Raw genomic sequence first — 68635 nt, forward strand, 5'->3', positions numbered from 1 at the left:
CAGTAGGCGCGAACACTGGCGCCTGCGCTGAACTGTCACTTTTCAACGGTAGTTTTGGCCCTAGAGTTAAGATTCTTTTGACAAAAGCATAATAAACAAACAATACAGATCAACACCATCAATCCATTCAGAACAGATATGTGAATAATAAAAGAACAGATTAAATTACAACAGTTGATTCATTTAAATTTAAATTAAATTCTGTGTCTTTAATTATGGCAGGTTTAAAAAAATATATAGAGGCGAATTTCAAGCTGTCCCCCACTCTAGCTGTGACATCACGCACTCTAAGCCTTAATGAGCTGCGCAATACACACTAATGTTAAAATCTGAAGAAGGCCTCTTTACCAAGGTCTGAACAATGTTTAATATCTCTAAAAGTATGAATCTGATTTAAAAGTTGTGTAATATGAATAATGAATAATAACCCTAACCATAACATTAAAGGTCCCATGCAGTGCTTGAATTGGAATGAAAAAGGTGCCAGTACTCTAAAATCAGCAACTTTTTCAAGTCAATTTTATATATACAGCCCACAAACAAGAATTTGGCTACTATAATGCTGGCGGGTTTGTCTCTTTACTACTGTATATTTTAGAAAGGTTCACTGTACTTAACATTTTTTATGATAGGCAGCGGATATGGCTAAAGCTCAGTAAGGTCAATATTAACTGAAAATATAGCAATCAAAGTCTAGATCTTCTGCTGAAGACACATGAAGCAGAGACCTTTCAGGTGAGAGCCCCTCTGGTGGTGTTCAACATTAATGACAAGGAAACAAAGCTCTGGTCAGAAGCATTTTTTATAAAAAGCTTTAACAAAATTAAGTATTTCTGTACATTTTGAATGCAATCTAACTTTCCAACTCAGAAAACGAAAAAGTGCCAAAAGTCTTCTCACATGGCTGAGCTGCTTTGCAATATACTTCACCACTGAAGAATACACATATGTATAAAGTAAACTATGATGCAATCTAACTTTCCAACTCAGAAAAATGATAAGAGCATGAACAAAGAACATGTAAAAACAAATGCAACATTTGCACAATCTAAAATGAGAAACTGTAACTGCAAGTAACAAAGTCTGAGCCATGGTAAAGAGTTACATTGAACACCAAGCTGATCAGATAACTCCCTGGTTGGTCTGAAGTCCTTCTATCTCCAGGATCTGTACAAATCGGCACATTATGCCAAAAGTCTTCTCACTGGGTGAGCTGCTTTGCAATATACTTCACATTGTTAGAAAAGGCTCCAGAAGGCCTTGGGGACATCAGTATCAGGGGCTGGAGCTGGACAGGCTCTTTCATCAGCACTTCTCCTTCCCTTTGCCAGCCAGGACCTCACATACTGTTCCGGATTGAACTGTCCTAGTGATGGTCCATTACATTTAATGAAAACCAGGCTGGACAGTCGGCTGACAGAGAGAGCATTCCTTTTTGCAGTAAGGATATCGTTCATGCAGCTGAATGCCCGCTCACACTCACTAGTGGAGACAGCGATGGTTCGGACTGCTTTCAGTAGAGGCTCCATGGCAGCAGGTGTACGGGATGCCCTGGTTCCTTGTATTCGCCAAAGCCCTGAACAGTCTCTCTTCTGTCCACTTTCAGCACTTCGCACAAACGTAGCACCTCTACGTCCCCATACTGTACGTCTAACTCCTCTTCAGGCCAACTGCCAGGATGGATAACTTTCATGTCCTGGATTAGCTGATTGTCCCGGGCCTCCCGGCCATGTAATGGGATTTCTCTTGTGCTGACATGAGAGGAGGTTGTGGAAGTCATTCTGTGTCTCAGATTCTCTACCATACTGCGGAAAAACTGACCTGCATGAATCTGTACAAGCCTGCCATTCTCACGCAGGGCAACACCCTTGAAGGACTTCTCAGCTAGAGCTGTATGAACTGTAGTCATGTGTGGGCCAGGCATGGTGACCATGGATTCAAAAACTCGTATTTCTCGAGTTAAGAGCCTATCTGCTGTAGGCAGTGTCATCTCTCTTTTTTGGAGTTGCCGAGAGAGGTCGCTGAGCTCTGTGAGCGCATCGTACATCAGTCCCAGATTGCTGACAAACGTTGCAGATGTGAGCACATCATCCAGGCCCTTGTACCTTGCTCTGTCTCTGGAATCCCTGCTCGTGTCGTTTGCAGCATTTGTGAAGTGATCATGAAGCACTCGGTAGTTTTCCCAGACTGCTCTGACGCTCCTTTCACTTGAAGCCACCCAGCGGATGGACAAAACACGCCCTATCACCAGGAGACGCTGTCCGACTGCTTGCGCACACTGCGCTAACTGCCTCTGATTTTTGGGGGAGGCCTGGAACAAGGAATAGAGTTTGTCAAAAAAGATCTGGTAATGATTGAGCCCTGAGACCTCCTTGACCACATCCCCAACTGCCAGCTCTAGACGATGATTGGAGCAGTGCCACACAAACAGGCTTGAGAATGTACTACACAACTGGGTCGCAACGCCTGTTCTCTTCCCTAGCATGACTGAAGCCCCATCACATGCAAAAGAAACGAAACACTGACCTAAAAAGTCCTCGTTAAAATCTCTTCCAAGACACTCCATTAACGCCTTTGTGATGTCATCAGCCGTTGTTCCATCCAACTCGATCAGCTCCCAAAAAAACGTTTCGGGCTCAGCATCAGCTAATGCTGAGCGTAGACACACAACAAGCACCGTTTTACCACTAATAGTGGTAGATTCATCGACCAAAACACAGAGTTTTCTTTGGTTTTCTGTAATGTCTTTTGCCATTTTTTTCTTCAGCTCATGAGCTATGTGGTCGATGATTTCGCCACAGGTTTTATTGGAGTGCAAAACCCTGCCCACGTTCAGCCCATTCAGTTTCTGTACATTCAAATCAATTGGCATGTCTGTGAATGGCCGGCTATGTTTGCCAATTTTATATGCCGTTCGAAAAACTCTGATAGTGGTGTCTAATTCAGATGTATGCATAGACTGCACTTGATGTTGAATAGTTTCACGTGAAGCAGATGTAAGGATGTCAGCAGCTTTTACATGGGCTTGTGATTCTTTATGTTCTTTGATTTTTTTTTCTCAGGCTAGCTTGTTGTTTGCCCTTGTCAACACCGAAATGAGACACTGCACACTCACCCCATTCAGTTGACAGTTTCAGTCCTTGTCCAGTGTGTATTCCCAAAGATTTGACATCTCTGCATATCCGACATCCTAGCTTCTTATCTTTAAGAAGGAGCCATGCATTGGTCTTGCAAAAATATTGCACCTGGTCCGTTGTACAGCAGTCAGGTGCATCGCTTTGCCCGGTGTTGGTGGTGGCAGTTGCGCCAGCAGCAGCTAACATTAGAGGCTCTGGAGGAGGCGGCGGAGCTAGTGCTAATGCTAATGCACTAGAACTTGGAGCAGGAGGATCAACCAAAGAAAGCTCCCCATCAGACACAATTTCCAACACAGGCACAGCATTCTCTGTATTTGAAGTTTCTTCCGACGACAACCGCTGTCTTTTTGCACTTTTATTAATCCACGCTAACATTTTAGAAATGCTAATTTGTGAGGTGACTTGCTTTCCTTCTCTCGGGGGCGTGCCTGCTCTGTTCTATCACTCTACATAGCCACCCACTGGGTGGGAGTTGCACTGCATAAACACAACACACGTGCATCTAGGTATGTCAATTGTAAAGCATTAAAACATGGTTTTACTAACAGTTTTCAGTATGTTGTTACTTCGGCATTATTATTATTATTATTTTAAAACGTGTATTACTATTAAATCACGGTCAAATGGGTTAATTTTGACATAGTCGTTTCCACCACAGTATTTACATGGAGAAGATAAGCCCCGCCCCCTCTCCAGCACGTTCTGTTTGAATGACAGGAGTAAACAGCTGACAGCCGCTGTGAAACTCAAGCGGTTCGGCACCTCATGACGCATCTACTGAGTACCGGGCGGCTGTGTATATATATATATGGATGTATAATAAGAACGGCGGGAGAGTGTTGAGTACTGGCACGGTGCATGAGTACCGGAGTACCGCCAGCATGCCGGTACTGAGCAAGAAGTGCCGGTACTCCATGGGTCAGAACCAGAAGTGCCGGTACTGCGTACCGGTGAGTACCGGCCCAATTCCAGCACTGGTCCCATGTCATGCTTTTCCGGTTATTACCCGTCCCCTGCCTTGTGTGTTATGAAAGTTTTTATGCATGTAAACGGTGTGCAGAGTCAAAACCCTCAAAGTACACCCTGTAGCGAGTAAAACTCTAAAACAGAAAATACCTCCCCAAAACGCCTCGTTGGAAATACGTCATTGTCCATCTGATTCTTCCAGGTACGCATGATGTCATCCGTACCCGGAACGAAATGGACCAATCCGTGGAGCCGTTACGAACGTCCGCGGAGCCGTTACGTTAAGCCCCCGCTGATTGGTCCAAATTGACCAATCCACGGACTTCCTCACACACTCAGTGCATGCAGCTCTGCTGATGTCTCCTCCCTGGCTGCAGGCTGATAACAGACAGTTGGGATCGCGGCGAAATTCTCTCTGCAGACCCGTTCTCTCTGCAGACCCATTCTCACAGCGTTTATCAACCTTTTTCTTACTCAATATCAAGCCACACTTATTGTTTTTACTTCGGCTGTGACTTTGTGTGTGCTCAGGGTGAGTTTGGCTGTGTTTCGCTGTGTATCGCTAAACAAGGAAATCACACCTCCACGGAGCTTCAGCGCGATTCACAACGTCCCGACTGGTCCCGACCATAGACTGTATATATAAGGTCCCGACCAATCGGAGCACACTGGGAGGAGGGGGGCAAGAGCTGCAGCGAGCCGTTTAGTGGAGAGTGAATACCAAGCGGCAAACTGTGGGGTAGAGCCGGGAAGCCAATACGGAAGTGCAACACACTGCAGTTCATATATTGGCCGATAGGCGATGGCTGCAGAAAGGATCAATTTCCATAGACACCCATGTTAAAATGCACAACTTTACAGCAGAAAAAAACATGTTTCTACCCCTGGCTCCATACATTTTATTAGCGATATAGTTAGATTCCACCTTCATGATTATGGATCTGTGAGTGAATTGTTTTCTAACGCGACCCTTTTATTTATATTAGGTCTTAAAGTTTGTGCATAGATTAGGGCGTGGTCACATTGAGTGACGGCTCTGTCAAGTGCCTGCCGCTGTTAGCTTCTTGTCTCTCTGCTAGCTGCTCCGTGAAGCTAGCTACAGGGACTCTGCCTGCTCAGCTCATCCAGGAAACACAACTTGTAGCCGGCCGTGGTTGTTTGTTCTTCATGCTTATATATCGGACTATTGTGACTCGCTCTGCGGTTGAAACAGACGGTGCATGAATGCGGTAAGTGAAATTCGAGTGCTTTATTTATGTGTTAATGATTTTAATTAGCTACGTAATGAATGGTAAGGCTTGGGTTAGCATGTAAGCTAGTGGTAGCTACATCGGTGCTAACGATTGTAATCGTAGCCTCCAAGTTAAAATCATAGACTGTATATATAAAGGTTACAACTAAATAGACAAGTGTTAAGTGGGATAGTACTGTTGAACAAACGGCTTCTGTTTGAGGTTGATAAAATAAGGTTACATCCTTGTAACTTAGAGATATTTTATTATGTAGGTAGAACTGTATGCATCTAAGGTTAATTTAAATTGGCTATGCTCAAGTATGTAGACAAGCTAATGTCGAAGTAGTGTATGTGAAATCAACCTCACAATAAGATGTGTGTATATTACAATTATTAATGTCATATTTCAAGATGATTACTTAGATATTACAATATGGTTGGTTGAGCTGGAGTTCATTATTGAGCTTACACGTTAACGTCACAGTCATCTGAAGAACGAACCCAAACCTTGTTGTTTTTATTAATTGCATTACCAAATGGGTATCAAATAAACAGTAAGCATTGGTAACACAACTTCCAAAGTTACAGTAAAATAAAAAGGACCCTGACTCGGACAATACACAATCCAACATGTTCAACAGAAGAGAATCAGTTATATTGTTTGTACACATGGTACTTTACATATATATCTGTTTGTTTAAAGTGTCCAGGTGATGCAGACAGGCTGGACCAGAGAGTGAGAGACAGAACTGGACTCCTCACAGCAGTGAACTTCAGCACAGGTACAAAGACTCTTTTTTCATACTGTACAAAGAATCAAGAAAGATATTGGTTTAAATAAAAGAAGTATTGACTTTAATACACTGATATACGTTCCATTAAACAATACTAAATACTAGATCACCTACACATCAGTGAAGTTGAGGGTTTTTTCCATGCAAAAAGTTACATTTAGATGATAACAAGCAATATGACTTTGTCAGCTTTCTAATTTAATGTATTGAAGGCAAATATATTTAACACATAGTGAGAACTGCTACTATTTATCTCTCAATATTGTCTGTAAAAAACGTGGTAAAAGTTATTCTTTCAGTGAGACAACAGAGCAAGCTTCTACAGTTGCACTACGTTTTGATAACAGTTCAATATTATTTTGATAATAACATATATTTCAATGTTGATGAACTTCATACTGTTCATTCATAATCTGATTGTCTTTGTAGCTCACTGTTGAAATAAAAAAAAAACATTACAATTACAAAATAATTATATCTACAGCCCCTAAACACACAAACACACAGCTTTCATAAATAACACACTTGTTCTGCAATAATATGTTTTATGTTTCCTGTCATTTTTGTTAGGAAAGGACATGCCTGAAAGACACAACATTTTCTCCTTCTCTGAGGGTCAAGAAGAACATCCAAGAGGAACATTAAAAGCTGATGTTATGAGATTTTAAGACCAGTACAGGACATTCACTAAGAAACTACTTTTATTGTAAAAACAGTCAGCTGATCGAATGCAGCTATTTCCACATCTACACTCCATCAGCTGATTATTTCTATTTGCCTCACTTAATGAGCTTCACAACATGTACCTTGTGTTGCAACGTCACAAATAAATGGGGCCAATCTTCAGTCTGATGTGAATGTGTAATCTAACATTTTCAGTAAGAATAATGGACAAAAGGAGTGCAAATACAAATACAATTTATTGAAATGTGAACAAAAAGCACATATGGACAGAAGGTGTAAACCTATTAAATGTATTAAACACATTTAGTCAAATAAAGTGACCGACTAGGCCTGTGCAGTTGGTATCAGCTTTGCCCAGCATGGGCTCCTAAATCAGCCCTGGTCCTCCTCGCTGAGGAAAGACCCTCAGTCCTCTCCACACCAACAGACAGGACGTCCATCACACGGAGGTTTCTCCCTGAAGTCTCTGCAGCTCTCTGGACACCAGACTGTCTCAATCCGTCCACACTGAATATGAGAGGGGGAAAATGAAAATAATAAATGCTTTAGACAATAAGAAACATAAAGTTGACTGTTGAGTTGCTCAGTTTTTTTAGATTGTCAATACTATTACTGTATAACTAATATCTCAGGTTAAGAGGCACATTCAAATAAAGATTGGTCTTTAAATACATTTTATCTTTTGAATTGTTTGTCTAAAGTCAGGGATCTAGAACTGGTACTTAGTTTTAATGATAGTCTGGTTATTATGCTGTTTGGAGGAGGCCTCACAGGTAAGAGCACTAACTAGCTACCATCACATGTACCTTAGCTTGACTTAAATGTATTCAACGTATAGTTAAGTGATATCAAAATATAAATAACTAATGTCATGCAAACGTATTAATATTTGCTTGATTCCAGTGTTGAATTTAGCACAATTGCATACAAACGTTAAGGGGTTTTAAGATTCTGAAGTATTATGCTAAAAGCTCAATAACTTAGATTATTATTTATAGTTTTGCTGAATAGTTTCATGTCCGCTTACCTTAGAAACGTAAAATGCGACGGCAGCGTGCAGATGGGGAGCATGTTAGCTTAGCTTGGTAGCTTCAGCTAGCTCTGGAACTTTCAGCTCGGTGGCAGCAGGTCCCGCCTCGGCTCCGCCTCTTTGCCCTTATTTGGAGAAGGCGGGAGTTGAACTCTGACGTCACTGTCGAGCCGTTAGTGGCCGACTCCGCCTACTAAGGGCTTCACGGCAACTCTGCAGAATCCTATGGGTGACGTCACGGACCCTACGTCCATTTATATATACAGTCTATGGTGAATATACATACTTTACAGAGATGCTGTATGCGAAACCAATGTGAGTTTGGAACATCGAACAATGTAAATCTATTCTAGTAAACCTCAACAATGGAATTATGATCAGTGGAAATGGCCATGACATGGGACCTTTAACCTTTCTGTTGGTCGCTTGTTAGCAGACCCTTCACGCGATGGCAGAGCGAACAGGTACATGCAGGGCCCATAGTGTATGCCCTATAGTTTAAATCTACTACCCACAAATACATATATGGACATGGGTTACTATTTTAAAAAAATGGTAAATGTATTTAGGAACCTATCCATGTGACTTTAAGTGGGGGTGGACCTCAAATCCTAGGGGGTTCCGGGGGCATGCTCACCCGGTAAGATTTTTTTTTTTTAATGTTGGAGTGAAATGCATCAATCTGGTGCATTTTGAGGGGAAAATAAAGAGACTAGATCTATGGAAACACCTATATGAAACAGAACTGTATACATTTTAATAATCATAAAATCATGGCCAATATGAAAAAAACACTGAAACTTGTTTATTTATTTTTGGTTCATTTATAGTTGTGAGTGTCTGTGCTCCTGAAGCAGCCTCTCCTGTCTCCCTCCTGTCCCCCCTGCTTCTCTTTGAGGCAGCAGCAAAGACTAGTTTTAGCTCTCAACAAGTTTTAAAAGTTGATCTTACCTTTTTTCACCTAGTTAACTTTTTTATTTTTTATTCATGCATATTTTACTAATCACTCCCTCCTCAAATGGAAGTGTGTGTTTACATAAATGGTGACCAAACCGTGAGACCCACTTAGACTAAGTTAGCTTGAGTGACACACAGAGACCAATCAAGGGCTTTGATTTATGATCTGTATGACAGTGGCCATGTAGACAGCCATCACCCTGTGTGAGGCAGGCCACTTAACAGGCCAGGCCATTCAAATTAACATCAATGTGTTCATGTTAAATTGTTTCTTCTTTGGTAAAAGTGTTTTGCTAATGTAATTTTGTTTTATAAAATGTAAATGTGTCTCAAGCTATGTTAGTGTTTCACACTTTGTAATTATCATTTGCACTTCTCAGCCACCGTAATATTCAATAGAATAATGATATTAAACAGATGATGGTATCATCTGGATGAACACACAACTTTAAGGTTGAAAGAGAAGACTGAATTTGTAATGTGAAACAAGTGAAAGAAATGCAATTACTCTAATTTCCCTTTTGAAATGTCTTTCTTTCATGCGTGTTTGAAATATAGTACTTGCATAACGGTATTAACAAATCCCTTATCCAGTTTAAATTCCACATTCTCTAGTTTCTTCAGCATACATTAAAAAGCTTTGACACATCAACTACAGTTCGTAAATAAACATCTTGTACGCAACACAGTAGTTCAAAATATGGGCTTTTATTCAACCTTTAACTAAACAGGTTCAGAAGTAACATGTCAACCTATATAATCATGTATAAAAATGTAATAAGAAGAATCTCAAGAGACAAAGCCGACGTAACATGAATGTTCTTTGGCTAAAGAAGCCTGCTGGAAGCCAGTGGTAGCAACATGAGAGCAGAGACTGTTTCTTTAAACAGTCTGTGGCTGAGACACTGGCTGAACAGAGGAGAAGCTCCACATGCACCGACTACATCCGTACAAAGAAGAGGTATAAATGTCAAAAAGCTCTGTCCATGTTAACAACAAATATCTCAAAATAGAGACAGCTTAACTGAATATGAACTTCATGAAATGACATAGTTTTCCAGTGATTGTTTTGCGACTGATTAAACAAGCAGAAACAAGCAGAAACAAGCTAAGAAAGAAAAAGATTACATACATACGGTCCAACGTATCGTTACAAATGGAGGCGCTGATGTAAAAACACTGATCAACAATACCGAGTGAATATTTCCCCATTGCGCTGCAAATGCAGGCTTTTGCAATACAGTATAGCTTTTGGGCACATCCTGAGTGTATAAATTAGTGAGTAATCGGAACAATAATGCACCTCTTTGTATGGTTCTATGTTTATCCAGGACTAAGTTGCATAGGCAGCACAAAACAAACCACTTCTGAACTCTAGGTTTTGGAGCTGGGGGAACATTCTTGATATGCAGCCATTTATTAAAAAGGAGGAGAAAAACTAAATAGGTCCTTAAATATTTCAGTCAACATTCATTTGAATCAATATCAAAATGTTTTAAGGTTACGCAGTTAAACTAAGGCAGTGGAGCTTCTCAAAAAAATAAATCTTATAACAAAGTATTTACTCAAAGCCCTCTGGGTTTTGGCCACCATTTATGCACAGAATCTTATATTTAAAATTTTAACTGGGAGATTCAACCAACATCAAAAATGGATTTCAAGAGCTTTACCGTGGATGAAATGATGAGGCATTGCAGCTCAAAATAACCGACTATAATTCTATATGCAATCTGTACTTTGAAATGAGGAAAATGCTGAATGGAAATAAAAGCATATGCGAAAACACAAGAGGAAAAAGGTAATACAAAATGTAGTATAATTCTATATAAAATAAAACGTTTGCAGCAGCACATGTCTTGTGTATTGAGCTCCTCCAGAACACTTTCCAAAACACAACTGAAGGCCCAAAGAAACAAGTCGCTACTCGTAGCCGCGACCACAGGAGGGGATGCTGTTGTAAGGGAACACGTTTACTTTTTATTTACCCAAATGGTAAAAAAAAAAATGTTAACCATCAAATATAATTATTCATTTCTTGTTTGCAGTAGTAAAATGTGTGAAAAGTGCCCCCTCTTCCTCCAAGATTAAAAAAACATAGTTGATACTGAACTGGTATGGAAATGGAGAGCATATAACTGGATTTGAAATTAAGTACAATAACGATTCACTGAAAGCCTGCAAGGTGCACTGATCTATTATTTTTGGACTGAATAAATGGGGGACGCTGTAAACTTTCAAATGTGATGTAATGACAGTACCCTGACTCGATCCTAGAATTGTAACCTTTAAACACATGTTGAAATGTGCACTGAACCAGTAGGCAGTTAGCTCAACTTGCTCCCGTCTAAACTAAACAAAGGCATTGATCAGTTAATGCTCTGAATACAGGCTGTGTGCACATGTCCTTAGCACAGCTGACCCCTCCTGCAGGCACTGGTCAGAGGAGAGATGCTGAAGTCTAGGAGGCGGTGACTCCTTCCCACTCCACCAGGTACTGCACCTTTCCATCCAGGGTGACCCGGCGTGCCAGGACTTTGTATTTCTCCCCAACAGCCAGCCGCCCCGCGGCTCCGAAGTAGCTGCTGATGGAGCTCTTCAGGTGGGTCAGCTGGTCCATGCCGTGCACTATGTCAGTGGAGTGAAGCCCCGGCAGCGGGCTCGGCATCTCCGTGGCTGCAGGGTCTAGCTCTGCGTGGCTAGGAGGGGGGGTCTCTGGGTTGGGGGGCTGCAGGGCCCGTCGGGGCCGCCCGCGTTTCCTCTTTAAGGGTGGAGCAGAAACGGGCATAGCACAGGCTGTGGGCCGCGGCTTGCTGGAGCTACAGAGGCTGAAAAGTTGAAGTAACATTTTTAATCTGAGTGTAACTACAAAAACAAAGTATACAGAGGGGCATTACAGAAAAACAAGAATAGATGGAGAGATAAAGGCTAACCTGCTGATGTTGAGCAAGTAATGTTAAGCATATTCTAAATCAGTGGTTCTCAACTGGTCAGGCCTCGGGACCCACTTTTTCCTTAGTCAATACATCGCGAGCCGAAATGTTGAACCACTCAAATCTATTCAACAAAAAATCGTGCAGTAATATATACGCTTTTCAGCAGTGCATATATCCCTTATATCCCTTCACAGAACAAAATAATGCTTTTAAATAAGGTTTCATGAAATGATGGAATCAAAGCTGAACTGTGTAACATAAAAAGGCACACATGCTGAAAACCCAACCCCAGAAAGGGGTCTGGGGGGATTTTCCCCCAGGAGATTTTTTGAAATACTAACAAACTATGCATTCTGGTACACTCTGAGAAGAAAATAAATAAATGTATTACTACCCGACATATTAATAATATTTTATGCTATTGTTTGTTTTTCATTTTATTCTGACAGCTGAACTTGATGCTCCACACAGAGAGAAAAGTAAAGAGGAGATGTCTGTGTGAATTACTTTAAATTGTGGGTAAGGGTAGATAGCCCCCATTGTTCTGTGACCTGTCAATCATCAAACCGGGGGTCATATTTCATTATGTGTTCGTTTCTATCTGAAGTTGTACCCATGGATGTATAAAGAATAGTTCTACCACAAAGTTATTCTCCGTGGGGACTTCCGGCTACATGTTGATTCTGATTGGCCAGAAGACTCGAAAAAACATCAGCAAAGATGTTTTATTGAGAAGATGATCACTACGTGACAGAAGTTTTCAAAACCGTTTATGGTCTCCGGTACTTCCAGTCCAACTGCATGCTAGGGCAGCACGATTTGGGGAAATAATCTAATTGCGATTAGGTCGTATCAACGTGCTCCCGTCTCTAGCACCCCCGCAGCCCGAGCTACGAGTGAAAGAACTAAACTTACATGAAACTTCCGTTGGGTTGCTTTAAAGTCAAGCTTCAGTTTAAGATTCACCCTGTAATAGATGTCAAACATGTGATGGAGCATTACTAACCTGACTCAGATGGTTTGTTTCACCAAACCATCTAGGAAAGCTCCATTGGAAGCCATTTGGAAAGGGCAGGCACTTTCAAAAATACTTGGCAGGTGATTGGATCAATCTGTCTATCACCTTCTATCATGGGCCACTTCTGATTGGTTAACAATGGCTGGTACATGTGGAGCACAGCACTTCTGATTTTTTTTAAATCGCATCATTTTGATTTAAAATCGGTTAATCGTTCAGCCCTACTACATGCACAGCATTAGAAAATCGGGCCTTCAAAAATAAAAGTTTGACTTTTTCCTCCCCCCCAAAAAAAGGATTTTTTTTTCTCCACTCGAAACGGGTCCGCGACACACTTTTGGGTCGCGACCCACCAGTTGAGAACCACTGTTCTAAATCTTACTTAAAAAGGGGCCTATTATGCTCATTTTCAGGATCATATTCGTAGTTTGTGCCTCTTCTGTGACATATTTGCATGCTTTAATGTCAAAAAGCTCTTTATTTTTCACGTACTGCCTACGTTCAGCACCTCTGAGGGATGGGGGATGAAAAATGTTTGGGGATTTTAGCCTAGCAGACCATTTACATGCACAAAAACCTTTGCAACACACTACAGGTAAGGGAAAACCCCAAAAGGATAATAGGGCCTCTTCAAGCATTTGAGTGTGAAGCATGCTTGCGTACATAAACACAAAGAACAGCTTATCATAAATGTCTGTACCAAATCTTATGTAAATCCATAAAATAGTTTTACGCATTTTATTCAAAACACAATGTAAACCTCATGGTTGCTAGACGGATAGTCAGGAGATCCTTAAAGTCATTGGGATTCCTCTTCTGGGAAATAAAATTGTTTATACAAAATCCTGGCAACCAATCCAATAGTTCTTGAGATTTTTCTGTCAGTTGATCAACGACTTTGGTTCAAAGGCGTACCAAATCTCCCCTTCCACAGGCCAATAGAGTGAGGAACGGTTAAATGTAGCAAATGCATAGTAGACGTACCTGGACTGTCTTGAAATGCTAGTTGAGGTAGTTTCTGTGGTGCTCAGGGCTTCTATGGACTCCATATCTGAGGTACTTGAAGACAGCAGAGACCTCTCACTCCTGGTGTTTTGGGGACGGTGAAATGAGAACAGACATGGATAAAAAAGATTTAGACAGAAAAGAAAAATGCTGCTTAATGACACTTTTGATTAATAGGGCTTAATAGTCTGTTAACCAGTCTAAGGAGAGATAATGAATGGACAAAAAATGTGATGAGATTATTTAAAGAAAAAAATCGTTGAGTTTTAGTACAAAACGGGCACCTTTAAGAGGGTACATTAGCTTCACAACTACACAGTGAAGCTGGATGTTTAGGAACAGCACTTCTGCAACATGATTGCTCACTTACTTGATAGAGGTCAAGTGACCCATTGGGTGGGGTTCTAGTGGGAGAGGCTTTCTCACTTCCTGTTTAAGAAAAGAAAAATATATTGTAATTGTGTTTTCTTATATTTAAGTGGTTTCACAACAACTATGTACGCATCATGCTATCACCCACTAATGTAACAAATATATGCGTGCACTCACTTGGGAGAAGAGCTCACTGCGTTGTGGTCCTTGCTTTCTCTTCCTCTTTTTCTTCTTCTCTGTCCCATTGGTAAAACTAGCGCAAGGTCTAGAGCAACACCAACAGTTTCACAAATATTATAAATTACACTAAATATTTGTTTCATGCATTATGAAACAAATTACAAGGTGCATCAAAATGCTGCTTTTTAGAATGTTGCATCTCTTTCTCACTTCATCACATCAGTCAAATTAAAGAGCTTGACTGTTACAACATTTAATGTGAAATGTAGGTTTCCCATTATACCTCATGCCAGGTAGGGCCTTTGTGGAGCTCTCGTGTGAAGCCCTCTCCATCCCTCTGCTGGTTGGCTCATCAGAGTTGGGGGGAGCGGGAGGGAAACGGATCCTCAGCCCGAACAAGTGCTTCTTTTTCTTTACCTCCTTCCCCGACATGAACCTAGAAGAGAGTCAGGGAGAGGGTGATGAAAGGTAGATACCAAAATGTATAGAAGACAAAAAAAGGGTACAAAAATGGTAGTTAAGGAAAAGATAGAGTTGTGCACTTTATGTACAAACTTACAGGCTGTTGTTGTTGTTTAGCGCCTCCAGAACCCTTTCATAACGCGCCGACCTGGGAGTGTTGGCGAGCTGCAGACACGGGGAGGGGAGGTCGCCAAACAGGAAAGGCAGGGTTAAAAAAGAAAAAAAGGTCAATATTTCAGAAAATCAACACCATATGGTTTCAAAAGCTAATTGGCAGCCAGGGATAATAAACAATAATTAACCCTGGTGTCTAGGACAAGCTGAGGCCTGTACAACGAAGCAGGATGTGCAGTTAGCGAGGTAACTTCAGGGTTTACTCTGGGTTTCGGTACTACGACGCTGGATCACTTCTAACCTGGGTAACTGCTCCGGAGCAGGTTATGTGTTCCAGATAAGTATGGTCTCTTATCTGGATAGGTATGTTCCAGATAAGAGATCAACCCTGTGAAAGCACCGCCTGCTGGCCAATCAGAGCCAGAGTTAAAAGCTATCAAGTCATATTACAGGCTCAAGAAAACAGTTCAAAACGGTCAAATGTAGGAAATAAGTCTGGCAAAAATATAATTAAAAAATCATGTCAATTAAAAGAATCATTGCCTATCATCTAGACATAAAAATGCTCACTGCCTTTGCGGTAAGCAAGCTTACTTGAATACCTTGACCATAGACCATATGTCATGTATTATTGCTACTCAAACATTATATTGCAGTTTTAGTGTCGCCAACTCCGTTTCTAATACGCAAAAAGACTGCAAAATGCATCTATGATTATTTTTAGTATTTCCGATCTTTCCAATCCAGTCGAGAGATCTCTCTCTCTCCCCCGCCTGCTTCGGAGGGGGCGGGGCAGTTGACACACACGCAGCAACACACACACACGGAGGAGATGGCGGAGAGCATGCGCTCCGAGGTGTGTTTAAACTTTACCCGTCTCCATGTGGAGAATGCTCATTACCAAAAGTGCAATAAGAGTTTAGCGTGTCAGGGCGGTAACACGAGCAATTTGTCTAAACATTTATCAAAAGTGCACCGCATCCAGACGGAGGAATGCACCGGGTTCGACCGTCTTTCTAGCAGCTCTGTAGCCCCATCCACGTCAGGTGTTATGTATGCTAGCAGCAACACACGGAGTTAACTACATTATACAAACATGGGTTAATGATTAGAGGTAACTGAGTTACTCTTTACTTTGTTAAAGTTTCAGCTATTCTGTTTACAGTTCTGTCATCAGATTATTTAATACGATTTGTTAAAACATTGTTGTTTCTTTTGATGTGAAATATTATGTGTTGGGGAAATATTTTCCAAGGCCCATAACTTTGACCCAGTGTATCAGTTTAAACTGTCCTGACTGAGCACAGGCACCTGTAACCTTGGCTGCTGTGCTCTCAGTGTTTTGTCTCCCTGTTCCTGCCTGTTGGCGTCAGCTGATAGAGGTGTTATCATTCTATCTTGTTATGCAGCATGTTGATGATGCTCTCTGAACTAGCTAAATACATGGGTCTGGGGTAGAGTTCTTCAGAATTGACGTGGCAACTCTACCGTGCAGTCAGATCGTGGCTGCTGTGACTTGTGATGTGAATCCTCCGGCCGAAGCTCCAAATAAACCATCAGTGTTTGACATCAAAGCTCCTGCTCTTCCCGTGTCTCTTTCCTGAGTCGGTGACTCCCACTGCATAGCTGCTACACAGAAGTTTCCCTTACATTATGTATTTAATTTAAAGTGGACATATCATGCTATATTTGAACAATATATTGTAGGGCCATACCTATAGAAATATAGTTTTTTTTTCAAAATACCAAACATCCTGCATTTTAGCCATGCCTCATTTCACTCCATTTGCTCTTTCCTGCCCTGTTTCTGCAGGGGGCTGATTCTGTGAGCTGCAACTGACCACGCCCCCCTGCAGGAGAGGGGAGCCTGAGATCAGCTGCTGGGCGGTCAGAAGAGATCTCCGTCCTCCGTGTTTTATTCTTATAGAAGTAAGAAGAGAAGTAATGGGGCAGAAACCCTCCTTTTTACGCAGCGGCCCAGACATAGACATCAAACGGCGACACATATTCAGTGTGCAGTTACTTTGGCATTAGGGCAGGGATATCTAGATACTTCCCAGGGTCTGACATCATGAATTGTGCTATTTTTAAAGCAAGCAACGATGTTTTCAAATCTGTAATCAAAAAGCTCCTCAAAAACACTATCGAAGCAGTTCCTCCGTTGCTACGTTAGTTCAAACAGTAACAACGGACTATTTTTCTTAGCGGATGCATGTCAATTTAAATCAATACAACTATTTTTTTAAATCAATAAAATCCTTTTCTAAATCCATAAAAGCATTTCAATTAATATTGGGATTCATGTTTGTTGAGAATGTGGCCATGTAATAAGCAGGATAATGTGCAGCGACGCGGTCATTGTGGGGAAAGGAACACCGACAGGCTGATCAGGAGCCCGACGCGAAGCGGAGGGATCTAGATCGGCATGAAGGTGTTATTATCCATACATTATCCCTTACATATGATTATATAGTCATTATTCATTTGTTTTAAAGCAGGAGGCGCAAACGCTTGCCTCGGGGAGGGAGAAAAAGAGCCAGAGCGGAGAATAAACAGAAGGGCATCAAAGCACAGACCAGCCGATTGGTAGGTGCCCATTTACCCCTGAGCTACAGCTCTCCAAAATGGTTACAGTTAATCTTTGGATTTGAGCTTCAAGTGGAGTGATTGTCTACCATTTGTTCTTTAATGTTTGTTTAATACCATACTCACAAAAGAACCTGCAATTTCATCTGTCTTGGCATCATTTATATAGAAATATTTGTCAAGGCACATCCGGGAATTGAACCAATTATCTCTTTTTAGATATACCTCTTAGTCTAAGCTATACAAATACATGATGTCTTTGTGTGTGTTTGTTTGTGTCCAGAGTTGGCTAAAAGTACCTCCCCCAGCTGCAGCAGCTCCCAGTTTTCATTGATGTAACTCATCAGGTGCATCTCAGAGTCAAAGTACTTCTTCTTGTGGATCACGCTCAGGTTGTACAGGCTCAGGTGTGTCACATCCTCCCTGAAACATTTCAGTAAAAGCTGTGTTTTCTTTACTACTTTTAGTTTGGCTACAAAATAATAGTATACAAAGAAAAAGGCAATGTGTCTAGGAAAAGAAAGGTCATTATGAAGGCACAGTGGAAAGGTTAAAGCGTAAAGGAAAACAAGCAAGAGACAATAGCCTAGAACTTAATGATAGAATAAATAAAGGAGCATTTAAAGAAAAAGAGAAGACAGGCCATCACATCCTTGTTTATCTTTGTACCTGTGTCAAAGCTGAACGAACATCTTGAGGTTCACTTACCATCCGAGCGGCAGTCGGCTGATGTACTCTGGGCCACCGTTGCAAACGGAACAAATTAACAGATAAAACCTAAAGTTATACAAACAGAAAAACATGTCAGATTATTATGCTACAGAAATAGTTGGAATGTAATAATTCAAAGGCCTGGGGTTTATGGTTTCCTGTGTTATACAAGCAAAAACACAAGGTAAGCTAGTGTAAACAGAAAAAACATCTCGAAACTAAAAATGGTTGTTTCTTACATATAACTTTAATATTGTTTCATTCTGCAGTAATGCATTATATTGTAGCATGAATTGGAACCTGCCATACAGTGGTGGGGCTCAAGTCAGTATTTGCAATGTAATTACATACACGCTCCCCTTGACAGTGAAACGCCACGCGTGAGGTTTAGATTATTTCCCCGTCTCAATCCAAATTGAGCTGTATGAAATAAAAAGGCACATCTGTCTTGTAGTAAATAAAAAGGGTGACCTGGAGCCAATCCTGCAACTTCCCCACAGGTGAAAGAGTTGACATGCTGAAAACCCAACCCCTGCAGGGGGGTCTGGGGGGATTCTCCCCCAGGAGATTTTTTATACTAACATAAAATACACATTCTGGTACTCTCTGGAGAAGAAAAATAAATACATCTATTACTACACGGCATATTTAAAAAAATGAATGCCATTTTTAGTTTTGTGTTACTTTGTTCTGAAAGCTGAACCTGCTGCTCCTCACAGAGGGAAGAGGGAAGAGGCTGTGAATTACTTTACATTGTGGATAAGGGTGGATAGCCCCCATTGTTCTGTGTGTCAACATGAAAGACAGCCCACACACCTATCAATCATCAAACCGTGGGGTCTTATTTCATTACGTGTTGATTTCTATCATCACGTAATGTTGTATCGATGTATATAGAGATGTACTACAGCAAAAGTATTCTCCGTCGGGACTTCCTGCAACAACACCACGCCGTTATCGTGATTCTGATTGGCCAGAAGACATTATCAAAGATGTTCTATTGAGAAGACGATCACTACGTGACAAAAGTTTTCAAAACCGTTTCTAGTCTTCGGTATTTCCAGACAAGTGGCTACTGAAATCAATCTTACTAACTTCTGTCTGTGCAATTTACTCCGCGCGAGTTGGCGGACTTTATTTTGCTTACTTTAACATCATTGTTCATGGTGGGGCTAAGACATTTCTTGGTATGGGTGTAGCCTACCCCAGCCATACCCTGGCGCCGCCACTGGTGGTTAAACTGTTGACTGAGATCCCTGCCAGCCAATCACAAGTCTTTCCCACCGCTTTTGGTGTGAATATAAATGTTTTTAAGGTGAGACACCCCAGGTGAATAGGGTAATTTTTTTAACTTAAAGGTATCAGCTAGAAATTTCTCCAGTTAATTACTTACAATAAGGCAATTGTTTTTTGTATTACAAGTTTTCTGAAATAGCATGTTTAAATATGCAAATTAGCCCTTATCTCATTAAATATGCACATATTTTAACACATTTCAGGAATCGAAATCTGAACTTTGGATATAGCCAGATTCAAAATTCTTGTTTCATTTTGTAGTCATATTAGTATCTAAGGCTTTTACAGAAGGGATATTGGATATCTCTTTTTATCACTCCATAAATCAGAAAATACTGTCAACAGCCCTAAAATATCAATTTTCGCCATGTTTTTAGGTATACAATGTTGTATAATTCAGGCTATGAATTATATATGAACAAACCCTTCTGTAAAAGCCTTCATAATATTGATAGGAATATAACTGGAAGGTTTGGTGTATGTACGTGCTACTGAAGTTGACATTTCAAACTCAGAGTAGGAGAAAAAACTCATTTTGAGAAAACGACCTTTAAAGATTGCAGTGAGGCGCTAGCTAAACCCTCCTGTTCTTTGGATGACAGCTTGCGCATCGATGCACTCCGTGAAGGTATTTCATGTTCGGGGTCATTTATGTTTTGTATAACCTTGCTTCGTGCAAGTGACAATTGTTGTTGTCTTCTCTGTGAATGTTTTTTTCGCCGTTCTTTTGCCATTTTGAGATTTCAATTTCTAGCGGAAAGCTAACCAGGAAGTGTTTTAGCACACCACGTGACGCATCTGAACGAATCACGTTGTCAGAAATTGACACCAGCCAATGAGATTTTGTTTCTTGGTTTAAGACCCCTTTGTGCTTTCACAATTGGTTGCTGATACAAAGGAAATGACCATATTTGGATCCGATGAGATTGTGCAGGAGAGACACAGCTTTCCAGCGATACCTCTGATGACATGGTGCACACAGCGGTCGCGGTACTTTATGTTACGTTAGAATGCTAACTTTTGGTGAATTTAGGAGAAATCTACAGACGCAAATAGACAAACTATAGTCAAATAAACACTTAAATGTGTATTTTATACGTTTTCCTTCCAAAAGCCTGAAAGAAAACATGTTATGGAATCAAAATAGCACAAAATCTCAAAATTGACTAGTACTTGAAAAACGATGTTTTTGCCTGCCGTGTCTCGCCTTAAACAAGTATGAAACATAAATATAGTGGTGTTCGCACCTGTCTCCATAGAGCATGGGAATCTGTAAGCAATGGAGACAGGCCTCATGGAACCACTGCTGACAGCCGTTACACTGCAGCATCTTCAGGTACCAGCTGCAAGGAATGGACAAAAGAAGAGAGAGAGGGGTTAGCATCAGGATGTGCATCCAATTTATTTTCTAAAAAAGGAACCCCAATTAAACAGATTTCAAAATGCAATTAAAGTAAAAAATAAAAGCCTTTCAACCCATTAATTTCCCTCAATGTTTGATGTTTTCTGAGCCTACAAGATTCTACAATAAAAATGTACAAATAATTAGAAAAAAAAAAAATGTATGAAGGCTCCATTTGAAAAATTCTCCACAAAGAATTCAACGCGGTTTTACAAAGCTTTTGAAAAGGGATACGACTGTACCCTAACCCTAATTAAATATTAGCACATATTTATTTGATCTTGTTAAGGAAATTGGTCCATTTAGACTGTAGAAGTGGAACGGCTTTAAATAAATCATGGCATTTATTTAAAACAGAAAAAACAAAGAAAACAGACATTTAAAAGGTTTCCGATCCTGTTCTGTAATATGTAGTTCTTTACAATAATAATAAATAATAGTGTCTTTCAGCAAATGTTTGATTGTGAATACAAATTAAATAACATGATTTTTCTACAGAGCGCTGCAGCTGCTGTTGGCATGCTGGCAACAATAAGTTAAGAATGATTAGAAATTGTTTACCGAGGTTTTTTTTTATTAAAGTATGTAATGTGTTACTCACTCTCCTGGCCCTCCGCAGTAGCAGTAGCAGTGCTGGATGTTAGTCGTGTGGCCCTGATCCCAGACCAGTTCTTCCAGAGCGTATGGGAGAGTCAGGTGCAGCCCCATGTGCTGCTGCTGCTGCTGAACGCCTTTAGCAGACCCAGCCCTCATGTGTGCACCCCCCCCCTGTGAACCACACAAACAAAAATCATATTTATACAGGCATTAAACTATGTACACAAACTGTTTTTTCCCTGATTATCGAGTTAGGGCTCGAGCTTAAGGACGTCCCGTCGTCGAAAAAAATAGTGTCAGGGAGGATAAAAAATAATTTACACACACACACACACACACACACACACACACACACACACACACACACACACACACACACACACACACACACACACACACACACACACACACACACACACACACACACACACACACACACACACACACACACACACACACACACACACACACACACACACACACACACACACACACACACACACTTTGTGGCTGTCAGCCAGCCATACAGCTGGCTGGGTCTAGCTATGTACTGAGTGTGTGTATTTCGCAGGTTGAGTGATGTACAATGGCATCCCGTGGAGGAATTATGAAATGTTTTACCGTTACATCACAAAAACGCACAGCAGAACCAGACCCTGGAGCGCCGGCCTCTTTATTTACTTACTCCTCTTCATCCCCTATGGGTAATAAGGCTGAGAAGAGAACCCTCCATCGTATTTAGTCCTTAGCAATATCCTGCGCCTCTCCCCATGTAGGGATGGGTACAGAGCCCCGGTATTAAACGGGCCCCGGGCCGGAATTAAAGACAGTGGTAACGTTAAGCTCAGACGTTATCGGACTTTTTATCGGTACTGGGGACATCTAAAAAAATATATATGTCATATGTATTATATCGCAGTTTTAGTTCCACCAACTCCGTTTCTAATATGCAATAAGACTACAACATGCGTCTATGATGTATTTTCGAGCTTTCTAATCCAGACGAGATCTCTCTCTTCCCCGTCTGTGTGCGAGGGGGCGGGGCAGTTTGTAAAGGCCTCCTGACTGTGTTACAGACTGTCATCCTGGTTAGTGGTTACTCTGGGTTCTGTCTTCAGGACAGTATTGGATTTGTTTGTTAATTGGATGGGAATGGATTGGATTCAATATTAGAGTAATTTTCTCGTTTGTGTGTTTGTTCAAATATATTTGGCCTTTGTTTATGTGATTGAATGATTTACTCAAATAAAAAGGTTGATGAATTATCATCTAATGATTTGTATGATGTTTTATTTATGTTAAAGGTCACTTTGAATGATTTTAACTAATGATAATGTAGAAAAACTAACATTTTATATTCGGGACGGTCCACATTAATTTCGGGACGGCTTAGATTGTATTTCGGGACGGTTCCGGGAGGATGGTGAAAAAAGTTAGTCGAGAGCCCTGTATCTAGTACTCTAGTCTCTTATCTTCACATCACAGTTAAAGCAGAGTAAATATTGAGTCTCCCAAAACAACTCAACAAAAGGTATGATGCATTTATACACAAATAAAGAGCTGTACCTTAGGTAAAGAAGTGAGCTCACACTCTGAACAGAGCCACTTGTCATCAGAGTCGATGACAGAGGCATCGATGATGGGAGAGTGGCACAGCTGATGGTAGCCTAAAAGACAAACATCACATTTACATGCAGCAGTCATCTAATGCAGTGGTTCCCAAACGGCGGTACGGGGACCCCTAGGGGTACTTGAGGCGATTACAAGGGTTACCTAGAAAGATTAGAGATTGCAATATATTTTGTGACTAAGGTAACTTCGTCACTGTGAACTGACGGCTTCGGGCATTTTTATACAATTTATACTATTTATTGATGTAGTGTTTATTGTATTTTATTTTGAAATGTGTTCCCCTTTCCCCATGTCTGTTGCCGTTGATTGTGTGCACCTGGTGCCCTGTGTTGTCTCCTCCCCCCTCACCTGTGTCCTGTTGGGTTGATTGGGTTGTGCATTTAGGCTCTGGGGTTTTTCTGTTTGAGGGAGTGTGTGTGAGATCCTGGTGGCGGCTGGTGACTGTGTTCACGTGGGCAGCAGATTGATGCTGTGTCATGTTTATGACGTAATAAATGCCCACACCGGGTTTTATTTTGGACGTTCTGCCTCTGCCTCCTTGCTTGGTCTGGGCCACTCAATTGGCAACTTCACATATTTCCACAAAAAAAAACATTTGAAAATAAATGTCATTAGCCTGGTGTCCTCCACCCAGAACTATCACAGCCTATGAAAGACAAGCAAGCTCAAGTGTCTCATTAAAAGCTCTAGTCCTAACAAAAGATGTTGTGACTGCTAGAAGTCCCGATAGCAATGAATATATTAAATGCTTTGACAATAAATACATACAAAAAATTCATCTGTGGAAGCCGTGGTATTGTAAAAAGCACGACCATCTGAGCCGGCCCGGCTAAAGTAACTGGATGGCCTACCTGCCTGTCAGCCTTCCATCTGGGCACAAACTTATCTCGTGCCCTCATTGGTCATGTGCGCGTTCGTGTGTGTTGGAGGAGGGACTCTGTAAGGAAGTCTGAAGGAAGGGGCAGATTTTTTTTCGGCTGCGTACTTTCAAATTCTAGCGCACTCGAGCTGGGTTCTCCATTCTTACCTACCCTACCTTTAAGGGTGACTTATAAAAGTGATTTAATGTAAGGAGCAGTTGAGTTAAATGTGATTACAAAGGGTTTAACACAAGAACAAATGTGCAGGTTCTTATAGAATGGAAACCAGCCTTAATGACCAGAAGTCAGAATTCAAAAAGGTAGATGAACAAAGAATGGATATGAAGTAAAACATTGGCTCTTAAAGAAATATACAGCTCTGAGAAAAGAGGCCCCTCAATTTGTCTTAAATCTCAATTTCTACATGTATGGCAGCCATTACATTCCAGTGTCTGTTGAATTCCGACAGATAAATGTTCTCAGTAGTTTATAGAATAAAGAAAATGTTAATTTTACTCAAACCTTTAAATAGTCAAATCAGAGAAACTGATAATGCTGCAGTGGTCTCTTGATTTTCCCCAGATCTGTATATTATAATATCAAAGGACTATAACGGCTTTGTTGACTGTTAGGTAAAAAGACCAGAGTCAATTAACTTTACCTTGGCCACACTTGTCACAAATGACAATTTCATTGGGTTCATCGGAAGTTTCATCCTGGCATATAGAGCACACAATGTCGTCGTCCTCATCATCTGCATCATCTTCATCCCCTGAAACAGACAGTGCTAGATGAGACAGAGTAAGGGCTAACAGAGTGCCTGGATTCACTTGTTACAGTTTTTTCTATTGTAGATTATCCTGATTGATCAGCACACCGTTTCTGAAAAACTGTTTCGTGGGTTAATGGGGTATCTTAAACCCAGGTGGTTATTCTGTTGCACCTGTAACCACACCACACAGTGATGGCAGGGTGTAGTGCAACACTGAAATGACTTCTGGGTTTGTGTAGCTATGTAAGAACTTCATCCATCAGAAGTCTTTTAATTGCTGTTGACCTTTTAAAGCTTTAGTCGTAAACTTTTGTCCCTCCCATCTGGCAGTGATAGTTAGGGATGGACAAAAAGGACATGTTTCTAACACAGGGTTCCTGCAGGTTTCACCAACTCAAATTTAAGACTTTTTAAGACCACTTTGAATAGAATTTAAGACCGATTTCACGGCAAGAAAGTATGAAGGAAAATTGCTATGAAAGAAGAAATACGTCCCATATTTACTTACAAAGTAAATGTATTCATGTTCAACATAAGAACGATGTCCACAGCACCTCCGCTTTTAGGGTTGACGTAGACCCAAACGTCACCCGGAGGTCCCCCGATGTTGCGGGAGATGCTGCACTAGCTAACGCTGCATTAGCAAAACAAACGGGTTTGAAGCAGCGGGCTTCAAACACGTTCCCTCCACTGGTTTCAACCAAGCACTAAATTCGATGTTTTCCAACCAAATACGGTTGAACTTACACTTCCCCATATTTATTTGTAAGTAGATTCGAAGATACCTGAGTTTCTGACTGCCGCTAGCTGAAGCTTGGTTGGTTGGTTGCTAGGTTACAAGCTGGGTGTTCTCCGATAAGGGGCCGGGGAAACAAAGTTAGTGATTACTGGTTCCATGTTGATTTATTCAATACAAATTATTGGGGGGAACTGAAAGGCTCTTACCGGTTACTTTGCAGCCCAGACATTTCCCCCAAAAGACATTTAGACGCAATCGCAACACAGAAGTCCCTTTCAAATCCGATCATTTTTAAGACCTTCTAAATCATATTTAAGACCTTTCTTATTTTTTTGTGTATCATATTTAAGGCCTTAAATTCTGATTATCAAATGTAAGACTTTAAGACCCCGTGGGAACCCTGTAACATTAGATGCTGAAGATAACAAAATAAACTAAACGGTCAGAGTAATAATTATTTTTTAATGATATGAGAGAGTGCTCCCTGGGGAGATGCAGCAAGCCCATCTGAAGGTCAGAGTTGCCAGAGACTTAATCAGCATTGTGTGATGAAGCTCTTGTTTAATCATTAAAAAGGTAGGGTAGGTAAGAATGGAGAAACCAGCTCGAGTGCACTAGAATTTGAAACTTCGCAGCCGAAAAAAATCTGCCCCTTCCTTCAGACTTCCTTACAGAGAAAACGAAGAGTGGAACAGGCGAGCAAGTGTGCTTCATATGAGAGGCCCCGCCTTACATTTTCAGTCACAGATTTTGGGAAATTGGTCCGTGCGCAAAGCATTGTGGGCATTTTTAGACCTGAGGATACACATGTGCAGCCTCAACATTTCTCGCTACAAAGGACGCCGGGCTCGGTAGAATTCCAAGTATGCTGGACATTGGAATATAATATATATATATATATATATATATATATATAATAATAATAATAATAATAATAATAATAGTTAAAACTGCGGTCACAGTCGTGCGTGCAGTGATGAGCGGGCCCTCGCGTCTATGCGCCTGTCGGGAAGGGTCGTCCAGGCGTCAAGTCGACAGACACGAGTCCTCCAAAATGAGCCGCTTGTCATTTCTCAGATTTTCACGTCCTCGACTCCTCGGTCCTCCGGCAGCAAACTGTTCCAGTTGTGATAAGTTATTTAAGATGATCAATGTGCATCAGACTTTCTGCCCTTTACCGTTTGTTTACTCACTAATTAAATTACACACTTTATTTGTATGCTTTAGGACATGGGTCGCAATAGGCGGCCCGCGGGCCATTGGTGGCCCGCCAGCAATAATATTTGGCCCGGAAAATTATTTTGAGAATTAAAAAAAAAAAAATTGTTTACAATATCTGACCGACAGTCGCACATCAGGGGTAGACATTAAGGGTAAAAAGCCACTGGCCCGGTTGTATTGTCACTGGCCCCACCATTGTAACCACTGGCCCGGAGCATTCGTCCAAAAAAAATCGACTAATAATGAAGAAAATTAACACATTTGTTGCAATAGTAATTTATGCACCAACTACATTACTACAACATTTGAATCATCAGTTCTTCCTCATTTTCCTCAATTGTTCATATTTGGTTTATTAAAATAATGATATTGTGGTCATTGTTAAAAAATGCTATTATGAGTATTATTATTTGTATAATGCACTTTCTGCCTTCCTGTCATTAGGAGTTAGAAATATAATGCCTATATATTAGATTAGAACCTTCATTATCCTAAACTGCTGGGACATTTCCCTATAGCCAATACCTTTATATTTTCTACTCTTCACTTACTTGTCAGCATAGGTCGGCATTGATGTACAGAGCCGACAGAAGACCTTGTTTATATTGGCATCATATTGAGAGGTGCAGCCAGTGACGCATCCTAAAACCAGGAAGTAAGCTGCTGGTTCCCTCGCCAAAAGCAATGGGATTTCTCCATAGGGTTTTGGAAAATAGCTGGAAATAAGGTCTGTGGAAAACAAACCTGTTTGATAAATGCACGTTTTGTTCAGCCAGATAATATCCACACGTCTACCCTAGTGTTGCACGGTGTACCGATACTTGAAAGGTACCGCGATACCCTGCCGTTAAAAACGGTAGGATTCCTCCGTTTCATTAGTATCGGTACTTTAAGAATGACGGGGAAAAGTACTCCGGTGAGAAAGCGCCGTTTTAATAAGAGCCGTGTGTGTTCAGCGCTCTGCTTCCACTCCGTGCACTGCAGCCGTGCCTGCAGTCCCTCCCCTCTCTCGTGCACGCGGCCATGCGCTAGCTACCAGAGCATGTGAGAAAGCGAGAAGCATGGCTGAAAGTGGGAGTGCAGCTGCCGCTGCGCCTCGGCTTGTTGACAAAAAAGACGCCAGAAGCTACATTTGGAAGTATTTGAGCTATATCTCGGACAGTGAGGGCAAGCCTACGGACACCACGAGGCCTGTCTGTGAGACATGTTTTAGATCCCTGCAAACCAAGGGAGCCAACACATCAGACTTGGCTAAGCACCCCGCCGACCGGAATCCAGAGCTGTTTAAAGAATTTAAAGGTTAGCGAATGTGATAGATAACATAATTACATCATGCTCAATCCCTCAAATCTAAGTCAAACAAGTGTCATTTATTTTGTGACAAACGAACGTTTTCGTAGTTTGACGAGGCAATTAATGGCAATGATAACTGTCTAATATGTCTATCTTTTTAGCTAACTTACCAATCTGGCTAACATCTGCAATATACATTTTGTCAATAATTATTTATATTACTGTACTATTACATGTTAATAAAATATTTTTAAAAAATTATATTTTATAAAACAACAAAGTTGTTTGAGATGATGCTTAATTTTATTTAATACGAATTCTTGTCATTTATTTTGTTTATTGTTCTCATTGTTTAAAAGTTTGTGTTATGGTTCTGGTGTGAAATAAAGCACAATAATTACATTTAAGACTGTTTCCCTTTTTTTTTTTAAAGTATCGAAAAATAAACAGAATTGCAATTCTTGACTTGGTATCGGTATCGAAACCAAAATGTTGGTATCGTGACAACACTAGTCTACCCTACTTTTATAATTTTCGAATCATAAATCTAATCGATAGATTATAAAAGGGTTTTAGGATGCGTCACTGCACCACTAGAAACCAACTCCATCGATCAAGCTGGCTGAAACTTTCTCTCTCTCTTCTTCTCATACTCCCTGTCACTCTCCTTTAACTCCTCCGGTGACTTTCTTTTATTTGAAGATTGTTTTTTGCACGGCGCTTGGCCGGTTACCGCTGGTATTAAAACCATTTTGGCGAATGGTTAGGTGGCGCGATAGTCTGTAGTGAAGGAGCGCGCTCCCGCTCACGGGAGCCTGCTCGCGCTGCGCTCCGCAGCAAACAGCTGTTTGCTTTTCACCCAACAACGACAACCGACTCACGGAACGCTATGTTGTAGCGTTGATAAACGAAACAATTTAACTAAATTGCTAGTCAAAATACCAATACCACAGGAAACATATTTTTGTCAAACAATATTTTTAGTGGCCCGAGCGGGCAAGTGGAAAGTACGTTATGCTGGCCCGGGGTGTCTAAATAGTGCTTCTGGGCCAGCGGGCCATTTATAATGTCGAGCCCTGCACATATAGGCTATAATGTCCGAATAGAGAATCTACCTACACCTGAAGAATGCTTATTCTACTTTTATCCATGGTGAGTGAATGACACACAGCACAGGCACAATCTGGCAGCGGGGTGCACTGATGCTGATAGTGGATCAATAAGTAGGTGGACAGCACGTGGTGCTGAAATAGCCAACATGCGGTTTGAAAAAAATAACACCAGCTCACTAAATCATTCAAACGTAATGTTTACTTATATGTGAACAGTAACAAAGTTCAGTCAAAACATTGACAACAAAATCGGAGAAGCCACTTGATCATGGAGCGCGAGGGGTGGTGGTGCATATGCTGCCAACCCAGTTGCCAATCCCAAATGTCCGAGTGTAAGTGAATGCAGCACAAGACGCGAGCCTTGTAACCCCATCCCCCGGCGCGAGCATGGAAATGTGATTGTCATTTGAACGGGACGGCGCAAAACGAGAAGAATTCGGTCTACAATCAATGACAGAGAAGAGACTGTCAAGTTTGGCTGTACTCAGCATTGATTCAAAACGCACTAAAGCTTTGGATCTTAATACGTTTGTGAGCAGGAGCGGATTGGCCATCTGTAGAATCACAGAACGCAACGCACCGCAGCGAGGCTCCCCCCCGTTGACAGTCCACTAGCGCACACACACACACACCCCCCCCCCCCCCCCCCAAGCATTCGAACGTGTCACATGTTTTAACAATCAATTACATAAAGAAGCTTTTGATTATGTTCCGGCCTGCCATCTAGTGGCTCAGAAAAAAATTGACCCAAGGCCAAACTTATTTGCCGACCACTGCTTTAGGAGATATCTACAAATAAACAGTAGATATTCTTCATGAAACCATATAGTGCTAGAGCTGAACGATTAATCAATTTTAAATAGAAATCGCGATTTGAAATTATGCGATTATGAAATCGCAAAGCCTGCGATTCTTTTTTTACTTTTTTTTCTTCTTGTGTGTTAGTCATCCACACCAATCAGAAGTACTGTGCTCCACATGTACCAGCCATTGTTAACCAATCAGAAGTGGCCCATGATAGAAGGTGATCCAACAGATTGATCCAATCACCTGCCAAGTATTTTTGAAAGTGCCTGCCCTTTCCAAATGGCTTCCAATGGAGCTTTCCTAGATGGTTTGGGGAAACAAACCATCTGAGTCCGGTTAGTAATGCTCCATCACATGTTTCTATTACAGGGTGAATCTTAAACTGAAGCTTGACTTTAAAGCAACCCAACAGAAGTTTCATGTAAGTTTAGTTCTTTCACTCGTAGCTCGGGCTGCGGGGGTGCTAGAGACGGGAGCACGTTGATACGACCTTCCTAGCCGGAGATATGGCCACATTTTACAATAAACTTCCGTTGGGTCGCTTAAAAACAAATATCGCAAATCGAATCGCAATATTTGTCAGAAAAATCGCAATTAGATTTTTTCCCAAAATCGTGCAGCCCTATACAGTGCGTCACATAATAAAATATACAAGGGCTGTAGCCTGATATTTATGATATGCTTTAGGACAAGGGTATTCAACTAAAATTCAACGAGGTCCAGTTAGAGAAAATCTCCCCATGCAAAGGTCCAGAACATCAAAATGTCTAAGTTGCTTTATGAATTAGTGTGATATTGAATTAGCCTGTAGCTTTATCAACGTCTGCATGTAATCAACAACTGACTGCCAATCAAATAAAGAAAGTACAATTCATAAACAACTATTTATTGTCAATGAACATTGAACTATACAGATATACAGTAAATACTGTGGATATGTGTAATGTTCCTCTCGGGCTGCATTTAAAAATAAAATAGAAAAAATAAATAAAATAGCTTTTGAAAATATGTGCATCTTAAAAGTGCTTAATTTTAGATAGATAAAATAAAGTGTAGCAGCAGCTTGAGTTTTCCTTTGAAACTGTTAAGTCATGATGTGAAACGGTTAGCAGACGATTATAGAACAATATCAGTCTTTACACATCATAACAATTGAGCAGTTTTAAAGTTTCTCTTTCTTTCCCTCTTATATTGCAGTCCCTCACTCACTTTTTTTTTATTCAGTGCGAGAATAGAGCTTGAGCTTGTCCTGCCAGGAGTTTGTAAATCTGGGCTGAAATGGTGTCAGGGCCATTCTCATACACACATGCAGGTTAGCCTGCCCTGGAACGATATTTAGTTTGATCCTGGTCGACTGATCATATTGGGCTCTGAGACTGCTTATTTTTTGTGACCTCAGTTCTGACTTGAGAGGGAATGTTTGGTCAAACACTTTGTGTTTTGTCTCAGTGGCGTTTTGGCACTTTTAATGAGCGCCACGGTCTCTGAATGAGACACACTGGTGCTGTGCTCCCAGTGGGCAGGATGAACATGAATGAGTCCATCCACTCAGGGTTAAAAGCTCTGTTCTCACTGTCCACTTTCCTCTTCTTGGAGAGCGCCATGTGTAATTATTTGTCTCTCCCTGTCTGCCGCTAACACGTCTGTTCACTCTCCTCTCCGCTTCTCTCCCTGTATCGCTAATTATTCTCTTCACTCACTTTCCTCACCGCTTCTCTCTGCCGCGCTTTCATCTCTTCTTCTGTGTTTCTCTCCCTGTATCGCTCACTCGTCTCTTCTTCTGTGTTTCTCTCCCTGTATCGCTCACTCGTCTCTTCTTCTGTGTTTCTCTCCCTGTATCGCTCACTCGTCTCTTCTTCTGTGTTTCTCTCCCTGTATCGCTCACTCGTCTCTTCTTCTGTGTTTCTCTCCCTGTATCGCTCACTCGTCTCTTCTTCTGTGTTTCTCTCCCTGTATCGCTCACTCGTCTCTTCTTCTGAGTTTCTCTCCCTGTATCGCTCACTCGTCTCTTTCGCCCCCTGTCGGCGGCGGTTAAAATAGAATCGTCCCGTCAAAATTGAAATCCCCTATTAATGTATTGATTATAGGTCCGGGTCCGTATAGGTCGGCGTCCGGATCGCCTGTTACCGACCCCTGCTTTAGGAGCTGTTTGTGTTTGTTGTACAATGTGTAGGTGTGTTTTGTAGAGTGTATGTGTGTGTTGTACATTGTGTAGGTGTGGGTGTGTGTGTAGGTGTGTGTGTGTGAGAGTTGTGTGTGGGTCTCAGTAGCTTAAGGTATAAATGGTCAAAAATGGTACATTCTCCATTAGCCTACTACGAGCTCCACGTTCAAGCGATCGACTATTCCTTTGCAATTTAACATCACATTGGATATGGGCTGAACTTGTCCTGGAATGGAATTTTTCCAATCATTTTCCTAGGAGGAGATGCTTAAAATGCATGAAAAACGCACATTTTTTGTCCACAATTCCATGAAGAATGTCTGTGCCAAAATTTGTGAAGTTAGGAGAAACTATATGTGACTACCACACAATAGGTACTGAGCTGTTTTAACAAAAAATTACGATTTTTATTTTTTTTTTACATTCTCGAAAAGGTTGTGGGCTGTGACGTGTGTCCCAAGTTTTGCGTCCGAAGCTCATTTTAGCACATCGCTATAAAAAAAAATGTATAGGCCACTCCCACGTTCGTTGCAACACTTTAAATCTCAGTTCATACTCACCCCAAGAGTATGTCTAAAAAAAAGAAATGCTTTATTCCCTAAGACAGAAGGAACCTATCCACCAAAATCTGTGATATTTGGATACATTGTTGATGAGTTATGAGCATTTCTTTCTAAGCCGCGCCTTTTTGCAAATACGTTTTGATTAATGGCGGCCATATTTATCGACTGAACATGCTCATTTCCTAGGGTAATGTGTGGGACACTCCACCAATGCTGTAAGTTTGGTGTCGAAAGACTAAAAATTGAAGTGAATATTTCACTGTTTTGAACATTATGCTAATTGCAAAAAAATCTAAGTAGGCGGAGCTTAGAGGTTCAAGAGGACTATATGTAGAGCAGGTCCACCCGGATCCGTGTGAAAAATGTCAGGTCAAACTGACTTACGGTGCGACTATGTAAATGTTTCTAAAATTATTTACATATAGGTGTCGCTAACAAGCATGTTGGACAATTTGAACCCATTGACTCCAGAATGTCAATTTTGTCACCGGTCCTGGCGTCCGTGCAAAATGATACAACTTTTGAAGTGTCCTAAAGCCCTCAAAAATAGGAAACGCCAGCAGAAGAGGAATAATTCCACCAATAACAATAAATTCCTCGCACTTAGTGTTCGGGCCCTAATAAGAAGAAGAAGATTAAAGAGAAAACGTATTAGTCCATTCTCACTAATAATCAGTGTTGTGCTAGTTACTGAAAACCAGTAACTAGTTACCATTACTAGTTACTTCATTACTTCAAAAGTAACGCTTTAGTTACTTAAAAAAAGGGCTCCCATTAATGCCCTTATAGCCTTCCTTTCAGTACTGTTATTGCATTGGAGAATAATACAATCTGTTGATCAACTTCACATGCATTATATGCAATCTGGATTGCATCGATATTAGCTGGCTTTCCATTTTTGTATATTCTTTCTCCAGGTAGTTGGAAAAAGTTTTCCGTCCCATATGCCGTGTGCCGCCCGGACATGCTATCATGCTAACTAGCTCCCTGAAAGCGGGTGACTCCACTGTAGCAATAGCCTGCATGTGTTCTACAACATACCGTGCAATGGCTTTATCGACTTTTCCCTGGCCAGCAGTCCTTTGGTTAAAATCCAGCCGCTGTTGCTTAGGTGGAGGTGGAGTGGCGTCGGCTGAGTCTCTGTGGTCTTAGCTACTAGCTTCGTCCCAGCATGTTGTTTTTGCAGATGTTTTAAGAGATTTGAATGACTGGTTTGGGCAGTAGATAAGATCTTTGACCCGCCAGGACACAACTTACATTTAACAGAAACTTTCTTTTCTTTGTGCTCGACAAAAGTGAAATAGTGAGAATATCTCCAGGTGGAGAAACTAGACTTGAGCTCCGCCGCCGCCATGATAGTCTTGTTAGTAAACAACACAAACACGCCACAAAGTACATTTACTCAAGTACTGTACCAGGGTATATGCAGGAATCCTGAAGTCAAATTTAATACATTTTAAGACCTTTTTTTAAGACCCTTTCCATACATTTTAAGACCTCATCGCAACTTCGAGTTCTAACCGGTTACATTGGCGACACACTTTACCTCACATTTACTATATTGATTGTAAGATAGCACAGCTAAACAGAGTGCAGACAGACTACTGAAGACTCCTCTCCACATGAACTTCAACCTCTCTGTGAAGGTCAGGTTTAATGCAGTATGCTGCTTTGTTGCTTCTGTACTCTTTCATTCCAGTCAAACTCCTCAGAAACCATTAGAAACCAGTATTTGACCAATAAACAAAACAATTGACAAAACTTTGAACTATATTAAACTTTGGTGAGCTTCAGCGGGGTAATGCCATATAGGAGCTCCCTCACAAATACCCAGGGGTTACATTGGGCTGGGGCTGTCCGGGGCTAAGCCCGGCACATAGGACGATGCTCTGACGTCATCACCCTCACACATTTGTCATATGTTTACAAAAAACGATATATATGTTAAGACTTTTCTCGTTCTTAATTTAGACTATATTTAGGGTCGATATGTGTTGACCTTACTTTAAAATAGCAGATCTCTGTGACCTGATATAGTTTGGCTTAGACCCCGGCCCCACGAGGACGCATACAGTAAAACGCATACGCAAACGCAAAAAAGTCTTCCGTTCACACGCATTCGATTCATTAACGTGTCCGTTCACACTAGACCGCTGGAAATGCTGGAAACGCTGTAGTACATATGCCAGGCCTGTAAGTGGCGCTGCTGCCGCCACAAAATACACCAAAAGCAGCGAAGAAGACCCCGGAGCATGGTTGTCATGGTTGTCTTTCTGTTTATTCTCCGCGGTGGACGGCGTGTTCTCCTGCTGTATATCTCTCAGGTAGTCCACCAGCAGATAAACCCACCCCCCCACAGAGCGGAGCAAGGCAACGAAACTTAAAATAAGAAGCAGCATGTTATGGCACGCTATGCATGGGGCCACCTTGAGGGGGTTTCCCGACATGTTGTTTCAGTAAATGAAAGGGTGTTTCATGTTGTCGTTGCTGTGGACCTTCTTAATACCTTGGAAAATGCCGTTTAATACTTTTTAATAGCCTTAATTTTCGCTAAATTGATTTATCAACTTTTAATACTTTTTAAGACCCCGCGGACACCCTGTGTACTTAAGTACAGTTCTCATCTCTGTTCGCCTGGCTGTTGACTATATAATAAAACTAACGCAGTAACGGAGTAACGCACCATATTTGTAAGTTAAATAATTCTTTACATACAGCTGTGCAGGAACATGTGGATCTCTTCAAGTGATTTATTTTATTTGGAGATTTTTATTTTACATTTCTGTTTGTGAGATAGCAACAGATTGGAGAAGAGCAGGGCAAAAAGAGAGATCTGGCATAAAACCCAGGCCGTTGAACTAAGTACAGAGTACAGGCTCTACCAGTCGTGCTACTGGGGGGCCCGGATCCGCTCACTAGAAACTTGCCAAGATCGTAGAAAATTAAATGGTGGATGTTTGTTAAAATGTTTCTTTTTTTACATCAAAACTCATGTAATGACTAATTGATGTATCTGGAGGAGTGGGACCCAAGCCACTCGGGTACAGTGTATCTCTCCCCTATTCTTATTTTCACATGTGGACATTGGACTGTACTGATGCCAGACATTGTGGTCAGTTAACTGCCAGCACCAAGAGAGGGGAGATAAGGAAGGGAGACAGCAGGGGGAGGGTTGGAGAGCAAACAACTAATCCAACTAAAGAATTTGAGCGAAATCCCTCAGAAACTGTAAAGCAGGGGTGGGGAACCTCTGGCCTCCGGTCCGTATAGGGACCGCGAGACCATTTAGTACGGCCCTCGAGGTAATTTATAAACATACGCAAAAAAGAAAAAAAGAAATCTTAAAATGTCTTAAAATAAATCTAGACTGCAAAATAATTAAACAAGCGAGTGCCTGTTTTTCCTTGAACACAACACGAGCCTAACGTGTCATCACGTGGTATATGTCTCGTCTGACAGGGGTGAAGTTCTGCCGGAGAGCATTGGAACGCCGCTCCGGCACTTCACAAATGTCAGTACCCATAAGGAGCCGTACACATGCCGCAGTTTTTGCGAGGCTGTGTCTTTAGTTGAAAGCCCAGTGGCGATCTGTTCACCTGTCATACAGTCAATAACTTTGTTGTTATTAGCATCTGGTTAGCTAGCTATGCTAACGAATATAAGAAGCTTTTTCTCCAACCAGTGAGGTAAAGGCACATCTTTATATGATCATTATACACTGAACAAAAATATAAATGCAACACTTTTGTTTTTGCTCCCATTTTTCATGAGATGAACTCAAAGATCTAAAACATTTTCTATATACATAAAATAACCATTTCTCTCAAATATTGTTCACAAATCTGAAAAAATCTGTGATAGTGAGCACTTCTCCTTTGCCGAGATAATCCATCCCACCTCACAGGTGTGGCATATCAAGATGCTGATTAGACAGCATGATTATTGCACAGGTGTGCCTTAGGCTGGCCACAATAAAAGGCCACCGTCCATGTCAATCTTCAAGTTGAAGAACTTACCTGTCTGAATATCCTTCCACAGAACCCAAGACTTTGAACGATCCTCGAAAACCACAAAGCACCTCTGCTTCTCCCGATTTATCTGAAGGAGAAACAAAATAGATGGATGTCTTTCTTAACGCCACACTGTTCTTAAAGCATTTATTTAGTGCCAACGCATCTGGAATCTTTGAACAAGTCCAGTATGTCACATCTGCCAAATGTTGAGGATTTCTCCAGGTGGAGTCCTTGCGTCCTAAGACCAAAAGTGCTGAAAATAAACTAGGCTACAAGCTAAGCTAAAGTTGTGTAAAAAAAAAAAGGGATATAATAAGGGCACAATGGTTTGAAACTCAGATATGTGCATTTGAAGGCCTACTTAGGGGGCTATTCCACTGGGCTGTTTCCAGTGTTTTGAGCATCTTGTGTACTGGAGCAGGTTGTGGTACAAGTGTGAGGCAATTTATCATTATAATGGATATTGTGATAAACTGCTTGCATTTTGGACTTTTTTTATAACGAATCATAATCCTTTCCTGGTTTTAATGGCTGTTTTTAGTAAAGTGATTTGATTGTCTGATCTTACCCAGCTGTCGTAGCTGTTCTTATAATTGCGTGTTCCCACGTAGTTATAATAATCTCATATATGATGAATATTTATCAAAATTCTGTGTCATTTTGTGAAAGCAATAATAGTGAACCATAAAATTAATGTTGGGGTATGCTTTCCATACAAGGATTGAACATTTAAATGGGATGTTATCAAAATATGGGCTAGTGCAATATTTAAATTGCAATAAGCTCAATATTTGGTAAATGCAATATATGTGAAAATAAAAGTATTGTCGTGCTGCAAAGAAATTCCAGCCTACAAAAGGTAATAGACAGACTTACAATACATATGTAATCAAATTTAGTTTGGTACAGATCCTTATTTTAAGATAATGTGAATAATGTTTTTTTTTTTTTTTTTTAAATGAAAATTACCTCAAACTGCAATTGCAATATCAGTTTAAAAAAAATGCAGTTAGTATTTTTTCTAAATCATGCAGTCCTACTCAATACAGCCCATTCCTAGGTGTTACTGTGTATATAAATAGAAGTAATTTAGTGTCATAAGTAAATCCCCCCCCAGACTAACCTTGGTGATTGTCCCCAAGTAGAACAAGCCGTCTGACCACCGGGCCAAGACGTCCTGCCCCTCTGTGAACCTGTCCGACATGTCGTCCTCTCCATACTCCCCCTGAGCAGAGAGGCTGCTGGGAGACAAGGGCACGGCCTGCTGCTGCCGCTGGGGGAGGGCTCTGTGATGGACAGACAGGTGATCCACAACCCCTGAGTCTCTGGAAGACAAAGGGAGGTGAAGGGAAAGATGGCAGCAGTTAAATGAAGAGCGAAGCCTTTCCAATGGGGTAATAAGACAAATCAGTTTCTTTGTTTTTACAGTAATTCCAGATAATACTTAAATCCGTCACATTATACAATTCCCAGTCTCTATGCTGCAAGGCAGGCCAGGTGCTTGGGTGTTCATGTAACAATACAAACTTATTTATGCATTTAGGATGGAGGTAACAGTGCATGAACAATGAACATGTATGGGGTTACATGTTCTCTTAGTTTCTTTAAGCACTGGAAAAAGTGCTATATAAATATGATGCATCATTATGATTAGTTTAATTCAAAGTCAGGGTAAAAACAATTGACCTTGTTATACATGCCTACTGTTTTTTTTATAACCAATACTACTCAAGTTTATGTACATCACAAACCCCCTTGATAATTACAACTCTGGTTGAATCACAGCAACACTACAATCCACACTATAATTGGGACCATCTAATACATTCCTTTTAAAAGGATAACATACAATAAGAATTATGTGAAGATATATCTGTGAATATCCACTGAAGTGCTGCCCTGAATGTATAATCTCAATGGCAAAAACAAGGATATACTGTTGGGTTTCAGTAGATCTAACAAAACAATTGCTGAAAATTAGACTCATGCCATTTCCCCTCCATTGGAAACACACAACAGGTGATTCTACTCATAATTAGTGCTAATTGGTAATCAACCACATGCAGTCAGTGGGATGGCTGCAGGACAATGCTGAGTGGTTCTATAGCCTTTTCAACGTCAAAAACGAAGTAAACGCAACTTAAAGCTGACGTTCTATAAACTGGCAATTGAATGTCAGCGACCCTTGTCAGATATATTAATACAAGTTTGCCCTTGTTAGTGTTTAAATTCTGCTGTAAGTCTTGAGTTATTAAATTAAGCTAAAGCTTTATTTTTAATATTTATATTTCCATTTAGCCAGTCAGCCCGGGATTCCCTTTGTTCGGATACTGGGGGAACATGGTCAATTTTAGCCTCTGGTGAAGATAAATAGCTAGCTCGAGATAACGTTGCAAAGTAAAACCTATTAGAGCAGCTAGCATCTTAGCCGGATTAGCATGAATAACCCGCATGCAGAGCGGCAACGTTAACCCCGGAAAGGTCGCTGACCGTCGGACCCACACACCCCACACACAGGAGGAAAACATGACAACAATACCTCATTCGGTCACCTCCGCTTCTACAAATCACTGGGAAAATAAAATAACAAAAATAGTAAGGACAAAGGTTATCCCGCTTCTTCTGTGTTTGAGTTTATCTCAAAAGTATGTCGCGGAAACTTGCGGGAATCGTGCTTTCTTCAGAAGATAACAAACGGTTCATTTTCCCCCAACACGTTCGCCATTTTGGTTTCCCGCTGATGAACGGGGAGTGCATTATGGGAAGCGTTTAAACTGCTACTGCTGTCGCTACTACGCTCACCTTTTTTCAAACATTTGAAAATGTAGGCAGGCCCTTTACAAAGCAAGGCATATCCGCCCCTTAAAGAAGATGTTGGCTTTTAGTCGAACACTGCATATTTACAGCATTACTTATTCTGTAGGCAGTAGTGAAAAAAGTATTCAGATGTTTTACTTGAATAAAAGTACTAATACCACACTGTAAACATACTACATTTCAAGTAAAATAACTGCATTGTACGGAAGAGGATTAGGGCCATATGAGAAGAAAATGGGATGTGACCAAAAGTTTAAAAAACATTTAGATTTGAGTTTCAAAAAAGAAAAAAGAAGTTCTGACTTTTTACCCAGAATTCTGAGATTAAAGTCGACCCGGTCCGTATCCTCCTCCATAGAATCAATAATGCTCTACTTAAATAGTAAAAGTGTTCAAGTATGATTAGGAAAATGTACTTACAGTATTAGGAGTAAAAGTACTCATTGCAGAAAAAACCCCAAAAGATATTCAAAGGTAAAGCAGCAAAACTTCACATTTAAGAAGCTGGAACTGTGAAATATTTTGGAACAAAATTGTTGCAAATAATGTTAACCCACTTATGTTTATGACGACTTACATATCATGTTATATGGTTTAATCTATACCTAACAATAATATTTTAAAGTGTTTCATTAGCAATCTGTGTCAAAATCTGAATTTATAAGCCAACTACTAAATACATCTGTAAAATAAATATAGTGGAGTGAAAATTACAAAATCGTCTTCAAAAATGTATAGTATAATAAAGTTGTATACAATTAAAATACTCGGGTAAAGTAGGTTACCTCAAATGTGTACTACAGTTGAGTAAATGTAACCTACTTACTTTACCACCACGGTGTAGGTAAAATGTAAACTAACATGCCAGCATTATTGATCAACAGGTATTTTGGCAGATTTTATTTTTATTCTAGAAATTCACAAGTTCAGCTTAGAAGTAGGCCTACTACAACATCATGTAACCAGTGAACTGTTGACAGGTCATGTTTTATCACGCTTTAGAAGGTTACAAAATCATCTTTGGTTTTATTTTGGATGTAAGACCGGAAGATGGGCTACACTACATCTGAATAGGGTAACAGCTTAACTAATAATAATTAATAGATATTATAGTTACTGCATTAAACTTCTCCGGTAATAAAGGTACATTAAGAAAACATTAATCTTGTTCTTTCACGCTTTGTTTACATATTCAAATGAGCCGTCGTCTTATTTTTTTCTAATTTGCATATAGCCTATACGTTTCACAACACCAATTTGAACATTCAATAAAGCCAGATTCCAAAGTTTTGTTTCTCTTTTGTTGGCATGTTAGTCAAAGGGATTTTAGATATTGTACTAATCCCTATATCAGAACATCTAGCCTATCAAAAAATATGTATAAGAAAATGTACCAAAAATCCCACTTTTAATACTATAATGAACAAAGTCATCTGTAAAACCTTCAACATATAAACCTGGAAAAGTTGGTGAATGTAAGTGTGACTGGAGGTTGTATAATCCGTGTATCTATCGTCCATTTGTTTTTTCTTTATTAAACAAGTAAACGGAAGAGCGTCTGAGAGGCCTTTTTGCTTTTTACCTTACTAAATGGTCTAATGGTCATTGGAGCGAGGGGCGGGGCGAAACTCACGGAAGTGATTTCAAAACAAAAGCACTCGTGCTTGGAACTGTGATAATATTATAAAAAAGGAGAATTTAGCCTATGTCTAAAATGGACAACATTGTTAGGAGATTTAAACTATGCAGCGATTCTGCACTGCGGTCAACTCAGCCGTCTCTAGAGTTTGTTATTATTTTTTCTGCCATTAGTTCTTCTTGAGATTGACACTGTTGGACTCAGTACTAGTGAAACAACTCCCACAAGTACTATGAAGTACTTTACTGTGTACTTTTTGAGTAATCCTCTGTCAATGTCCCCTCTGAGCAGGGGCGGACTGGCCATCGGGACGTTCGGGACGAATCCCGATGGGCCGGTAGCCCGGTACCGAAGTGGGCCGGTCGGACCAATCGACACGGCCCACTGCCCCACTCCGATCGGCCCACTTCGGTACAGGTGAAATTGTAATCAGCTTAATGCTTGGCCCATGTAGTGAACGTGGATCGCTTTATATTATTGATCGTACTCAACACTCTCCCGCCGTTCTTATTATACATCCATATATATATATATACAGCCGCCCGGTACTCAGTAGATGCGTCATGAGGTGCCGAACGGACATTCTCATCGCTCTAACCGCTGGAGTTTCACAGCGGCTGTCAGCTGTTTACTCCTGTCATTCAAACAGAACGTGCTGGAGAGGGGGGCGGGGCTTATCTTCTCCATGTAAATACTGTGGTGGAACGACTATGTCAAAATACACGTTTCAAAATATAATAATAATAATAATGCCGAAGTAACAACATACTGAAAACTGTTAGTAAAACCATGTTTTAAAATGCTTTACAATTTACATACCTAGATGCCACGTGTGTTGTGTTTATGCAGTGCAACTCCCACCCAGTGGGTGGCTATGTAGAGTGATAGAACAGAAGCAGGCACGCCCCCGAGAGAAGGAAAGCAAGTCACGTCACAAATTAGCATTTCTAAAATGTTAGCGTGGATTAATAAAAGTGCAAAAAGACAGCGGTTTGTCGCCGGAAGAAACTTCAAATACAGAGAATGCTGTGCCTGTGTTGGGAAATTGGTGTCTGATGGGGAGCTTTCTTGGTTGATCCTCCTGCTCCAAGTTCTAGTGCATTAGCATTAGCACTAGCCTCCGCCGCCTCCTCCAGAGCCTCTAACGTTAGCTGCTGCTGGCGCAACTGCCACCACCAACACCGGGCAAAGCGATGCACCTGACTGCTGGACAACGGACCAGGTGCAATATTTTGCAAGACCAATGCATGGCTCCTTCTTAAAGATAGAAGCTAGGATGTCGGATATGCAGAGATGTCAAATCTTTGGGAATACACACTGGACAAGGAACTGAAACTGTCAACTGAATGGGGTGAGTGTGTAGTGTCTCATTTCGGTGTTGACAAGGGCAAACAACAAGCTAGCCTGAGAAAAAAAATCAAAGAACATAAAGAATCACAAGCCCATGTAAAAGCTGCTGACATCCTTACATCCTGCTTCACGTGAAACTATTCAACATCAAGTGCAGTCTAAATGCATAAATCTGAATTAGACACCACTATCAGAGTTTTTCGAACGGCATATAAAATTGGCAAACATAGCCGGCCATTCACAGACATGCCAATTGATTTGAATGTACAGAAACTGGAATGGGCTGAACGTGGGCATGGGTTTTGCACTCCAATAAAACCTGTGGCGAAATCATAGACAACATAGCTCATGAGCTGAAGAAAAAAATGGCAAAAGACATTAACAGAAAACCAAAGAAAACTCTGTGTTTTGGTCGATTAATCTAACCACTATTAGTGGTAAAACGGTGCTTGTTGTGTGTCTACGCTCAGCATTAGCTGATGCTGAGCCCGAAAAACGTTTTTTTGGGAGCTGATCGATTGGATGGAACAACGGCTGATGACATCACAAAGGCGTTAATGGAGTGGTCTTGGAAGAGATTTTAACGAGGACTTTTTAGGTCAGTGTTTCGTTTCTTTTGCATGTGATGGGGCTTCAGTCATGCTAGGGAAGAGAACAGGCGTTGCTACCCAGTTGTGTAGTAAATTCCCAAGCCTGTTTGTGTGGCACTGCTCCAATCATCATCTAGAGCTGGCAGTTGGGGATGTGGGTCAAGGGAGGTCTCAGGGCTCATCATTTCCAGATCTTTTTTGACAAACTCTATTCCTTGTTCCATGCCTCCCCCCAAAAATCAGAGGCAGTTAGCGCAGTGTGCGCAAGCAGTCGGACAGCGTCTCCTGGTGATAGGGCGTGTTTTGTCCATCCGCTGGGTGGCTTCAAGTGAAAGGAGCGTCAGAGCAGTCTGGGAAAACTACCGAGTGCTTCATGATCACTTCACAAATGCTGCAAACGACACGAGCAGGGGATTCCAGAGGACAGAGCAAAGTACAAGGCCTGGAATGATGTGCTCACATCTGCAACGTTTGTCAGCAATCTTGGACTGATGTACGATGCGCTCACAGAGCTCAGCGACCTCTCTCGGCAACTCCAAAAAAGAGAGAGGACACTGCCTACAGCAGATAGGCTCTTAACTCGAGAAATACGAGTTTTTGAATCCATGGTCACCATGCCTGGCCCACACATGACTACAGTTCATACAGCTCTAGCTGAGAAGTCCTTCAAGGGTGTTGCCCTGCGTGAGAATGGCAGGCTTGTACAGATTCATGCAGGTCAGTTTTTTCCGCAGTATGGTAGAGAATCTGAGACACAGAATGACTTCCACAACCTCCTCTCATGTCAGCAGCAAGAGAAATACCCATTACATGGCCGGGAAGGCCCGGGACAATCAGCTAATCCAGGACATGAAAGTTATCCATCCTGGAAGTTGGCCTGAAGAGGAGTTAGACGTACAGTATGGGGACGTAGAGGTGGCTACGTTTGTGCGAAGTGCTGAAAGTGGACAGAAGAGAGACTGTTCAAGCGTTCGCGACTACAAGGAAACCAGGGCATCCCGTACACCTGCTGCCATGGAGCCTCTACTGGAAAGGCAGTCCGAACCATCGCTGTCTCCACTAGTGAGTGTGAGCGGGCATTCAGCTGCATGACGATATCCTTACTGCAAAAAGGATGCTCTCTCTGTCAGCCGACTGTTCAGCCTGGTTTTCATTAAATGTAATGGACCATCACTAGGACATGTTCAATCCGGAACAGTATGTGAGGTCCTGGCTGGCAAAGGGAAGGAGAAAGTGCTGATGAAAGAGCCTGTCCAGCTCCGCCCCTGATACTGATGTCCCCAAGGCCTTCTGGAGCATTTTCTAACAATGTGAAGTATATTGCAAAGCAGCTCACCCAGTGAGAAGACTTTTGGCATAATGTGCCGATTTGTACAGATCCTGGAGATAGAAGGACTTCAGACCAACCAGGGAGTTATCTGATCAGCTTGGTGTTCAATGTAACTCTTTACCATGGCTCAGACTTTGTTACTTGCAGTTACAGTTTCTCATTTTAGATTGTGCAAATTTTGCATTTGGTTTTTACATGTTCTTTGTTCATGCTCTTTATCATTTTTCTGAGTTGGAAAGTTAGATTGCATCATAGTTTACTTTATACATATTTGTATTCTTCAGTGGTGAAGTATATTGCAAAGCAGCTCAGCCATGTGAGAAGACTTTTGCACTTTTTCGTTTTCTGAGTTGGAAAGTTAGATTGCATTCAAAATGTACAGAAATACTTAATTTTGTTAAAGCTTTTTATAAAAAATGCTTCTGACCAGAGCTTTGTTTCCTTGTCATTAATGTTGAACACCACCAGAGGGGCTCTCACCTGAAAGGTCTCTGCTTCATGTGTCTTCAGCAGAAGATCTAGACTTTGATTGCTATATTTTCAGTTAATATAGACCTTACTGAGCTTTAGCCATATCCGCTGCCTATCATAAAAAATGTTAAGTACAGTGAACCTTTCTAAAATATACAGTAGTAAAGAGACAAACCCACCAGCATTATAGTAGCCAAATTCTTGTTTGTGGGCTGTATATATAAAATTGACTTGAAAAAGTTGCTGATTTTAGAGTACTGGCACCTTTTTCATTCCAATTCAAGCACTGGTGATCGGATACGATCGGAAAAGCATTCCATGTAAACGGGGCTATTGATAGGTTGTCAAACTTGTCAATCTTATGTTTTCGAAAGTAGGCTAATAGATGAACTGAAGGGGTTGGGCCGGGAGAGATGAGTCGTCTCTTCCAATTGGAAAGAGGGCGAGGCCCGCGTCAGAGGTCCACTCATCAGACTAGCTCCCTAGCTTCGTTTGATGATTAATCAGTAAGTTAGCTAGCGAAATTAAGAAAGACAAGATGGAGAACAGTAAAAAAAGAAAGGGTGGGGCTGAAAAAGCCAGAATGAAAAAAACAAAATTGCTACACGAAGATGCTGGAACATTTTCGAAAATCACAGAGCTGTTTAGTAGAAGGGCTCCCGCTCCCAGTCGCAGTAATAAGGAGGATAATGAGAAGGAAGATGATGAACCACAGACCCGGCATATAATGACAGCAGGTGCAGTGTGCAGGGCTGTGTTAATTTATGTTACTGTTAGCAATAGCATTAGTTGACTGAGAAAACTGTCAAGAAAAAAGTTTAGCGATGTTACGACTAGTATAATATGCCCACGGCTGTGATTGACAACCTGGACAGCCAGTCAGAAGCTAGAATGCTAACCTAGAGAGCTGCAGGGCTGGCCAGACTATTATATTGTGCATACAGTTAGATGCATTAGGATAGAGTCATATGCTCATGATATTCCAAGTTAAATTATATAATATTAATATTATAATTTTAAATAATTATATTAAATAATATTAATATTCAATAATATTAATATTGCATAATAAGGACACAGAGATGTGTGGCCAATTTACTATTGCATTCATTTTAGTGATTGACATTACTGTGCATGATATTGTATTCCTTGAAGTTGGTTATTTAATACTGGACAAGTGCTCTCATAATGACTATTCGAATCATTTGTTGGTTAGACCACATGTGGCATTGATTGAATATCTGAGCTGCATGTGCATTGGCACTTCTTTTTGTTTACAGCCAGGCACAGGCAACCATTTTTGACTATACCTATACTTTGTCCTTAATCCCAATTGTACATTCACGTTACTGACTCCTACAGTCAGCCCCTTTGACACACTTCACACATGACACAGACATTTTTAAGAAACCTTAACTAAAGGAAGGTTTGATTGATTGATTGATTGATTGATTGATTGAAAAGTTTATTAACAGCTTGTATATTGGGTACAGTACAGTACAGCTCAAAACATACAATTGTTAAGGGGATGCAGACCAGAGAAAGACTTTCGTCTTGTTTACATCAGGGTCCCCCATTTCCAATTCATCATGTCATTTAAGACATATAAGACATATTTGACATTTACAATTTACATACAGGTGGTTTTTTACATACAGATTGCTTGTTTACAATTTTCATTTTAGATTTCGTTCTAATACATCCTAACCGGACATTTAAGACATACCAAGTCTACAGATATACAGTTAGTAACAGAGTCTAAAATGCGAGTATATACATAGATGGGGGGGGGGGAAGCTGTCCATTGAACGACAGGTTGAGATTTGTACCATTACCGGGGCCAGTTTTGCAATGCTCTCCCCCGAAGGTGCTCTTTAAGAGAGGTTTTGAAGGTAAGTATAGTTTTACTTTCCTTTACAGTTGTGGGAAGAGCGTTCCACCTTGATGTGGCATAATTGCGAAACGTGTATTCCCCCTTTTTTGTGCCAAATCTGGGTTTCACATGATTTGTGGAGCTCCCTCTGGTGTTATGATCATGGTATTCCTTGACCTTTGGGAAGAATTTTGACATGTACATGGGTACCATAGAGGTGTAGTGGATCTTGTAGACCAGGCCCATTGCAAGTAGCTGTACTCTGTCGTCTACTCTAAGCCATCCTAGGTTGTCAAAGTGGGCAGAGGTGAGGTGGGTTCTAGATGAAAGGTCAAGCAGTAGTCTGACCAGTTTATTTTGCGATGTTTGAAGTTTTATTTTTAGCGCCTTGGAGGTGCTATGGTACCATGACGTGCAAGCATAGTCATAGTACCCTTGAATGAGTGCTCCTGCCAGAGTTTTCAGGGTGTTTTTGTTTACCAGAGAGGAGATCCGGTATAGGAATCTAGTTCTTTGATTGACTTTTTTTATTACATTGGATGCCATTTTGTCACAGGAGAGGTTTGCCTCAAGAATAGATCCTAGGTATGTAATTTCCTTCTTACTTGTGACAATAATGTCGCCCACTGCAACTGAGAAGTCGTCGGATTTGCTGAGATTATGTTTCGACCCGAAGAGAATGGACTCTGTTTTACCCAGGTGTAATGATAATTTATTATCGGCGAGCCAGGTGCAGATTCTGCCGAGCTCGGAGCTGAGGGTTTTTTCAACCTGCAACCTGTTCCTGTCAGAGACCAGCAGGGCTGAGTCGTCCGCGAACAGGAACAAGCTGCAGTCACATGCTGATGACATGTCATTTACATAAATTAGGAACAGTAACGGACCTAATATGCTTCCTTGTGGAACACCACAGCTCACTGGGAGGGGGGGGGACAGAGTACCGTTTACCTCCACCATCTGTTCTCTCCCCTCCAGGTAGGATTGCATCCAGCTCACCGATAGTTTATCAAAACCAATTGCTTTTAGCTTGTCAATCAGAATGGGGTGATTGACAGTGTCGAAAGCCTTTTGTAGGTCCAGCATCACCATGCCGCAGTACTTGCCCTCGTCCACCTCTTGTTTGATGTGGTCGCTCAAATAAAGAAGGCATGTGTCAGTGGAGTGGGATGTTCTAAAGCCAGATTGAAATTCATAGATTAGTTTATTTTCCGCGAGGTACTTTTCGACCTGTTCATATATTATTTTTTCCATGACTTTCGAGATGGAGGTAAGTATAGAAACAGGGCGGTAGTTGCCTGGGTCCAATTTGCTGCCCTTTTGTGCAGGGGGGTTACTCTTGCAATTTTGAAGTCTTTGGGTACTTTTCCCTGTTTTATGGAGAGGTTAATTATGTGAGCTATGACTGGTGAGATGGCGGTTGCTGTGTCTCTGAGGAATTTGGAGGGGATATTGTCGTGGCCAGTGGCCTTGTTAGGTTGGAGGGCGCTCAGTTTAATGAGTACCTCTGCTGTTGTTACCCTTGCTAGACTGAAATCATCTTTGCGTACCCCTAGGTTTTTGTAGTAGGTCATGATGTGATCTACTCCAAAAAGCCCTGAGTGGGAGGGTAATTTATTTACAAGAGTTGTGGCTATGTTTGTGAAAAAAATGTTCAAGTACTTGGCCACATCCAGTTTGTCTGTGATGAGCCTGTTATCTGTCTTTATGTTTAAGTTAGAAAATCTCGTTTTGAGTTTTTTACTGCAGCCAAGCTGGTTATTGAGTAATTTCCAAAGTTCTTTTTGGCAGTTTTGATCATGGAGCTTACGTCATTTCTTAGTCTGTTTCTTTCAATTTTGAGTTCAGTCATGTGGGCCTGGAGTTCACTGCTCGTGCTTTTGGAAAGCATTGCCTGACTTTTATGAAACTCAGAGCATTTTTTGTCTCTGGTTTTCATGGCGGTCAGTATGCCGGAGTGCATCCACGGCTCAGCGCGATTTTTTACCCTGGTTGTTCTTAGGGGGGCCAAATCATTGAGTATTGCAGAGAATTTGTTTTTGAAACCAAGCCATGTTTCTTCAACTTGTGTACCACAAGGTTTCATTTTGCACCTTACTTCTGTTGTCCATCTATTTTATGTTATGGCTTGACTCTGGGGAATCTAGCCATAACAGTATACAGTGTATGAGCATAGTAGATGTATCATTCATTTATCTGTAGGCTACAAGGGTGGCCCGCATGCGTGGGCGGCGGCCCGGCGGCCCGGTGTGTGGGCCGGTGCGTCTGAACCAGAGCCGTATAATAGAAGAGTTATGACATCTCCGTTCACTCCAATGGACCACTTTTTTACAGCAATGGCGGATCGTGGAGCCTCTCATTCGTTCCCCGGAAGTTAGCGCCAAGGCTAGCAGAGCGGTAGAGTTGCAGCATAATAACCGTTCGTGACGGACTTTTAAAGGTAAGAAGAAGTTTAAAGATTTATATTGCGGATATTATCAGTACATCTGATTCAAATTAACATGTGTATTAAAGGATGTCAGTGGATTATCCCTAAATCTACTGATTTACAGATAACAGATCAAGCTAGGATACCGAAGCAAGTTAGCAACAGACGTTGAACAACCTTTTAATTGTAAATTCCGTTCTCTTAATGTAATTTAGTCCAACGTTGTTGAATTAGAGAAGAGGGGCTTCTAAACGGGATTGTATGCGGGGGTGGAGGGAGTTAAATATTAGATAAATATAACTTTGGTGCGTGTAAGAGTGAGTGTTTTTAGCAGAGCCATATTGTGTCCTTGTGATTATGTTGATTATTACCTGCCTGTATAATGTTGCAGCTCAGCTGATTTTGGATTGATGGCAAAGGGAGAGGGACTTAAGTGAGTGTGAAAACACAAGGTAAGTTTAATACTACTGTTTTATATAAGTAAGCATACTAAACATGTATTCTATCACTGTATTATATAAGTAATCTTGTTAGTAACCTACTGTATGGCAGGTGGAGGGGCAGTGATGTTACAGGTGGAGGAGCAAGACTGCAAACTCACAACACAGAGAAATCAAAGTTTGTTCTCCAGAGAAGAGGTTGATTTCACTTCAATTTTTTATTTCATATTTTCTAAAGATGTGGAAATGGCAACAAAAAAACACGTGAGAGCTGTAACCAAGACAACTGTAACAACAGGAGTAGAGAGCCACCAAGGTTTTTCAAGTCCCTCTCTTACTCCATTTTGCCAACCCAAACTTCCAGGTACATGACGGGACACCTTGCTTGTTTTTGTTGTTTGCTCTCCTCTGGCTGGGTGCTGGCAGGTGGAGGGCAGTGATGTTGGCAGGTGGAGGGGCAGTGATGTTACGGGTGGAGGGGCAGTGATGTTACGGGTGGAGGGGCAGTGATGTTAGCTGGGTGCTGGCAGGTGGAAGAGCAATGTTTAGTCCAAATATTTCCATTGCAACGGCTAATGGAAATGATTGCAGCTGTGGATCTGTTTGGGGGTTGCTGGATGTGGTAGCTTGGCTGCTGTTGTTCCTTTTCACCTTTTTGGATTGGCTCTTGCTTCCAAAATGGCCATCTTTTAATTTAATTTTTTTTCTGTCATTTCTGATTTGTTTTGCCTCAATTCTCAGCCTCAGCCGTATAAATCTTTTTACGAGTTTTTGTTGTACTCCACAGCATGACGGAAGCCTGCTGGAGAGGGCCTGAGCTTCTTTCTCCAAGACACCCACTGCGTTGGGGAGCTGCATGAGGGAGGAACCAGTCTTGGTCCTAAATAGTTCCTCAATTTGGTGAATGAAGTCAAAGGCTTCTTGGGAGGGACGACAAAGAGCACCTGCCTTGAAGTCTTTCAAGTCCACTAACAAGCTGTTGTCACCAGAAGGACTCTCATCATAGTGCTCTGTTGCAATTTTGCATTTTTCACAGATGCTGGCAAACTTGATGATTTTGTGGACGATGTAGCCTGCAAGATGGAAGAGAATATATTTCTCAGTTTTTGTGAGGTCAGGTGCTGCTGCTCTGTTCACCGCCATCAGCTGTTCCACTCTGACTGATGGAGTGATTTTTGGCTCCCCTGTGTCCAGGAAGTCTGCCAAAAAGCTACTGTGGTCTTCCTGGTAGCTCCCAGAGCTGATGGTGGTGAGGAACTGCCCCACAGATATGATTCTCAGTGCATGATGGAATTCCACTGGAGTTGGGACAGGATTTTTAGACCTCACACAGCTGAATGTATTTTCAAGGCAGTCTTGTGTGAACCTTGACGTTAACACAAACCTGTGTCCTTGTGTAAGCATCTCCTCTTGTATGGCCAAAATTGATGTTGTTGCCATTATCACCCCTTTTTGAACAGGCTTCCAACCTCCCTTTTGACCTATCTTTATCCCACGAAACAGATGGACGATGTTCTGGAGGAAGGTGATGGCCTTTTGGTACTCCTCCATCTTGAGCCTGCTCAGGGCTGTAATTGGATGGCGAGATGACATCAGATCAAACCAACGATCAACCTGCTCCAGGAACCACGCTGTCGTCAGGTATGACAGAGGGCGGTTTTCTTGCTGCACCATGTATTTCAGCCCAGCACTTGTAGCCTTACTGAACACATTTAGAGCAAGACCAACCTTCATCTTATCAAAGTGACTTGGCTTGATGGCTGCAGCTGAAAGATGGGGAGCTATTTTTAAGGCCATCCCTTCCTGAAAGGTCAATAAGTCCTTAATGGGGACCACAGAAACCTCGTTAGAGGGGAGGTTCTCTCTGTTAACAACATCCTCAGGAATTATGAAGACCTGCCCACGGACAAGGGCACTTTTTAAATTTGTTACCAGATGTGGGACATCGGGCATAAAATAGAGCTGCCTGTCTGGTTTTGCTGGATGTGGTACCGATGTTTTATTTTGGTCCACCCCAAAGGATTTCCACATGGCTCGGTTAGGGCTACCCATGTCGGTGGTGACATCAAGCACATGTAGCCCTATGGATGCTGCCCTCTGTATTATCTCAATAATGATTGGCCTGTACTCTGCTCCATTGGTAGAATTGCCAGTGTAATGATATGCCACTACTTGCTTCCACCGTGTTGTGTTTCCAGCCAACATAAACACACAAGCATGTGTTGCCACCCCTGTGTGACCTGGTAAAGTCACATCACCGTACAGTTTGCCTGTAATCATGTCTAACTCCACACTTGGTGTGATTGCCATTTCATCCAAGGTCAACACACACTCCCTTTCAAGGTCTGTCAATTTATCTGCCTTCAATTTTAGGAAATCAAAGACCTCTGTCAACACACCAGGCTCAAACTTAACACATTGCATCCTTCTTTGCAGTGTCCTTATTCCTGGAAGGGGAATCTTCAATTCCTGCAGAGTTTTGTAACCCGTTGGTCCGCTCGCAAAGCGAATTTTTAAAGCCTTCTTAATTGTCTCATTGCTCCATTTCATCCCCTTTGTGGTGAGTCTGCCTAATGCCTTCAGTTGGTCTTTTGAAAACGTTTTCTTATATTTCTTGTCCCTAATTTTCATTGTTTTCTTGAGAGCTGCATTTTCCTTCCTGATTTTTCTTAGTGCAGCCTTTGCTTTTTTGGTGATTCCTTCTTGGCTCTTTAATTTTCTCTTTAATTGTTGTAATAGATCTGTTTGAATGGCTGCTGGTTCCCTCGTATGCTGACTGGCTGCTGGTTCCCTCGTATGCTGACTGGCTGCTAGCTGAGTGGGTGGTGTCCGCCCTCCCTGTCTCTCCTCACTAGCCATGTCCTCTCTTTCTTCACCCTCACTTTCCTTTCTCTCAGTCTCCTCATCCCTTCTTCCCTCAATCTTTGAGACTAATGTAAGTAGAAGACATGGCACTGTAAATGTTCGAACATTTAAAATATTATACCACTTAAAAATAAGAAATATTACTTTTGTTACTAAGAGTTCATACTTATTATACCTGTGTCACCTTTCACACTATAGCTGTGATCATGAGCTATGGGCTTTGTAGATACAGGTCCCGGGGTGAATCGTGGTGCAGGGGCCCTTCTCTTTTTGACCACAGGGCGATGCACGAAGATGGTGGGTATAGCCTCTGCTCTCAGCCTAGTCTTGCCCTTTTTTGTCTTGACAAACTGGTTTGCATCAAAATGTGCCTGCGGAGTGACTTGAGGTTACTTCACACACAGAACAGCTGTGTCTGAATCTTGTCTGCCGACATACATATTCCATAGTGGTTGAATACACAGTATTAGGAAACACTTTATACTTACTGGACATGTTATACTCATTACATACTGTATATAAAATATGACCAAGAATGTGAGACAACTTTATAGAAATTCATATCACATCTGTTACTGATGCCATTTGTCATACTTTATTAAATTCACAAATAATAAAGTTCCATAACTTCAGTTGGGAACAAAGACCACACCTTATCTCCCCAAGGCAATTTCCCATCCAATAGGTGTGCTATATAGGTGTGTATAACCCTTTCTCCTGTCTGTTTATCCCTCTTTCAGCACAAGAACCAGAGGGGGATTCAATGGAGCCTGAATACCTGCACTGAGACCCTCACCCTGCACCCTGAGTCTCAACTCTGTGTTTTTCAAGCCTTTCCCTGTTTTTTTGTATTAAACAAAACATTAAGCTTTCCCAATGGTGTGGTTTTCGTTTTGTGAAAAAGTGCAAATGCAGTGTTTGTATATAATTACCTCACATATTTTTTTGCTGTTGGTCGTGAAATTGCTCCTGCTGACTTGAGCCAGCCATTTTTTCCTCCGCTCTGTGTCAGTGGAGAAGCCGTACATTCGTACTCCTTTCTCGGAGCGATTTGAGCATCCCCAGGCAGCACAGCAAACCATGGTGGCGACTGGGAGGCAGCACAGCAAACCAGGACAACACTGAGGAAAAGGCACAGACAAACTGCATGATATGCTATTCAATGTTTATTGAATTCCATGTATTTGCAATGGATGTTCCTAAAACAACACATTTAACATCATCATCATCATCATGCTGCTGCTGCTAGTCTTTTGATAGTCACCTGTCGGTCTCCTGTCCTTTCTGAAAGCCATAAAGATGACATTAGTCATTTAGATAACTTGTGTCCTCAATTACCATGGGATTACTGAAACTACCATGAATTTAAGAAAATGGTAGACATTAATCTAATCTGAATTTTAAAGCATTACTTTAGATCCCCTCTCCCTCTAAATATATCAATAAACATTAGAAAGTGATGCTCCTGACTACCATACAAGTTTAAGAAGATAATATTGGTTTTAAAGAATTCAAAGCTATAAATAAATAGCAACAGGCTCTTTAACCAAGGCACTGTTAGCCTACCATGTAAACTAGTTGTTCACACTAATCCTAATATTATCACTTAATATTAGCAAATTCTATTTTATTTTTTCAAACATATTGATGTAAATACATACACATATCGATTTGTTGTATAAATATTGCAAATCAAAACCTTTATTCACTAATAATTACCAAAAATCGTAGTTCTATCTCCTGTTATCAGTGCTTTCACATTGCCCGCCATGAACTTCCGGGGAACGATCCTCGTCTACATGAACCACGTGACGATAACCGTTTTTGGACTTCCGTTGTCGTAACTCTTCTATTATACGGCTCTGGTCTGAACGTCCCGGGCTGAATTTGTGTCCCAGTCCGCCCCTGCCTCTGAGTACAAGAATGCATGTTTCTTTGCTATTTTGAATAAGCGTTAAAACTAGTGCTGTCAAAATTATCGCGTTAACGGCGGTAATTAATTATTTGAATTAATTGCGTTAAAATATTTAACGCATTTAACGCATGTGCAGAATGGCCCGCCCCATACGTGCCACCAGTGGCAGCGCCAGGGTATGGCTGGGGTAGGCTACACCCATACCAAGAAATGGCTTAGCCCCACCATGAAAAATGATGTTAAAGTAAGCTAAATAAAGACTGCCAACTCGCGGAGTAAATTGCACAGACAGCAGTTAGTAAGATTGATTTCAGTAGCCACGGTTTTGAAAACTTTTGTCACGTAGTGATCGACTTCTCAATAGAACATCTTTGATAACGGCGTGGTGTTGTTGCAAGAAGTCCCGACGGAGAATACTTTTGCTGTAGTACAGGGGTGCACATAACTGGTACGCAGGTTATGTGCGTAATCTGAAATGCGTACCGTCACTTGTGTCACAAAGCGCATTTGCGTACCGACGTACTTGTGAAGCTTTTCCAGAAGGCGGTTAGATCACCGGACGACAGAGTCGGTCTCCGTGCGCACAGACAGGGCTGCTGTTAACGTCGGTCTGTACAACGGAATTGTGCCAAAACTACGCCAACCGGCTGCGGAGGGAGACTCCCCCCCCTTCACTGGAGAACTGCGCTAAAACAGCTGATCACAACGTTCACACTCTGTGGTCACGAAGTACTCCACTAGCCCCCCCCCCACCCCCCCCCCCCCCCCCCACCCCCTCTGTCGACTTTCCTGAAGTATTCCCCCGTTGATAGAAATCAACACGTAATGAATTAAGACCCCACGGTTTGATGATTGATAGGTGTGTGGGTTGTCTTTCATTTTGACAGGCAGAAAAATGTTATAATAAACATAGATACTGTATGTTAAATGGATATATCCACCTTCTTTCATTTATCTTTCCATTCCCACAACAATATACATAAATAAATGGCATATTTTGGACATAGTTCGAATGGTGATTAATCATGATTAATTAATTTTTAAGCTGTGATTAATCTGATTACAATTTTTAATCGTTTGACAGCCCTAGTTAAAACACCTTTCTTCATAAGACTTATATTGTTGGACAGAGTATTTTAAGAGGATATGGTGGACATGGTCAGTACTCCAGCAGCAGCATTTTTACCCTTTGGAAAGTCTTTAGAGTCTGGCCTGGATAGCTGGTCACAACTATCCTTCGGCAAAGTGACACACCCTTGTGACTCTTGTTGGCCTCTTATGACAATGCTGTCTTTTAAATAGGATTATTTCTCTGCTCCTAGTTCATTCCTCGCAGATTCTTCCATCAGTGCCAGTCATTGCATGTCTGTCAATAGAGCTTCGAAAAATGTGTCCAATTCAACTAAAAAAAAATTGTGAGTAAAGGCCAGAGCTAAATTATAGATTGTTTGATTGTGTAATTACAAGGTGAGAGAAAATAAATCCACATCCTCCTACTAAACTTGTTTTATTTACTTGTCCATGTTATACTTATATACTTACTTGTATTAGAACATTTGCATGTTGAACTACAGGCTGGATATCTTCCCCAGCCTCAAGGAAATAAAATAAAATAAATGGATTCATAATTTTAAAAAATTGATAAAAATATATACATTAATAATGTTGTGTGCAAACATTTCAAATTTAAATACAAAAGGAAAAAAAGTTTACTTTTGAAATGATTTCTCACAAAAACCTTTCTAAATAGTAAATTATTAAAAAGGGTTAACTTTAGTCAATATACGTTTTTCTGCCTAAAATAGTTCAAATTGAACGTAAACTATATCAAACACCACATCCATGGCAATTAACCCATTTTTGCCCGCTATTTAAATTGACTTTGGTTGAAGTTAATAACAATATTGATATTATATAGATAGCATATCATTGATGCAGTCTTTCTGAACACTTTTAAAATAAAATACTGCAAATGAAGAATATTTGTAATGTTCTGCACAGATAGTGCCTTAACTTGAATTTGAAAACACGTGGCAACTTTATTAATACAGCAGTTGAAACGATTTATGGAAGGATACATTCTTCATGGGCTTCAATGGCTCTCTATAGATAAAGGGCGTTTTATGGTTGCTTGTATTATCCTCAGAGAGTGGTTTGTTTAAATAACTAGTGACATTTTAATAAATATTGCAAAAAAGGGCTCAAAAAAAGGCATATAACCTGGCCGGCTTAGCCAGTGTGTATTTTTTCAAGCACCACAAGATTTATAGTTTATAAAGTACAGTTCTGTGCCATTGATTGTGTAATTTCTCCAAACACATACAGCATAAATGTCTGTTTTTGAAGCCTCAAAATGGTGCAGGAAAAGGACTTTACATTGTATTATACTTAAAGACAGGACTATTCAGTTAAGAGAAGAGAAAAAAGGAAAGAAAATTGTTATAATGGGTGATGTAACATTAATGACAGACATAATATGAGGTCCTTGGCACTCAGACTCTAGAGCAGGGGTAGCCAACACGGTGCCCGCGGGCACTCAGTCGCCCGCAGGGGCAACGTGAGGCGCCCGCGGGGCACGTTCTATAGCTCGCCAAGCAAATCCAAAATGTATAAAATACACAAAACTAAAAAGGAAATGTAATTAAAAGAATCTACCCCATGCATAAACGAAACCTAAATCATAGCTAACTCTATCTACTTACTACAACTCTATATCTATCTAACACCCCTCCCCCCACCCCACAATGAATATCGACCAATCACGTTCTTGCTTGATTTACGGGACCAGCGTTGCAGTCGGGAAGAAAAAAAATGTGGCACCTCCCGGTGATTTTCCTTCTGGCAGAATCTACACAACACATCAGCCCCATTGAACAGCCTATCGTGCCAGCCTATACAGCACATGAGGGGCAGAGTTTTACTGTGTGTGTCGCAACTTGCATATATATTTATTCCACTTGACGCACACACACGCATGGCGTAATCTCCACTGGGGACAGTGGGGACATGTCCCCCGCACTTTTTGAAATCCCGTTTGTGTCCCCCCACTTTACAAATATGTATTATTTATTTTTTTAACGCAAGCCGTCACGGAGGAGCACACAGCCTCTGTGAGCGAGCGAGACAGAGGGAGAGAGAGAGAGAACGAGCGAGGGAGCGAGGGAGCTAGGGAGAGCATACTTTTTTCTATTTAATATAGATAAAGTAAGAAATCATTCCAGTGTGTACTATAGGACAGTACAAAAAACAGTAAACAGTGTAAAAGGGGAGTGATTAGTAAAATATGCATAAATAAAAAGAAAGAATGCTAACTGGGTAACATAAGATAAGAATAAACAAGTTTAAATGATTTGTTATTGGTTGTGATCATATTCTAAAGATGTTTGGATCATTGAAATGTATACAGCTCCCTTTCATCTGAGTGTTGAGAGCTGTATCCATACATTCATTTTGTGCTCATAGTGCACCAGATTGATGCATTTAACTTCAACATTTAAAAAAACATCTTCCCGGGGGTGCATGCCCCCGGAACCCTAGAGGAGGTGAGGACCCCACTAGAGGAGGTGAGGTCCACCCCCAAATAAAGCAGGTTCAAATAATTAAATTGCATACATGTTCTTTTAGTAAACACTGAAAACGGGTCCCACAGACCCAAACAGCACACAAAGGTTAAATATAATAATGTTAAAATGTGCTAAATATATACACTGCAAAAAACAAAAAAAGAAGAGTAAAAGTAGCTCACGACTTGTTTTATTTTTTGAAAGTAGCCCTCATGCTAAAAAAGGTTGGTGACCCCTGCTCTAGAGGCAACCCAGTCTCATGGCATTTCGTGTTCACCATCACCATCATTTGTAATCTATTGATTCGTGTTCACGATTTCCCCCTTTTTTTCGTGTTACACAGCACGATTTTAAAAGCAATGTATTTCTACTGGTAATGTGTTTCGTGCCTGCAGCACGTCTTTTTCTCCGGTCGGGTCGTGGAAGACCGGAAGCTGTGTGGTTCATAAAAACATGTTCTTACTCAATATCAAGCCACAATTATTGCTTTTATTTTAAATCGTATAATTTCGGACTTTTGTTGCCGTCTGTGAGGAAAATAAATGGGGCTCAGAGCCTCAGAATACTGAAATCTGTATTTTTTAAATATGTTTTCCTTCTAATTTGTTATTCTTTTCAAAATAACACACTGTTATTTACTCACCAATAACACACAATTATCCTTGCTTTTATTTATTGGTTTAATTCCATAATCTCTGGCTTTTTTGGCGTCCGTCAGGAACTGAATTCTAGAATCTGTGGAATCTCAGCTTTAATCTGATATCTTGTATGTGCAGTTACGATAAGTATAATAAAGTATTTCTACCGTGAGTTCTGTGCGTTGGCATTTTTTCGCTCAGGGCTAATTTAGACGCTTCTTGTGAGACTTGTGTTTTGTTTCGGTAAAAATGGTTCGTATCTTCAGTTAGCTGAGTTTCGTTAAGTGGGTATGACACATTAATAGATTTTTAAATGTTAAGAAGCCCTGAGACAAAGTTTCGTTAACAAGAACCCCTCGGTACCGGGGTCTGCCGGATTTAACAGATTAATAGTCTAGTGTTTCAAGTTAGCTTGCTTTTACAAACATGCAGAACGCACGGTTATGGTACAATGTTAGTGGATAAAATTAACGTAAATCCTCTATGCCTCTAATTTAATAAAACATGCGCAGCATGCTGTAACAAAAAAAGAAGAAAAGCGCGCCGCCTGCCGCCATTTTAGGTTCGAAAATAGTGTTTCTCATTTTATGAAAACTTTGCAACCCAGCTAACCTTCAATGTTTTTTCTCTTAAGGAAACTGAAGCAACTGGCAGATATATGGCTTCTTCAATCTGGTAAACCGACCCCCAGTAACTGTGACGCGCTGGGGGGGGTGCGAGTGGAGCCTCGCAGTTTACGGCCCCTACACACACGGCGGCGGGCTTGTCTGAAGCTCGACCAACAACCAATCACATGAATATCCCGCCCCGGACACAAGCACGCGGTTTGATTGGCTAGAGCTTGTACTGGCATATGATTTGATTGTCACAATGCAGTTTGGCAGAAATGCAGAATGGGCAGAAGCGTTGAAGCTTCAACGCACGCCGTTACGGCCCACCCCTAGTTTCCACCGGGTCCGTCTGCAGCGTGTTACGGCCGCGTTGCGGCTGTGCCGCGGCGTCCGCAAGGATCGCGGCCACTCTAGTCAATGGGTGCTATTCCACCAGACGCGCTGTGTTACGGCTCAGAAGCGTCCCAGAAGCGTCTCGCCGCTGGGCTCCGCTCGAAATAGGATTGAAGTATATTTTTCGACGCGACGCAGCCGTAACCCTTAGTTTCCACTGGGTCCGTCTGCGGCGTGTTACGGCTGTGCCGCGGTTTTGGTCCGGCCTCCTCCGGCGTCATACCCTACCGGGCGCGTTTCACAAGCGTTTCAGAAGCATTACGGAAGCGGAGCGCCGTGCCTGCCGGCTCACAGTTCTTGTTGATTTGGACATATTTCCTGGACATTTGTACTTCTACAAGAAAGTAAGTAGGCTACGTAGTTAAATGGTTTATTTTTGTGTCTGTTTAAATCGTGTTTATTGTTGTTATTTCCTATTTTGTTGTGTTGTAGACTGCAGACATAATTAATAATAATTGTAATAGTCCAGTTAAAAACAACATGAATCAAAGATGGGTTGCTGTATTTTAGTGGTAAAAAAAAAGCATTCATCATCATAATTATTCTATATAGCCTAATTGACACACAGTGCCTGTAAACCGCAGCAGAACGCTGGCCTTTATTCTCCTACTGGAAAGACTACAGAGGAGGGATGGGGGGAGGAGAAGGAACCGGTTTTGTGGGGTGGGCCGGATGCGGTCACCGTTCCGACATTACCTTACGGCTGCGTCGCGTCGAAAAATATACTTCAATCCTATTTCGAGCGGAGCCCAGCGGCGAGACGCTTCTGGGACGCTTCTGAGCCGTAACACGGCGCGTCTGGTGGAATAGCACCCATTGACTAGAGTGGCTGCGATTCTTGCGGACGCCGCGGCGCAGCCGCAACGCGCCCGTAACGCGCCGCAGACGGACCCAGTGGAAACTAGGGGTAAGGTAATGTCGGGCAGGCAGGAAGTGGAACGTTCAGAGCATATATTTAAGCAATAGCTCACGACAGGCCGTGGTATATATCACGGTATGATGTGAGCTATTGCTTTTATAAAACGGTTACCAAGTGTGGCAATATGAAAGAAAAATACACACTCTAATTTAAATAGTTTTTATTAGTAAATAATGATGTTCAAAATAAAATAGTCCCTCCGTTGCCTTCTGCACGAAACATAGTGCGAGGTGGTTGCTATGCAACAACACTAACAGCTAGCGAACATATTAGACAGAGAGCGTTGATCCATTATTTGGCTATTTATTTAGGCCTACATTCATTCGTATGTTGCCGTTTATTGTGCACCCACTGAAAAACTGTCCAGCATCAGTAGCATGGCACGTGGTTACTTGTAGGTTGAGGTTGTTCTAGGCTGTTGCTTGGTGTGGTGAGAATATTGCTCCACTTTCTCCGGTCCCCGAGATTTGGCTTCCAGTAGCTCTGGAGAGAGCTTTCACACCTGTGGCCAACGGTCATAATTTCTCTGCTTTGTTTCAAGACCCGCATCAGAAAGCTTTTGAATGGTGGTACTTTTCCAGTTGGTCTACCTGCTCTTCACGTAGCTCTGCATGCCATGTCGTCGTTCAGGTGCTTTTTTTTCTGGAGATAGGCACTCCTCAATCCACTCCTCCATAGTAAGACCCCCCCGGAGGTCAAAGTTAATCTTAAATGTTTCCATCTTATGCTTTGTAAGTTTGTTTTGTAACGGAAGAAATGTAAATATATTTATAAAACTGACAAGTCAAATCAAGCAATCTGATTGGTCGATAGAGTTTTTGCGGACCTCTTTGATTACAGATTTCAAAACATCGTTGCTTGCTTTAAAAGTAGCACAATTCATTATGTCAAACCTTGGAAAGTAGGCTATCTATATATCCCTGCCCTAATGCCAAAGGAACTGCACACTGAATATGTTTTGCCGTTTGATGTCTATGTCTGGACCGCTGCGTAAAAAGGAGGGTTTCTGCCTGTTACTTCTCCGCTGCTTTCTTGTTTCCAGTTTTCAGCCCAACGGTATACTGTTTTTCTCAGACGCGGAGGGATACTGACTTGTTGTGAAAAGTAACTTACAATTCTACCCGTGGTATACGCTCAGTATATCACGGCTAAGAACCAATCAGATTGCTTGATTTGACTTGTCCGTTTTATAAAGCATATATATATTATATACACACACACAAACTCATTTTGCAGACCCTATCCCTCCGTAGTCGTTCAAGTAGGAGGAGAAAGGCCAGCGTTCTCCTCCGGTTTACAGGCACTGTGTGATTGATTGATTGATTGATTGATTGATTGATTGATTGATTGATTGATTGAAAAGTTTATTAACAGCTTGTATATTGGGTACAGTATAGTACAGCTCAAAACATACAATTGTTAAGGGGATGCAGACCAGAGAAAGACTTTCGTCTTGTTTACATCAGGGTCCCCCATTTCCAATTCATCATATCATTTAAGACATATAAGAGATATTTGACATACAGATGGCTTATTTACAATTTACATACAGGTGGTTTTTTACATACAGATTGCTTATTTACAATTTTCATTTTAGATTTCGTTCTAATACATCCTAACCGGACATTTAAGACATACCAAGTCTACAGATATACAGTTAGTAACAGAGTCTAAAATGCGAGTATATACATAGATGGGGGGGGAAGCTGTCCATTGAACGACAGGTTGAGATTTGTACCATTACCGGGGCCAGTTTTGCAATGCTCTCCCCCGAAGGTGCTCTTTAAGAGAGGTTTTGAAGGTAAGTATAGTTTTACTTTCCTTTACAGTTGTGGGAAGAGCGTTCCACCTTGATGTGGCATAATTGCGAAACGTGTATTCCCCCTTTTTTGTGCCAAATCTGGGTTTCACATGATTTGTGGAGCTCCCTCTGGTGTTATGATCATGGTATTCCTTGACCTTTGGGAAGAATTTTGACATGTACATGGGTACCATAGAGGTGTAGTGGATCTTGTAGACCAGGCCCATTGCAAGTAGCTGTACTCTGTCGTCTACTCTAAGCCATCCTAGGTTGTCAAAGTGGGCAGAGGTGAGGTGGGTTCTAGATGAAAGGTCAAGCAGTAGTCTGACCAGTTTATTTTGCGATGTTTGAAGTTTTATTTTTAGCGCCTTGGAGGTGCTATGGTACCATGACGTGCAAGCATAGTCATAGTACCCTTGAATGAGTGCTCCTGCCAGAGTTTTCAGGGTGTTTTTGTTTACCAGAGAGGAGATCCGGTATAGGAATCTAGTTCTTTGATTGACTTTTTTTATTACATTGGATGTCATTTTGTCACAGGAGAGGTTTGCCTCAAGAATAGATCCTAGGTATGTAATTTCCTTCTTACTTGTGACAATAATGTCGCCCACTGCAACTGAGAAGTCGTCGGATTTGCCGAGATTATGTTTCGAACCGAAGAGAATGGACTCTGTTTTACCCAGGTGTAATGATAATTTATTATCGGCGAGCCAGGTGCAGATTCTGCCGAGCTCGGAGCTGAGGGTTTTTTCAACCTGCAATCTGCTCCTGTCAGAGACCAGCAGGGCTGAGTCGTCCGCGAACAGGAACAAGTTGCAGTCACATGCTGATGACATGTCATTTACATAAATTAGGAACAGTAACGGACCTAATATGCTTCCTTGTGGAACACCACAGCTCACTGGGAGGGGGGGGACAGAGTACCGTTTACCTCCACCATCTGTTCTCTCCCCTCCAGGTAGGATTGCATCCAGCTCACCGATAGTTTATCAAAACCAATTGCTATTAGCTTGTCAATCAGAATGGGGTGATTGACAGTGTCGAAAGCCTTTTGTAGGTCCAGCATCACCATGCCACAGTAGTGTAAATTATAGCCTAGGCCTATATATAGAATAATTATGATGATTTTACCACTAAAATACAGCAACACATCTTTGATTCATGACGTTTATAACTGGGATATTACAATTATTATTAACTTTGTCTGTACAAAGTCTGTCCAGGAAATATGCTCAAATCAACTGAAACTGCGAGCCGGCAGGCAAGACGCTCCGCTTCTGAAATGCTTCTGAAACGCGCCCGGTAGGGTATGACGCCGGAGGAGGCCGGACCAAAACCGCGGCGCAGCCGTTACGCGACGCAGACGGACCCGGTGGAAACTAGGGGTCGTGCGTTGACGCTTCTGCCCATTCACTTTGAATGGGGTGACGTCACGCTTAGCCGAACATCATTGTGGGAGCAAAGCCCCTTCCTGCGTCCATGTTTATTCCACATACTAAAATGTGAATGAATATTTAGTGCTCAACACTGAAATTATGTTAGATTTGTGTTGGTGCCCAGGCCCGGACTGGCCATCGGGAGCACCAGGAGGTTTCCCGATGGCCTGGCCTGCTAAGTGGCCTGCTGGCCTGAGGATTTTTTTATATATGTAGCCTATTGTGAACGCAACGCTGCGCAAATGTGGGTCTGACTCTGCCTCACAGAGGGTGACTGGCTGTACATGATGTGGCCTGCCGACATGGCCACTTTCATACAGACCATACACTAATGCCCTCGATTGGTCTCTGTGTGTCATTCAAGCTCGGGAGGGTGTGTGTATGTGTGGCGCGAGCGAGCGAGAGAGAGAAAGCGCGCGCACCGGTTACGTGTAGGCTATTGTTGTTGTTAGCATCTGGTGCTAGCTAGCTGCGCTAACGGATATAAGGAGCTGTTTCAACAACAAGGTGGAGGAGTATACATCATACTGTATCATACCAAATCACAATTCAATAATATCCTAAATGAACCAAAAACAAATAAATAAACAAGTTTCAATGTTTTTTCATATTGGATATGGTATGTTATTGGTTATGGCCATGTTCTTATGATTTTATGATTATTTAAATGTATACAGTTCTGTTTCATATAGGTGTAGTCTCTCTCTTTATTTCCCCCTCAAAATACACCAGATTGATGCAATTAAGTCCAACATTTAAAAAAAAATCTTACCAGGGGAGAATGCCCCCGGACCCCCCTATAGGATTTGAGGTCCACCCCCACTTAAAATATGTTCACATGAATAGGTTCCTAAATAGATTTGCAATTTTTTTTAAATAGTAACCCATCTCCATATGTTTATTTTTTGGTAGTAGATTTAGAGGGCTATCACTATGGGCAGCAACGCTGTAAATATTGACAAATAAATCCAGCAAAATGCCACAAAACTGGTAGTGGCCTGGCTGGGTGTATAATTCCCGGCCTGACTTATTGTCCCAGTCCGGCCCTGTTGGTGCCTGTGAATATTGTTACGTTTTCCAATGACTTGGAGATGCAAACTTTGTGCTGCTGTCTTTGATACAAGGGCAGAGTTACTTGAACATTATAACATTATTATTCCCTTGATTTAAAAGTTAATGCAGACTACCTTTCATCAATGATGAGCTACCTGTTGGAGAGATCCTAGAACGCTGGCCTGCCTTGAAAATGGAGTCACAGGTGAAAATAGTTAATTTATTACAACTATATAATTATTTTGTGTGCCTTTGTCACTGATAACTTTGACATGTTCACTCAGATTTAGCATGTTATGTTTCTGTTTATCTCTGCTGCCTTCAGTCCACATATACATTGTACTGTGAATTAAATAGTCATTTTATATTTTGGCAGATTTGTGCAGAGTTTCACAGGATAACAAACCTCAACCTGAAGAACCACTTCTATGCGGAGATGGATAGACATGTCCCCCGTCTTCAGAGCCTGTTCAGGAAGAAGGCGGCAAGCAAAGGAAAGGAAGCTGAAGTTCTGGATCAGCTATTCGCCTCCTATGACCTCCAGGTGAGTCGGTTATTCCTCTTGGTGTTTTATTCTCATACTAGAGTGGATTATCTTTGTCAAATTGTTAATCTCTTCAGTCATGGAAGAGCCCTTTCTTGTGATATCAATTGTTGTGTGGTTATACTGTTTAGCATCCAAAGTAAAACAAAGATATGTTCTCACACTCAAGGAGCAAGGTGACGTCCATGTCCTCCGTTCTGCTGTCCTCCGTGCTCTGCCTGCATATCTGCATGAAGATGACTCCACGTTTCCGAGGCTGTGGCATGTAAGTCAGCATAATAACTGTTTTGAATGTATGTGACAGATCATCAAAAAATATAGTTTATCTTGTTACATTGTTTCAGGAGCCTATCGCAGGTAGACAATTATTTGAATTTTTAACAGTGAAAAAATTGTAAGAAATTATAGATTTAGTTTGAAAAAGTATGAACTGTCCTGGTGTCATCAAAGCTTGATTCTGTCACTGAGGTGTTGTTAATCAAACATTATCTCTTGTGTTGCTCACATCCCATTCAGGTTCTAGTTCCAAGATTTGAATATTGCCATAAGAATTGTAATTATTGTAAGGTACACAATGGACATGTTGAACATAATCTCCCTTTACTTCAACACTTCAGAGGTGTTGAATATGATTTCTACTTTAGGATTTATTTGAAATTAAGCTCTTTAGGTTTCAGTGTAAAAAATGGGCTCACATGATTTAATAAAATACACAATCAAGAGAGGGCTTTCTTTCCTGCAGCATCAGTGTTCAATACAAAATAATCTCTAGTGTTCCCCATATTTTTTTGTATGTGTAGTAGGGAGAGATTATACTGTAAATATATATTCAGTTGCCAGTTTATTAGGTACAACTAGCTAATAGTAACAGTCTAATACAGTGATAAAATAAATCCTACCCTTATGAAGGTTATACATGTTTTTTTGTTGAAAGCATTTATGTCAACTGATTGGTTATTTTGGAGGCTGACGTTTCTGGTGCTGTAACATTATGTTGTGCAATGCTAATAGGCGTTTCCTTAAACCCACATTATGCACAAAACACAAGGTTATTTGATGTGATATGTCACTGATGTATTCTTCAGAAAACACATTTCTGAGATAGCCAAGGCAATTTGGGTAACGTTTATCTGTTCTTGTCATCAGGTGGAGCAGTCTGATGATCCAGACATAGAGGACATCGCGGTCGGACTTCTCATGATCAGTGCCAGGTCAACAGACACCACGCTCTTCTGCCCAGAGAGGATCGCTGTTGTCATTGAGGGTAACGGAGTTATCCAACTCCCCACAATTCAAAAAACCCACACTGGCTGACGCATTCATCCTGCTTTTTGCACTGACCTTTGCCCTGCATCTGAGCTACACTTTCGACTTCACCCAGAAAGTGTTGATGGGCCTGGATGAGGGGAACTTGAAGCCCAGGGTGTTGAACTTCAACAATCACACACACACACACACACACACACACACACACACACACACACACACACACACACACACACACACACACACACACACACACACACACACACACACTGTTCTCCTCTGTTTACATCATGCTGCTTTACATCTGTGTTCTGTTGTGTTCATTGACAGATTTGTTACTGTTCAGCTTCAAGTTGAAGAACGGTTCGTAGATGTTGTTTTATACTTTTATATGTATTGGGTCTTTATGGTCCATGTGTTAAATTAATACGCAGAACTGTTCCTGAAAATTGTGTTCACTCATAAGTGATGGTTACAATATACACAGATATTTCTCAAGGCCCTAGCACTGTGTTTTTTTTTTTTTAAAGAGTTAAATATATTGAATTTGTATTGTGCTAAAATGTATTGTTCTTTTATAGTGGAAATGGAATGTTGTTCAAATTATCAATAAATGTATTTTTTATATATATACGGTGTGTTTGGAGATAATTCATTATACATTATTATTATATTATATTTATCCCAACAATATAGTTAATTTCAATCACTAGCTTGGGTCAAATAAACAACCCAGCACATGGGTTAAAATGATCCAGCCCAGCAGATGGGTTAAGACAACCCAGCGCGTGTTCTGTCCTATAGTGACTCAGCAGCTGGGTTATGATTGGGTTATTTTTTAACCCAATAGTTTTAAGAGTGTACCATCCTCTTAAAATACTCTGTCCAATAATATCAGTCTCAGGAAGAAATGTTTTTTAATGCTTATTAAAAGAAAAACATGCATTATTGTACTCAGGAGGGGACATTGACAGAGGATTACTGGAAAAGTACACAGTAAGTACTTCATAGTACTTGTGGGGGTAGTTTCAGTAGTACTGAGTCCAACAGAATCAATCTCACGAAGAACTAATGGCAACAAAAAATAATTCCCTCATCAAACTGAGCAGAAGTGGCTTGATTGTGTTCTCAGCAGGGGACTTTGACAGAGGATTTCTCAAAAAATACACTGTAAAAGTACTTCAATTAATTGTTAGTAGTAGGCTAACTAATACAAAGTCAAACAGTATCAATTTCATTAAGAACTACTGGTAAAATTGTATTTGTATCACTCATCAAAGATAGCAGATAAACATGCATTATGTACATGAAGGGGACTTTGACAGAGGATTACTCACAAAGTACACAGTAAAAGTACTTCATTTTATTTCTGGTAGCAGTCAAATTAGTACCAAGTCCAAGAGTGTCCGTTTTATAAGAACTTGTGGTAAAGAATATTTGTATCACTCATTGAATATAGCAGGGAGAAAAATTAAGAGCTGCTGATTTGAAAAAACAAACTCGACAGACGGCTGAGTGACCGCAGTTCAGAATCGCTGTAGTTTAAATCTCCTAACAATGTTGTCCATTTTAGACAGAGGCCTATTATATTTACAGCCCTTAATAACATTAGTTTGCTGGGCTCAATGTGTGTCTTGGCTGTTTTCGTTGTGATCGCTACATTCACCTTGTTTATAATATTATCACAGTTCCAAGCACACGAGTGCTTTTGCTTTGAAATAACTTCCGTGAGTTTGGCCCCGCCCCTCGCTCCAGTGACCATTAGACCATTCAGTAAGGTAAAAAGCAAAAAGGCCTCTCAGACGCTCTTCCGTTTACTTGTTTAATAAAGACAAACAAATGGACGGTAGATACACGGATTTTATATGAGCAAGAAAAACGTATTTTGAGTCAACGTGCTTTAAAGATACGTATTTTAAGAAGAGAATGCAGGTGAAGAAAACAAATGTATCTAATCTTTTTTATTAATAATAATTATGAATAACATTTATTTATAGACCTATTGCACGTTTTCTTTTTAATTGACGTTGGCTGTTGTCATTTAG

General features: G+C 41.1%; 1 protein-coding gene across 1 annotated transcript; it reads right to left on the reverse strand.

Annotated features, from left to right (window-relative positions):
• Positions 1–9490: 9490 nt before the first annotated feature.
• mtf2 (metal response element binding transcription factor 2) lies at positions 9491–39483 on the reverse strand. Its single transcript, XM_034215370.1, has 15 exons — positions 39194–39483; positions 37778–37979; positions 36658–36739; positions 24632–24742; positions 23045–23145; positions 21483–21649; positions 20727–20822; positions 18181–18249; positions 17772–17895; positions 14870–14937; positions 14594–14746; positions 14308–14395; positions 14129–14187; positions 13738–13839; positions 9491–11627 (listed from the first exon to the last, which is right to left on the reverse strand). Exons 1-15 carry the CDS (start codon positions 39196–39198, stop codon positions 11261–11263), a joined length of 1794 nt encoding a protein of 597 aa, XP_034071261.1. The 5' UTR covers positions 39199–39483; the 3' UTR covers positions 9491–11260.
• Between the last annotated feature and the right edge of the window lie 29152 nt (positions 39484–68635).

Source organism: Gymnodraco acuticeps, unplaced genomic scaffold (genome assembly GCF_902827175.1).
Source record: "Gymnodraco acuticeps unplaced genomic scaffold, fGymAcu1.1, whole genome shotgun sequence".
NCBI classification, from domain to species: Eukaryota; Metazoa; Chordata; class Actinopteri; order Perciformes; family Bathydraconidae; genus Gymnodraco; species Gymnodraco acuticeps.

Bases quoted from the DNA above. Each gene is read 5' to 3' on its own strand.
- mtf2 (XM_034215370.1), bottom strand. The intron at 36,740-37,777 runs GTTAGTCTGGGG...TTTCTCCTTCAG, and splicing joins ACTTGGGGACAATCACCAAG to ATAAATCGGGAGAAGCAGAG. The intron at 14,396-14,593 runs GTATAATGGGAA...GTGTTGCTCTAG, and splicing joins AAGGCCCTACCTGGCATGAG to ACCTTGCGCTAGTTTTACCA.